This window comes from Lepisosteus platostomus, chromosome 26 (assembly GCF_059453375.1).
Source record: "Lepisosteus platostomus isolate fLepPlt1 chromosome 26, fLepPlt1.hap1, whole genome shotgun sequence".
Lineage (NCBI taxonomy): Eukaryota > Metazoa > Chordata > Actinopteri > Semionotiformes > Lepisosteidae > Lepisosteus > Lepisosteus platostomus.
Window position 1 is genome coordinate 5381197 of NC_142636.1, and position 70407 is coordinate 5451603.

Below are 70407 nucleotides of genomic sequence, written 5' to 3' on the forward strand. Positions count from 1 at the left end.
AATGTCATTGAGACATTTGTTTTTGCAAAAGATCATTACCAACTGGAACAATATGATCCATACAGTACTTTTGACCACACTTTGCACAGAAGTGACTCCTGTTTCCATACAGGAAGATGAAGGTCATACAGTAGAGTTATTGTTGCCCTTCAGGATTTTCAATACTTAAATTGGAACCTGAACAGTGCAGGACAATCACTTGAACCTGAGAATGTATCTGGTCACTCTTCACAGTTTGGGCTGATTCCAGAGCAAAAACTTTGTTGTAACAGACAGCAAATTTAAAATGAAGCATTACTAGTGGTACAATTTTAATATAGCATCTCGTGATTTAAATGTTACACTTAACTATATATCCTAACATTTGCTTTATAATTTTCCCCACATTATCCCTCATCTAGTTATAGTCCTACCCGTCTGTGCTCAGCTTTCTGACCACTAGGTGGCACTTCTGCTTGGCTGACTGGCCTCTGGATAGACTTCTCTGGGAACTTCAAAAAAGCTTTGATATTTTTAATGAGAAACATATGAAAAACAGACAATAGATTAAAAATCCTCAAATTTGCTGATGCCTTTTTAAAAGTTTTCTTGTTAAGTCAAAATCTGTGACAGCCATAATCACACAATTAATGGTTGTATAAAACTATCAGGGATATTTAACAAAGCTCTCTGTTTTTAAAAATATTGAGGAAAAGGGCCCCAGATCTCATGGAATGGTTCCAGATTGCTTGTGCTATAGAAGCAATTTTGTTCAGCCACATGTATTCCAACCGCCAGTGCAGATGGTTAATGTGAACATTGTCTCTGAACAACCAGACAGTGCTTCAGGGTCTGGGGTATATTCTTCCCAAACACCTTTGAGTACCACTGAAATATTTCTACCCAAAGTTTATATAACTTGGGGCAGAGCCTTCAGAAGATCTGCACCTGTCACATAAAGGAGAAACAGATATATCTTCAATTTAATTTGAGATTTTAGTCAAATTAGTTTTAAAATAATGCAGTCGACCTACGATCTTCTATTGCAATATCTGGTGTCTAACATTATCAGAGCACCAGTGGATATTGTTCTAACCCTCGTTAGTTCCTGACATCAGGTGTCCTTCATGTGATTAACAGACAGCTCTGTGTGCCTAGAAAAGCAGGAAACAAACTTTGATATTAGTTGTCTAGAGATGTGAGGTCATTGCACAAGATTGTAGAACAGATCAACTCTTGTAAATTGATCAAAGAACAGCTCAGATTTTCAAATTGAGAACATTTGAGAGCTGGTCCTCAGTTCTACTGGACTGATGTCAGTAGAAAAGGTCTTGTCTCATCCCAGCAGCTCCCCAAATAAGCTCACAAATATAGACTTGACTGTGGCTTTGAAATGCATATAGAACTAATGGTGGCTTACAATGAGCTGAACAGCTGTACAAGTCACTGAAAGGAAATATCTAAGGTAAATAATACTACAGTTTTTATTTTTTAATTAAATATTTTGCTTTCTTGTTCCATGTTAACAGACAACAATATGTGAAAATGTTACTGCAGCAGAAAAAAAATGCAGATCAGGGGGAATTTCAAGCTTTTCAAGAATGATGAACAGTGATGGCGCTTTGTGGCTAAGAAGAGTGGCAAATCTCTGTATCCTTTGTGAGAAAGAGTGCAATGTTAAAAGCTTTTGCATGTGTAAAGTATAGACAGTGCCTGTGTATGCTGACTTTCGCTTTTGCAATACTTTAAATGGGATTATTATATGGTATTTTAGCCTATAAAATAACTTGACCTACAGTGTATATGTGCATGTATAAGACTCTTGTAAAACACATTGTGTGAAATAATTAATTGATATTGATTCTCTCCACGGTTACACAAACAAAAGGTGTTGTCAGAGGTTATATCAGTGTGAATGGAAAGAGCCTCTCTGGAGTATGTATCAGTAAGACACTGAGTTCAAGCAGCAGCCAGGTAAGACTACAGCAGATGTGTATCATTCAGCAGCTGAGCATAAAGCATGTTAGATGAGTGACACCTGCAGGAAAGGAAACCTGTTTGCAAGAGGGAATTATTTTCCTTCCTACAAAAAGGCGCCCTGGAAGACATACTATTCTTTACAGTTGTTGAACACATTCAATTCTGAAGCACAGGTGAGCTGTGTATTGGGCCGAGCACAGTTTAGTTTCTGCCATAAACCCTCAGATTGAGGAGGTGGATAGAAATGCCTAAGTTACAACATCCAGCTCTACTTGGGAGCCTCGTTGACTTACTGCTGAGTAACAGGGCTCTATCCAGCCGATGTTTGAAAAAAATGCTCCTTTGCTACAGTACTTGTTATGATCCCCGCTTCCCTGTTGCGTAGACCACGCTGAATTAGGCAACCTACCGGATCACTCATTCACCACCACACCACCATCTCATTATACACTGAAGCACAGTCTTCCCTGACCTCCTCGCTCGGTGTCCACGTGAGCTTTATTATTGCTTTTCGCTTGTTCTCGTTTACACCTTTTCGGCTTGGAATTGCTTGTCTCTGTTGGACCTGCGGCTTCTGGATGACGGAAAGTACACTCCTCGGTTTCGGTTCCCGGCTTTGATTTAGGATTACTGGCTTCCCCTTTTGATGTAGTTTTTTCGAATTGCAGAAAAGATCGGTTGCAGGATTATTTTTCAGCTCCTGCATTTATATTTTATAATCTAAAATATTTTTTTATATTTTAGTATTTTATAGTTTATATTTTAGTTTCGGTTTTATTAGCTGGACTCGTAGCACTACTTGGAACTGGAATTGAATGAACTGAGTCTTTATTACAACTGTTGTTAAGTAGGTTTCTTTAATGGTCTTCATCCTCTGTCTACATAATTAATTCAGACTGAGACTGGTGAGGTGTCTGCTGTAGATGAGGCTGCAGTAACATGGGGGATGGGAGATGGGTGTGTCTTTATTCATTATCAATCACATGGGAGACTCCTGGGAAAAAACTATAGTTGCTGCTGGAAGAGGTGTTAGTGGGGCCAGTAGGGGGCGCTCACCCTGCGGTCTGTGTGGTTCCTTATGCCCCAGAATAGTGACAGAGGTGCCGTCCTTCGGATGAGACATAAAAGTGAGATCCTGACTCTCTGTGGTCATTAAAAATCCCAGGGTGTTTCTCGAAGAGTAGGGGTGTCCAGCGACGGGTCTCTGCTGCTCCCGGCCACAGGGCTTCACACACCGTGGCGCTGCTGCAGGGCGCTGCAAGACGAGCTGCTTCAAGACCAGATGTGTCGTTGCGGACTGTTTAGAGCACAAGGTCTGTGCGTGAGCGAGCGGAGTGACCATGAGGAGGAGCCGGAGAGCAGATCTGCAGGGCGAGTCTAGGTCACAGGAGGACTAATGAGCAGGCTGTGTCTGGGAGAGGTCTGGCAGGAGACTGGAGTGACAGTAGAAGCCCTGATGAGCGAGTCGTGCGAGAGAGGAGGGAGAGGCGAGTCTGGATGGAGGGAGGAAGGGGTGTCTGACGTCATATCGTGAGCAAGACGCTCCGCTCCGTGTTTTCTGAAACTTTCCGGCTGACACTTTGGAAATCAGACAATTAGTGCTTCTGTTGGTAAAGCTGGGAAAAATCAGAAAGCATATTAAAAAATGTAATTTTAATATCAAATATACTGATTATAATGACTTATTAAACGTGAGCGTGACGTCGTCACATCGGGATTGTGACGTAACAATTGCGGTCCGGGAAAGCGCTCCGGTGCTGCTGAGTCGCTCAGCGCTGATGCTCGTAGCGAAGAAAACACTTCAGCTCGACACGGCTTGTCAATATTCTCTGTCTTTTCACTGAAGATCCTGGTGGTTTACGGACGAGGTAGGGACCTGCCGAGGCTCCGTATCGCGGATCCGATTGTTCTTGACCTGTTTCTCCTGGGCAGATCGAGCGGTTATTGTGTTAACACGGTGTTCAGTGAGAGGGGGTTAAAAGCTGTTAACCTGCTGGAGTTTTAGTAAAGTCCAGAGTGCAGATCTGAACAGGAATTAATTGCTGCTTCTGTTCCTGTCTCTGCTTTCACTGATGTGAAGAATTTGCTTGTGTTCTCAATATCCCCTGTCTGCCCTTCAGCCTGTCAGGTTGTATTCCAGTAGGACCAGCTGGTTAGAGAGAGTTCTGTGGTGTCTAGTGGGTCTGCACTGGCCTGTCAGCAGTACCTTGACTCCCAGTGTGTGAGAAGCGCCGCCCAACTCCCTGCTTCACTGTGCTGTTCTACTGGCTGACTGACAGGTCCAAGATGAGCCCGAAGGAGTGCAGCTGTGAGCCCAGCAGGTTGAAGTGGTTCTCCTCCTGTGTGCAGCGCACAGGCTGCCAGTGCCCAGGGCCAGGTATGACACAGCTGGATCTAGACCAGTGTCCCCTGAAGCCAGTCCCCCCACACACTGACTCCTGGCTTCACTTTCCACTGGGACTCCATCCCTGGGCTCAGCTCTGACTGACCTGAGGGGCTCTTCGCTGTCACCCTGCAGGTCTCCTCAGCTCAAGGCAGGGAAAGCAACAGCAGTCTCTTCATCTTTTCAACTGAATGATGATTTGAGCAAAAATAAGTAAAAGATATAAAATAAAATAATAAGATATAAAATAAAATAATTTAGTATGAAAGTATTTTTAAGAAGACTAACATCCATGTAAGGTATGAAACTATTGAAAGTGTTGAAAATGACTTATTCACAGTGGTTATGAAATGAGCTGTGTGATGTACTGCAATTATTCTTTCATTTACATTTAATTGTAAATTTAGGAAAAACAAATGTATATTTATGAAGATCTGTCCAAGCCATTTTGACTGGGTGTGAGAGAAGCTGAATTAGAGGCTCTAATCCCCTTAGAGCAGCAGAAGGAGGTTCTCCACCTGGGAGCAGAGCTGCTGCCCTGATTCTTCTTCAACACTGAGATCCTCTGTTTGTGGAGGAGCAGCTGCTAACAGGACTGATGTGACCAAGAGAGCAGCTCTCTTTGTGGACTCTTCAGGGTTAAGAAGTCCCAGTGGCTGCAGCTGTTATTCAGGACCACTGATCTGAAAATGACACAAAAACAAAACCCTGCACTCTGAAGCCTCCTGCCCTTAGAGCAGATCTGTATTCCTCTCTACTGGAAAACTGTCCGGGGTGAAAGAGTCCCAGCCTTTACGGGCTGTGGATCAAAAATCATTTTCATCTTTCTAATTCTCAGACACGTGTCAGTAGGGTTATAGGTCCCTCAGACAACAGGTCAGTTTAAGAGTTTTCTCCCTAGAAGTCTGTGCTGCGGCGACACCAGTGTTTCCCCTGTCTGTGTGTCTGCTGTAGATGAGGTCCTGGCTGTTCTGGAGGGAATGAGCAGCTCTGATGAGGAATCTGGGAAGCTCCTGATAGAAGAGCTGCTCTCCCTCCTGCAGAGGAACACCAAGGGGACACTGCCAGTCATCCTGGGATTCCTCGAGAGCCCCCAGGTAACATGAAGGAGCTCCCTACACACCTCCTGACATAGTCGTTGCAAACGCACTCTAATCAGGAGCCCAGTGTGCTCCAAGGTACTGTCTCTGCTGTTTCTTACAACTAGAAGTCAGAAGATAAGCCCTAACGTGTTGTCATCTTTACAGATGTGCTTGAGTGGAAGCCTGGGGTTTCTCTGTGTGCGTTTCCACTCCCTTGTGTGGTGAGCTGGGGTGGTTCTGCTGTTTCACCCTCAGTGCACATTCGCCAGGCTGACTGGCCCTGAAGGAGAAGCCTTTGAACAGAGACTCTTGGTGCTGTGATGAGAGCAGCAGTCTTACCCCTGGCTTTGGTTCTTCCCTGCTCTAGGTGACAACTGCCCATCGCTCTGCTGTCCTCCAGGCAGTGGAGAAGCTGCTGCGCAAAACATCTGCGCAGCATCTGGATGAGTCCTTGGCCAAGAGCACCGTCTCGATGGCCTTGAATGAGATGACGATGTCACCGGTATGTAAACCCCTTTAATTCCTGCCTATCGAACTGTTGTCTTGCTGTAGTGCTGTGGTCTGTTTCCTTGCCTGCGGCACACATTGATGCATCTAATGGAAGCAAATCGTTGTGTGTTAACTTGTGTGCTCACTGGCTTGATCCAAGCTGCAGCTTCAACTCCAATACTATCGACTCCCAAGACCCTCTGATCTCTTTTTACTGTTGTTTCAGAAATGGCTGCCTGACTGGCAACAGCCAGCCAGCAACATTGTTGTTTGTGTGGTGAGAGACCACTACGTGAGTACCATGGATATGGTGCTGTCCTTCTTCAAGCCCGGAGTGCTCCCTCACCACACGCTGCTGAATGCTGTAGGAGATATCTCCCGCAACTGCAGTAAGTTCTGTGCTGCTAATGGGGTGTGATCTGCACAGATACATTCCGGATTTTTTTACTGTGCTGTATTTCAAACTTCATGATACTGCTCGTATCTGCCCATTCAAGCCCTGATACATGAGCTTATTATGAAGGCTCAGTGTTTGTTACTCATGCCGCTGCTGAGTCTCCAGTGTCATCATGAGCCTTGGCCCCTATGCAGTGTGAAATGTGTTTTCTTTGAAGGTCGTGACATAGCAAGGGATATAGTGAGACTTCTGGACCTGCTGGTGCCTGTTCTTCCCCTTGCTGTGACTGATAAAATGAAGGCAATGATGTCTTTTGGTAAGTGCGCAAGCTGTCTCATTTAGGGGGACAGTTGTTATCAATGCTTGGTTCCACTGGCAATCCACTGACAAGGCCTGTTCAGACCGCTTCCCACTGAACTACAGGACTGTTTTGATGTAGCTGAGGAGTGTTGCAGGCTGTTCCTCTCTTGTGTTGTCAGCATTAGAAGGCCTGTATGAGAGATGGGCGAAATTCCAGGGTCCCAGGCAGTTTGTTCAGGACTGTTCAAGCCATGTCATCACTAGTTTTGATATAGTGCACAGATGGCTGCCGTCTTATGAGTCAAAGGTATGGGATTAATCCAGTGTAGGTTATTTGACATCTTATTAATCATCTTGATTTCTCAGATGTTCTGGAGGAAAGAATGGACTTGAATGCCAAGAAAAGATGTGTCCATGCAGTTATTTGGGAAGGGTATCAGGGTCCAGGGTTCAGATCACAGTAAGCAAAGTTGAATAGGGTGCCTTATGAAGCAGGTTTTATTCATTGCTCAAAGCTGTTTTAACTGTCTGTGGTTTTAGACAGGTTTGGTTTGCTGTGACTGAATCCTTTCCTTGAGGATGATGGTGTTTGAGTTTTGCTCTGTCTGAAGGTGACAAGAGGCCATTGTCTTGGCCCTGGCAGCTATGTGCTGCCTGCTCCCTGAGGAGAAGTTTCAGAGTGAGCTGCCAGCAGTTTTACAGGCCTTCCAACCACTGTATGCAGCTGAGCTGGACATCAGCTACTCCAGAATCAACAAGGTAGGGCTGTGACCGACGATGGGGCTTTAGGTGTACAGGTTGTGGAATGCAAGGTTCGTTTCTTTTAGAAAATGGATTTTGATTCCTTAAATTGTAGATCCAAACAATCACTAGTAGCACTTTCCCAGTGTCCCTTTGTCCACAAGCTCCAGTGATGTGCTGGTGAGGCCCAGTGCAGAAGAGGATTATGGTCTGTGGTGCCCCATGTGATTTTGGAAGGGTGTGAACAAGGTGTATCTGCCAGGAGTAGAGTCCAGGGGAGGCGTTATCCTGCTCTGTCAGATTTTTGTGTGTGATCAAACTACCAAAATCCTAATGCTAACGTGTTATTGCATACACTGAGAGAGTGAGGCCTCTTGATGAAGCAGCAGTGCCTCTCCAGATTGACTCCAACGTGCTCTTCTTTCAGAGTCTGAGTGTGCTTGTGGGGGCAGCAGTGCCGAAGGCCAGACCAGTGCTGGAATCCCAGCTGGAGCAGCTGCTGACCATGGTCCACGCCCAGGTAATGGGGACAGCAGCCCGCTCACCTGCACAGACAGACGTTACAGTAGCCAGTAAATTATTAATGTCTGTTTTGAGGAAGTGCCCACAGTATTAGATATTGCCATGTCCAGTTACTGTCCCAACTGAAAGCACTTCTATATTAATAGTACCCAGTTTGTCAGCACGTGCAGAAGATGTGGCTGGGTTATATAGTAAATGTGCTTTGGAAATATTTTGTCTCTCTCAGGTTTGTGCTTCTTTCAAATGTCCTGAGTAACCAGAGGAGGAGAGGAGCGCATCCTTAGTGCAGACGTTCTGCGTCTTAGGTGCTTTGTTTTTATGAGTCAGACACAGAAAGATGATTCCTTCATGTGTTGCAGGGAGGAACAAAAACAACTTGACGTGAGGGCACTGTCTCCATGAAAGAAATTCACAGTTCATTAAAGGTGGAAACCTTTTCAACACCAGTGTGACTTGGATCACTAGATGCCACATCCAACAGTCACAAGCCAGGGAGCTCAGTTGTGTCCCTGTGGTAGAGCAGCTTCAGTCAGTGGCTCTACTCTTCTGTGCTCAAGATGTCCAAGATGAACCACTTCACTAAGAATGAAGGCACCAGTCTTTAAAGGGGAACTTTTTATATTTTAGGGTTAGAAGGAATCTACATTGATGGGTACATTTCAAACCCCAATGAATATAAAATGTATACAGTAACGTGTTATAGCTCCAATTGACATCACAAAAGAGATGGCATTTCCAGGTTTGCGCAGCGCCATGCTGGTGATAAGGGGCCCTGTTATATTGTGAACAGGCAGGCTTGTGAAGACTGTTAAATATTGCTCTTCATTTGGAGACAGTTGTGCCGACCAATACAATTCACTTGTATTATTCAGCTGTAGGTTCTAGGTGCAGGTGGATGGGGAGAGTGTGTGCTGTCCTGAGTGCCATGATTTCCTTCTGCTTTGTTGCTACTTTGTAGCTGGGGAGTTTCCAGGGAGGGTGCTGGAATTCTCCATGTCCCAGATGGACAATCTGGAGGAGCAGAACCTACTAGGCAGCCTGACCATCCTTGCTAAACTTGTGGGTGAAGGTACTGAGCCATTTTCATTTCTAACCAGGCTTTCACTGTTTTTTCCCGAATCGGAAACTCATCCTTCCTAACAGGAGTGTCTATTTTATTTAGGAACGTTATTTAGGAACAGCAGAGAATTATTAATCAGAGTTGATAGGGTGTGAGACTGTAGTCCTCCTTAGCCATGAGACGAACCCCGATTCCTAGTCACTTCTTCGTCCTCTTGCATCTGCTGCGTCTGGTCAAGCTGCTTGGACCAGGGCTGCACTCACAGGGTTGTGTTTCTTTTCAGACTGTGTCAAGGAGTGTGTTTCAGATTTCCTGGCCTCATCGGACATCTGCATGGTGAGACTTCTGGTAAGAGAGGCCTCAGCTAGCAGAGCACACAAGGCCCCCTAACGTAAGACTTGAACAGTAGTGCACAGCTTCTCCACCCACAACCAGCCAGAGTGGGAAGACTGGGCCAGTGGGGGTGATTCCTTTCTTGATCCAGTGTGAACTGGGGGAAAAAGTGCATCAGTGAAGCCAGTGATTCAGTATTCAGTGTAGACAGCAGCTAGAGAGCCATGCACACTGATACCCAGCAGTGATGTGCAGGCCCGAGCTGAAGTTCTGTGCTGACATCTGCTTGCCAGCTTGGAGCATCCCAGCCGCACAGAGATGGGACTGAGTGCCTGAGCATCCTGCAGTCCCTGGGCCCAGTGACCCACCCCCAGCTGCCCAGTGTCTGGGAGCCGCTCATCCCACCTCTGGCCAGGCTCTCTCAGGTACCCCACAGCACAACAGGACAGATCTGCAAAGAGATATGTCTGAGAGAGCACTCAGCTGCTCCCGAGAGTACACCACGATCAGTGTAGAAGTCTGTAGCAGAATTATATGATTTCTCTCTGGGAGTTTTAGGTGCATTTAGAGGATTAATTGCATTAGAATCAGTGTCATATCTTCTGAAGAGCACAGGTTTTGTCCCAATGGCAGCATTACCTGAGCAGATCTTCATCCCATTGTCCAGAACTGTACAGGATACAGCATATCAGATGGGAGATTTACATATATCAACACCAGGATGTCTTTAATGTCACTCATCAGTGTTTTCTTATGCTCAGTTACAGCTGTTCTCCCTCAATAAGCTCTAAGCTGCTGCAGCCCCTTTCTAAGTGCTGAGTTTTTCGTGTGTTGTGTTTCAGAATTTCCAGCAGTGGCAGGATGGGCTGATTGTGGTATGTAGTGAGAAAGTGGATTGTTAACACACACAGTGAGAGGGAGGGGGCACAGACAGGGAAAGTGATCTTCTTCCTCTGTTAGGTAACGGCATGTCATTCAAATGCAGTGACAGCTGTCTTGTGCTTCCTCTCCTGGGTTGCTGTGGATTCAAGAGAATAATCTCTCTTCTCTTGTTGAGGTGGTCCTGTCATGCTGTAGTGTGAGAGAATTGTTGTCAGTTCTCATAGCTGTGCAGTTATTTCAGCTGCCTAGTGTGGTGTGTGGGTGTGTTTGCTCATTCTGCTGTGGACCTGATTGCCTCCCCTGTGTGTCTGCAGCTGCTCTCTAACACACTGAGCGCAGTGGCGGATGTTATTTTATATTTTTTAATATAGCTCAGACAACCACGATGAGTCTCTGCGATTGTCCTGACCAGTCACCTACATCTGTTATGACATCTTTCTCTGTTATTATTTTTAAGACACTTAAAACTGTTACAGACATCTTCCACATGTGATCTAGACCCTGTTCCTACAACTCTTTTTAAGAAGGTTTTTGATTGTGTGCAAGATCATGTTTTTACTATTGTATATTGCTCTGTGTCAGCTGGCCAAGACTGCCTTGGTGAAGCCTCTACTAAAAAAGACTAATATGGATCCTGTTGTTAGCAATTTTAGACCTATTTCAAATTTTCAATTTTTAATAAAATTTTGGAGAAAGTTGTTTTCATTCAATTAAAAGAATATCTGGTCTCTAACATTTTTTGGGGGAGAAATTTCAGTCAGGTTTTCGTTCTAACCATAGTACAGAGATGGCATTGGTCCACGTCTGAATGACCTGAGACTGAGTGCGGTTAAACATAATTTGGTTTTACTTGATCCCAGTACAGCTTTCGATAGTTGATCACAAGATTCTGATCAACCCACTTGAAAACTGGGTAGGTCTTTCAGGGGTGGTTTTAGAATGGCTTAAATCTTATTTGATGAATAGACAGTTTTTTGTTGCTTTGGGAAATCAATCATCAAAACATTTTGACATTTCTTGTGGAGTTCCGCAGGGTTCCATTTTAGGACCTCTGCTCTTTTCATTATATATGTTACCTTTAGGTAATGTAATTAGGAACCGTCGGATCAATTTAATAGCTATGCCGATTATATAAAACTGTATATCTCTGTTCCATCTGAAGATCAAAACTCCTTCAACGGACTAATCGGCTGTGTGTTAGATATTTCTCAGTAGATGTCCCAAACTTTTCTACAGTTAATCAAGACAAGACTGAAATATTGATATTGGGTACTAAAATTCAGAAAGAACTCTTGCAGGATAAATTCATGTGTTAAATCTGTCCATGCATTTGTTACCAGTAGAATCGATTATTGTAATGCTCTGTTTAGTGGGCTTCCCAAGAAAACAATACATCCCTTACAACTTGTTCAAAATGCAGCAGCACGGATCCTGACAAAAACAAGAAAGAGAACACATATCACTCCTGTTTTGAAAGATCCTCGCTGGTCACCTGTATTTTCTAGGATAGATTTTAAAGTTCTTTTACTTGCTTTTAAAGCTCCAAACGGCCTAGCACCTATGTACCTTACTGAATTTCTGTCTTTATATGTTCCTATATGTGACCTGAAATCTGCAAATACTGGCCTTCTGCAGATACCACATGTGAAATACAGAAAAAGAGGAGAGGCTGCTTTTTGTTTTTATGTTTCTAAATTATGAAACTCACTACCGCTTTTTATCTGGTAGTCAAGCTCGGTACATTGTTTTAAAAAACATTTGAAAACATCTTTTTAATTTAGCTTTTAGTTAAATGGTTCTCTGTTCTTTCTGTTTATCTTTCTTTTTTATTTATCTTTTTTATTATTCTTATTCTATTTAGACCTGCCTAATTTCTATTTCTTTATCAAATATAAATTGACATTTATGTTGCTCTCTCAAAATTACACAAGGCAAATGAAAAGTTAGGACATGGAAGTGTTAGGAATGTGAATAAAAGGCTTAGACGCAGGGATAGTAAACTTCGGACACTTGAGCAAAATGTTGTGGAATGTGAGCAGGCAGTCATTCTGAATGAACTGCAGAAAAGTGAGTTAGAGAAGGAAAAGGCACAACTAGAGAAGAGTACCGATGAATTGCAGGAACAGTTGCAAAAGATTAGATATACAGTACCAAAAAAGGAATCACAGAAGGTTGCGTATTACAAAAGGAAATGTGATTCTGAAGCAGATTTAGCACATGGGGAGAGGGACCTGGATGAGCAGGTGCAGTTCTGGCAGGGAGAATATGAATGCTTGAAAACAGAGACAGACAGGAGAGTGAGTCACAATATTAGCACGTGTGAAAAAGGAAAGTATAGTGATGCTGTAAGAGAGGCTTATATGGATTTAGTAGCAAACATGGGCATTCGTGCACGAAAGGCTTATAAGATAGTCAGAATAGTTTTGGATAAATTGGTTGGTATTCAGGTCGACTAATTGCCAGGGAAAAGTTTTTGTAAATATCTTTATATGGCTAGGATCAGAATTATCAATGAGTTGTTCTGTGAATTGCATTTAATTGATGCCTTGGCACATCAGGCAAATGTTACACTTTCTCACTGGGAAGGAATGGTTGTTGGTGGTAAAAATGTGGGCAGTGTTAGTTTAGACTGGATGCATAGAACGGTTGGAGAGAGTGGTACAGTTAGATTTATTAGATCAGTGTGCAAAGCCATCCATGAAAGAGGGTTTGAGAAAAGTGGCAAATCTGTACAGTCTTTGTTGTTGAGCCAGGGAAAATCTGATCATGTCCCTTTAAAGGAAAATTAATTAATGCAATGTTCCACAATGCAGCTGGAGTTTATTTTTTGCAAGCTGAATTGCTGGAATTCATGCATGATATTATATGTAATGAAAACAAATTAATAGAAGCAGTGTTTGAGGATTTGAGTGTAGCTCAGTTGCAGGATGCAGAGCACTGGGAATTGTTTGTAAGGTTGTGACAGAGCAGTTGTGGAGAGCTCTTGGAGCACGTTTTAGAAATGAATGCGAGATACAGGGAGCTAGTGTGTAAACTGAAGAAATGGCAGGCTGATAGCAGTACGTTAGTCAGAGTACGCTTGTTTACCAATACTGAGGCACATTCTGGACCTGTTCTGCAGAAGCTCACAGAACAGAGGAGCCCTGAATTATAGGACATGACTAGGCAGGCAGAGGAATTGATCCTTCCTAGTTTTGTAAAGGTGTGTTGTAGGATGGTAGCAGATCATTTGGAATATGGCAGGTACTGTATGATAAGGTTTCAGAGGAGATGTATAAAATGTTTGTATCAGCCCCAAGACACATGTAAACTATGAGAGGGACTTGGGAATCTTTGATAATTTACTTAAAGTTATGGCCAGAGCAACTGAAATAGCTGTTGAGGGTTTGATCATGTTTAAGGAGAACAGGTCTTGGCAGTGGCTTGAAAAACTGGATTCTGAAAAGAAGGCAGAAGTTTTATCTCAAGCTAGAGTATCAGTTAAAGAGCAGAGGGCTGTGTTTTGGGAGAGGATGGATAGGATAAGAGATGCCAGGTTGCAGACACTTAGAGAGAAGAAGGAAAAAAAGATAGAAAAAGAAACGAGATATAAGGACAAAGGAAGTAGCGGTAGAGACAGGAAAGTATGGGGGACTTTGGAACAGCGAGGAAGAAATAGATGAGCAGCTGAGGCATTTAGATGAGAACAAGAAGCTTCCTGCAGTTACAGCACAGTTGAGGTTTAGGATATTTGTTAGAGGAATGAAACATGAAAATGGAGTTTTCAATTTTTCAAAGGAGGGGAAAAGGCTTAGTCTAGAACAGCTGATTGATAACTAAAAAAGTGTTTTCAGCAGGCCAGAGGAAATCCCAGGTACATCTAGAGAAGACAAAGATTAATGTTTGGCACCGTCAGAACATATTGTTGAAGAAAAGGTAGAGTTTTTAAAGGAGGTAGAAAAACGGTTTGTATGGAAAGATTAAGAATTCTTATGTTAATTAAACCAGAACACTTGTTAGGAAAGAGAGTTAGACATGCTTTTGAAGAGAAAGATAGGAAGGTGTGGTACAAGGGCACAGTCGTTGAAATGAGCCTAGATGGCCAGGAGTATGTTTTTAAATAAATATGATGGATTTAGAAAAATGTGGTGGTTTGCTTTGTGGAAAGATTATATGAATAGTTATTTAGAATTGCTTCCTGTTAGTGCAGAGGACTTTGTAGGCAAGAAAATGGAGCACATTTGTGAGCAGTGAAGATGGGAGTGAATGCTGGTGGCCAGGCAGGGCAGTCCGTGTAAATAGAACAGGAGACTTGTTTGTTGTGGATTGTGTAGAGGAGGGTGATCACGTTTTAGGCTTTAATTGATTATTCATTGTTAGATGATCACATGGATAATGAGGTGAGGGTTGTTGCTTAGATGTCTTAAGTTCCGGGCAGTTGCTAATGTTACACTGTGTGTCAGATGCAGATAATTTTGAGGAAGACGAAAAGGAAAACATCTTGTAGCTGATGCTGATGCGCCAGGGAGGCTGGTGAAAAGTTGATCCCTGGAGCCAGCAATACGAAATTACTGCTCTATATATAATGGCTGATGTAAATAACCTCCTTGCCTTGTGATAGCTGGTTTCCAACATTTTCTATAGTTACTTGTGAGTTATAATTTTTACACTGTTGTTCATTGTTATTTGTTGGATATGTATGTTATTCAAGTACAGTTTATATCCTGTTAAGATTTATCTTATGATGTAGCCGTGCAATGCCTGTGATAATGCCTTTTTTCCCATCAGGTCCAAAGAAAGTGCATATACTCAGAGACTCTATGTTGTGAGGCCTGGAAACACTGATGCCAGCAGAACAGGTGTGGCTGCACCCTGGCACAACACGCAGTGCCCACCAGCACCTGTACCACCTCCGGGCCCTGAACGAGGATATATTACTGATCATTAACACGGGGACCAATAACAGAGCCCAGGGGGACTCCTCCTATGACATCCTTAGAGCTAGAAAAGAACTGACTGTGGCAGGAAGGAGAGCATCTCCTTGTAAGGTTCATATGGCAATTTGCTCAGTTTTGCCACGGCTCTGCGATGCCTCTTTGCTGCTGGAGCTGTGAAAGAAGCTGCCCGGGCCGATGGGAAAAGGAACATTTCGCTGATCTGTTTCACACCACAGGAAGAGAAGAGAAGGAGATTGTTCCTGCACGAAACGCGTGTTGTGTTTCACTGGGAGCGACAACACCCGAGATCAAAGCGTGATGAACTATTATGGAGCGGATATTGCCTTAACCCGCTGGGCTGAGGGCCGTCCTCCTGGCCACAGGACGCAGGGTGCCCAAGGGGCAGCTGCAGGGGTGGAGCTGGGGTGCGAGAGTCGCATACGAGGGAGAGGAGGAAATCATGCTGGGATTTATAGCGTTTGGTGGAGGAAGGATGACGGGGGCGATTGCTTATTATTGACAGCTGAGTACGATTAAGCGGGGTTGTTGTCACCCCTCCCGAACTTTCGTTATAAACTCCATTTATGAAATTAAAGTATTTTAAAGATTTAATTATAAAGTAAAAAACGTACAATGTACGTTTAAACAAACATTATAAGCTGATAACCCGTTTCTTAATGATCTAAACCTGTTTTTTATAGCGTTTAAAGTCATTTCATGCAATGTCCCAAGCAGGGACACTTCACTGTATCATATTTTCAATTTCTTTTTTTAAAACTTAAAAAAATCATTTGCCCAGCAAGATTTTAACTGTGCACGGTAACAATATATATTAAGATATATATTTTCTCATAATTTCAATAGATATATATCACGATATAGATTGTTTTCTCATAATTTCAATAGAACATGCTTTAAAAGGAGTACAACTTTTTTATTGCCTGGAGTTAGCTATTAGGTTATTATTAACTGTTGGTTAGCTACCGTGTTGTTCCTTTAGTATTTTTGAAATTTCACACTGAACTGAAGTGCATGTCGAACAGTTTAAGCACATTTTTATTTTGCAGAACTGAAACAATACAATAAACTTATGAACATGAATTAAATAAGTCAATATGTAATACTTATTAAAACAAAATAAAGTAAAAAAATAAGATAAAAACTCTTCAGGCATTAAAGTAATAACCCCTCCAGTATTCAAACGGCTGCTTCGTGTCCACATGGAAGCCCGCGTGGTGAATGACTCGGGCAGCAATGTCTTTTCACCCCGACACGAGAGCTGCTGGACTCGCACCCCTGTTCCGTCTTGAGCGGATGGAAGAGGGCGCTTCAACTACCGCCTCTGGCTAAAATCGCCGCCCGACAGAATTGGCAGAAAACCGGTTTCTGCTCACGGTCCGACTTTTTAAATCCGCGCCATTTCCAAACGACCGATGAAGCGCCCTCCTTCTCAACAATTCCGTATCTTGTGGCCGGCTCGCTAGCGCTGCCTTTCTGCATTTCTCCGCGTTTTCCGTTTGTTAGTGTTCGCAGACCGGCCCGGCGAACTGGTGTTTGTTTTCAGGGAAAGGGAAGAGGACGCCCGCGTGTTTATATTGGCCGCCATGACCTCAGACGCGTCATAAACCGGACGCCTGAACCACCGAAGATCAATCATTCTGAACCTATCCGATTTCCAAATATCAGCAAGATGAACATTTTCAGAATTAGAGAATTGGAGCTAAAATATGGCAGAATTGTAAACTATGACGGTGCTGGTGGCGCAATCTGTGTAAACATCAAAATCCATTCTCTACCGGTATAAACGGTTTAGCCAAATCCATATCGGACACATGTTTCTACCGGTATACCGACTATACGGGTTATACTGCCCACCACTGTTTCAGTCCCCTCTCATCCAGCTCAAAATCTCTTTCAGCTTCTCCCCTCTGGAAAACATTTCAAATCCTTCCTCTCAAGGACTGCCCGTTTCAACCTCAGCTTCTATCCCACTGCCAGACGAACTGTGAATTCACGTTGAACTCTGACATTTAGTTGTATAATGATGCTGTTACATGGAAAGTTGTTTACATATGTGACAATGTTTGTCTTCTGTCCTATTTGAATTTGTACTGTATATGTTGTTTGTATGTCTCATCTGTGTTCTTTGCTGTACCGAAAGCCAATTCCACCAACTACTGTTGTGTGGCAATAAAGAATAATGAATGAATGAGTCCCTGAGGCGTACCGTCCAATTTTTCGAAAGAGTGAAAAAACAAGCTTGCATGAGAGAAAAGGGCGCAGTGAACTGCGCAGAGTAGCTGACGTTGACCAAAAGCTAAAGTTGCTTAAATAATTTAAAATCCGTCTGACTACTGCAGATCTCATGTAATTGAGCAGAAAGTCACCGGGCTCTTATAAGCGGTTCTGTTAGCAGAGTTTGAGTTAACACACTGCACCCCTTTGAATGGATTTTTATCACCTTTATTACCTTTGCCTGTCTGGGGTGTGGGGCTGTATCTCTTCCTCAGTTTAAAGTCTGATACGTCCGCAGTAAACCGAGAGACTAAAACCCACTATCGATAAAACATCTGCTTTGCGACACTTCTCAAACTGCTCCAAAGTCGGGCGCAGAGTATCATCCTCTAAACTGAAAGCCACAATGGACTCCACAATCACCCATAATATTCAATTCAATTCAATTTATTTTATATAGTGCCTTTCACAACAAGGTTGCCCCAAGGTGCTTAACAATGCAAGTAACCATGCATGTTGTAAATACAGAACAGAAGACCGGAAGACAACAGAGGAGAGGAACCCAAAACTCCTTAGTTAGGAAAAGAAAAACCTCTGGGGGTCCAAGGTCAACTGGCTGCCCAACCCCTTTGGGCATGCTAACATTATACAATTCAAAAAGGAAATAAATAAATGAGGGTATTAATCCATCCATCATGTCTTCTGTATGTCAGTATTACAGACTGCAGTACCGTAATATCTGTAATACAAAGGACCACCACAAACTAAAACAAGCCCAAGAGCAGCACGCGTGAACCAAGGAAAAAATATCAGCTCCACAAAACAAGTCCCCAAACATGCTACATCCTCACTATATTAACAGCAAGGTGAAAGTGGGGAGGTGATTTTTATATTTTTTTAAAGAAAATTAAAAATAAGAAACAATGACATGCCCCTGCCTAACTTTATTGCATGGCTTTAAAAGCTATAAAACATTTTTAGATAGTTAAACACCACTTATGCATGAAAAGCAGCTGATTTTTCTTCCTCGTGATCAGCTTAGAATCTTTGTGAGCGCTGTAAATTAAAATAAGACTGCCAATGCAACACGAAACGTATACACAAAAATCACATTCTTCTCTAAAACCAGGAATGACTTGGCTAAAGCTGCGTCAGTGACTATCGGGAAGGTGTACTGATGGAGAGTGGAAGTACAGCCCGCTTCCCTCCCCCACTGCAAGGTGGTAATGCGCTGGTTGGCACGAAACAGCCCTGCTTTCCGGGTCTCCCGGTTCATTCATCAAGCTGTTACTTACAGACCTGCTGACCTGCTTCACACCACAAGAAGAGAGGACAATGTGATTCTTTCTGTAGAAAACACATTGTTATGTTTACAAAATTAAAGTGTTTTAAAAGTTTAATTAAAAAGTACAAAAACACTTAAGATTCTAAGCTAATCATGAGGAAGAAAAATCACCTGTTTATCGCACATAAAAAGTTGTTTTAACTATCGTTTTTATAGCTTTTAAAGTCATGCAATGTCTGATTTAGGAAGGGACATGTTCTTGTTTCTTATTTTGGATTTTCTTTAAAACGTTAAAAGAATCTGTTGCCCATTGTGCCATACAGTGTGATGTTACATTTTTTATGTTTTTAAGACACTTAAGAACACTTAGACTGATGCATAAAAATGTAGCACAATGCATTCTCACGTTATGAACTCGTTTACACCTGGGATCCACTTAATTCACACTAAGGTTTCTAAAAAAGCAACCTGGTACTAGATATTGTTTAAATAAAAGTTGTGAAAATCGCGATCTTTAAAATGCCTGTGTTTTGAAGGTTCTGTGTTACTGACATCAGAAACTTGTCTTATAAACAGGCATTTTAATTAGAAAGCAGAGGTAATGAAAACCGGAAAAAACTCTGAAAACTTAAAAAAAATACAACACATTTGAAATGATCATTTATTATTAATAAATTAATATTGTTAATAATGATCAGATATATTATTATAGTTTCAGTGGCCTTTTTAATACCACTATTGTTATTCCCGATTATAACTACAAGGTATGTATATGATTTCGTTTTAAGGCTTGTTGTAAAGTCTTGTGTTAAACTGCCCTACTGGGATGAATAAAGTATTTTGAATTGAACTTAATTAAACCAGTTGAACAGGTTTGTACTCCCACTGTTGACAGTATTCACATTTGCTCATTCATGTTTTTATTTTATTATTAATATCATTTAACACTGAATACACTGTGATATACAAAAAAATAATTTAAAATGTTAATATAGTGTCCATAATATGTGTTGTTTTATTTTTTAAAAAGTGGACTACGGTAATACTACCTGATTTATATATCATATTTAGATCTTTAAATTAATATCGTTATTAATTTCTTTAGTTAAGCGATTCCATATTACATTCCCTATTAAACTGATTCTAAAAGGTACACATTTTTTACTGTAATAATAACAGCAAGCATGCATAGAAAAGGTTAAAACATTATAGCTTTTACAAAGTATATAAACTTAATATAGCCAGAACGAGCACGTCAAAACTTTTCCAGAATATCCACCATAAGTGACCGTATTTAAGACATTGATGCATAAAATGTTTATGAAGAAAGTGGAATACTGTTGTGTACTTTGTATTTAAGCAACCATTACCAGCCATATACAGTATGTATAATATATTTATATTCTTAAATTAATATCGTTTATGATGATATGACGTTCAGAGACGTTATGTTCCTGTCATTTTTATACTCAGCTACCAAAATTTCCCTTTAGTTGTAAAATTCCATATTAATATTCCAGATTAAGAGGATTTAAACATGCACAGCAGAGAGATTGAATGAAGCAATCGTTTCACTAACATCTAATGCACCACAAGTGCCACCTGTCGATCATCTCTGCCCAGCGAATCACGTGCCGTGGCAACCTGCAGCCCCAGTCCCACGTTACGGGGTTTTACTGCGGATTCTGGATGTCTACATCTGTAACAGGTCATTTAAATCTCACATAAAGGCACACTGACAACTAGATGAAACGTTGCATTTACATTTTTGAAACTATACATTTTTTATTCTACTCAGTGTTCCACAAATCGGCCCATCTGACAGATGATCCTTTCAGCTGATAATTCAATTATTAAAATAACAGTAAGAACATGACTGAAATGTATCAAGTCAATTACACACGGAGAGATTTAGCCCTCTGGCTTGAGTACAATATAAATCCCGAAAGTGAATCCCAGCAGGACTGACCTCCCCATGGCCCCACCCCCTCTTTAGATACTGTGCGCAGTCATGCCTCGACCAAGTCCCCACAGACACCAATGGAAACAGAGCAAACCGCTCATCTCCACCTTCTTACAATATTTCACTGATCTGTCACAAATCCACGTTTGGATTAGGTGAGCCGTTGTTACTAGACTAATAGCTCATTGACACCTGTAGAAGGCTTCACAGCCAAAACGTGTTTCTTTTCTTCTCTTTTCAGCCTGGAATAAACCTTTACTTGTTCCTAATAGTTAAGCACCCGATTTTCAACAGGATTTTCTTAATTTATTATGCCGAACGTTGCTTCTGATACAACAACTTCCAAAACAAGTTAATTTATCAAAGATGAGGGCACAGTCACTGCAGGAGTGTTAATGCAAAACTGTCCAGCGCAGCTCCCTAATTCAAAGTAAGTAAGGAAGAAGAGGCTAAAATTATTCCAAACTGGTGTAGAGAGTGATAATCAGCCATCTCCTCGATTGCCACTGTAGCTAATTGCATCAATGAATTAAAGACTTGGATATGTGAAAACCTTTGTCACTCAACTCTGATAAAACTGAGCTTCTGCTGTTTGGAGGCAACAGTGCAGATACGACTGCTATAACCTCAGCACTCAACTCTGAGGGTTTAAAAGTTTGCCTCAAAGATTCGGCACATAATCTAGGCATCATTTTAGACACAAGACTAATACAGTATCGAAGGCGTGCTTCCTACAGTTAAGAAACATTGCAAAACTAAGGCATTTTCTCTACACTCAAGACACAGAGAAACTAATACATGCTTTTGTATACAGCAGATTACATTACTATAATGCCCTGCTATCAGGGAGCACCTATCGCACTTTCAACACCTTATAGCGAATTCAAAACGAGGCAGCTAGAATTGGTACTTGGAGCAGAAAGTACGACAACACCTATACTTAGCTCTCTCCATTGGCTTCCTGTCAGGTACAGGGCAGACTTCAAAATTATTTTACTTTACTTATAAGGCTCTCAGAGGTCAGGTGCCTGTGTGATTAATGGAGCTGATTAATGTTAATGATTAATCCACATATTAATAAAATAACAGCTGGCGGTAAAGCCTTCAGCTACAGGGCCCCTAGTTTATGGAACAGTCTGCCAGCCTACGTACGGGATGCCGAGTCAATCTCAGGACTTAAATCCCGACTGAAAACCTATGACTTCAGCCCAGCCTACTCACACCTTACATCATAGCCCGCTGGAGCTATGGCTGCTGGTGCTGCTGTACATGCCATTGTGTGTCTCTGTGTTGGCCCACCAGGTAGATACATCTGTTCTGACCAGACTATCCAAGGGGGACATCGCGAATATAGCTATCGTTTAAGGAGAATTTGCTGGTCTACATGGATCTGCATGGAGTACTGTCACACAGAAGGACACGATGGAAGGTTTAATACTCCACACTTAGTACTTTTTTTTAATTGTATAATGTTAGCATGCCCAGAGGGGTTGGGCAGCCAGTTGACCTTGGACCCCCAGAGGTTTTTCTTCTCCTTACTGAGGAGTTTTGGGTTCCTCTCCTCTGTTGTGTTTTGGCCTCTTCTCTTTCTGTACTGTAACACGAATTACGGGGGAGCTAGGGGGAGCTTAGCTTACCTGAATAAGGCACGAGCTTCCCTGAAGAGACCATTTGCGAAATTTTGGGGGTCTCTAAAATATGGAAACTGTCAATTAAAAAAATGTCCTATTTATACAGTATGGGTCACTTTTTTCCGGCATAGACTACATTTGCATTTCTGTTCTGAGCGTGTTGCTGCCATAGAAATAGCTAAGTAATTTAATACAATACCGATCAAGTCATGGTGGTGCTGTTACAAAAGTAGGCAACGTTCCTTTACACGTGACAAATGGACAAGCTAAAACGATGAAAACTGAAAAACGTCGATAATGCCCAAGAGAAAACAGGGAACTTGACTGGCTAATCTTGGGTTCACAAAAAAACCCAAACTGCGCGATCTGACTGTTGCTGCTAGCGGTTGCTCGTCAGACAGTTTAGATGCTGACTTGCCTGCCTGGCCTGCCCCTCCGAATACGTCCACCAACAGCGCCAGCTCCCCAGAGGAAGAGGCTGATCCCTCTGTGACCCCAGTCGCCACCAATCTCCCGGCTAACTGGACCAGTCAGCAGTGGACAGAGTAAAAAAAACGCAACCTGTGGCTTTTTGTTAAGAAAAGAAACTTGGGATGCACAGCATGCAGAGATGCAAAGAGTCTCCTGCTGTCAGAAAAAGCACTTGGCATGCATTTATCTGAGGAGTGGATTCATGGAGATGTAAGTAGGCCTTTGCAGAACCAGCTGCGGAAAAAAAATATATAAACACGGTGATACTGTAGCTTATCACATAAAAGGGCCGTTGATATTGAAGAGACGAAGCAAAAAGAAATTCTCCCAAACAAGGTACTTGAAATTAAAGCAAATTTAATTCAAGAAACCGCAGTTTCATTCAGATCTGCCCATATGGTGTCCAAGGAAAGATTAACTTATAAAAACTTCACTCCTTCAATAATGTAACCCGAGCTTAATGGTGCCAAAGTAGGCCCTGTACATAAGTCAGACCATTCCTGTGCTGAAATATGTCATATTGCAAAGCAAATGCAGAACAAGCTTGTGTCGAGTATAAAAGAACTTAAGTCACAAAATAGCCTCACTATTGATGAAAGCACAGTGCACGGGCGTGCTCACCTCATCGTATACATGAGATGCGATGAGAGTGGGAAAGGGGATGTGGACAATGTATTTTTAGACATCACAGAGCTGACGGATGGCACAGACACGGAATCAATCTACAGTTGCCTGAGAGGGAGCCTTACGAACGTGGGTTTGGATGATGAGTTCTTGAAGAAATATCTCATCAGCATAGCCACTGACGGGGCTGCAGTGCTCACTGGCAAATCCTCTGGACTGACTGCTATACTAAAGCGTGACTTTCCTAAAGTGTAGTCCATACGCTTTCTGGCACATCGCCTTGAACTGTTAGTACAGACCTTCGATATCTTGACAGCCAGGAAAGACACTGGCGGTCAATCCGCAGTGAAGGCCGAGCAGCGCTCGTCACTGGGCGTGTTTAAAGATGTTGACATCTCAGAGGGTACAGGAAAGATAAACCGGTTCCAGTTCTATCAGTCTGTGATCAGTAGCCTTACAAAGCGACTCTGATTCTGAATTAGTCCAGATGCTGAAACCGCTGGATAAGGGCTTCTGGCCACAGGATCATGATGTCTTAATTCTTTACAGGGAAGTTGGTGCGCTTGCTAAAGCACTGGGCGCACCCATCAGAGAGGCAGTGGAGGAATTCCGCGACTGGAAATTACAAGGCAAAGCATCAGGACAGACGCTGGGAAAACTCCACAGCAGGCCGGACGTGCCTCACCACCTCAGCCGACTGCGAGCGGGGGTTCTCTGCCCTGAGTGACACTAAGAGAAAACGAAGCCTCTCACTTCTTTTTGTTGATCTGAATGGACCTCCTTTGGAGAGATTTGATCCCTGCCTCTTGTATCATCTTGGAGTAAAGCAGGCCACCGCTCGTCCACTTCATGGGCAACAGGACGGACACCACAGACAGCTGAGCCCAGACCTCTGTGGACACTTCTATTGTAAGGTAAGAGTAACTCCTGTTAAACTATAACTATATAATCCAGTGCTCACTTTGTATGCGCTAGCTGACTGGCCTTTCACACGTGATGCGCCCCCCCCCAAACCAGGGGTGAGCTCCCCCTGATGCCAAGATATCATTTGCACCCTGCAGTAACGTCATGTGTTGTCACACAGCTTTGTTAAGTGCCTTGGGGCAACCTTGTTGTGAAAGGCGCTATATAAAAATAAATTAAATTGAATTGAAATTGAATATAGGACAGCTTTTGTCTAAGTCATTTCTGTTTGAGGAGGTGCCAGTTACTGAAAGTAACGATTCACACACTTCAGACACCACTTTCCTTATTGCAAGCACTCCAAGTAGCCTACACAGTAAAAAACCGCTCCAGTCACAAGGAATCACAGCCCTACCTGTGAATAGACTGTGAGTTTCTTTTAACGCTGAGTTCCAGTATGATGAGCTGTATTAACAATGTAATTTGTGCCACAGAAAGTAGTGTTTGTGCTGCTTTTGTTCCTCAGATATATTGAACTGATGACTAAAGCTAGAATACAGCAATAGCTAGTCTGTATTTTACATTGTTTACATTTTTCTAATTTACTCATATTTTTAGCTGTGGCTAAATATATTTTCCCAGAAACTAGATTACTCAAATTATTTCTAGCAAAAAAAAATATCTGGTAACATTTTTCTGTTAGGTAGTATTATTTATTCCAACATTTTTATAAACCTTATCTGGAGAATTCTGATCAGCTTGCCCAGCAGGATTGAGGTTTGACTGTAACTATAAATATCGTTTGCACCCTTTGTGTCATCAATGTGTCACTGTCAAGCTTAGTTTGGTTCTGTAATTCTGTTTTTATGCTTGCCTGCTTATCAACATTGAAGCTCTGCTCTGCAAGACAAGTCTGTTGTGAAGACTTATTGTTCATGAGTCCAAATCACGTCCATATTAGCTCAACCCAACAGACAACACTGAGGACTGGATGGAAATATTACACCATCATGAGAGCTCTCCGCTGCTGACAGTCTCATCACACTCTGTTGCTGAAGGTGAGCTGCAGGGACCAGTTGACTGTGTTCACGTGTGTGTGATCAGGCACAAATGGCAAATCTTTAATCAATCATTTAAATATTACATACATATGAACCGCAATGTAACTGAAATCACAAATTGGAAATGAACTCTGCCTCCTTCTGATATCTTGACACAGGTAGATTTCAGCTTGACTGGCTGAGCCACTTTCTGACACCCAGCCAACTGCTGTCTCAGACCAACATGAGTAACAACCCGGTGTTTTTCAGGAAGATGATTTTGGAAACACGGAGGAGATCAGCTCCAGTGTATTTTTGTTTAACACCAATACATTTGTGTGCAGTGAACTTCACTGGGTCAGTATTATTCTGATACTAAGATTTCCATATGTTGTCCAAATTAATGTCTCCTTTTCCAAACCTTGGAAATCAGTCATTTTTAAGAAAAGGATACAGCACACGTGTCAGGGATTGTGCTCTGCAAAAGGATGTACAGCCATTGTGAATTTTCACAGGTTCCACAATGCAAGAGCAGCTATTCTTAAGACACCGTCTGCCGCCTGTACCCAACACCAGCGGCTGAGTCTAGCAGTCCTACCTGGAGCTCAGGGCCTCTGGGATCCTGCAGAGGCAGTGGCAGCACATCCTCCACAAGCACACGAGTCAGGTGCTCTGCACTGCAGGGAGCTCTGGGCTGCAGCTACAGTGGGACAAGGAACAAAAGGAAACTGTTAGCAGCTCTTCCTCAAGACTCAGCATGATGTAAACAGATGGAACTATACAACCTGTCACTATAACTCTTTTAGAAAAAGCATGACCACAGGCCAGTCCTATAGAAGCCATTTTCAAGGTCTGAAAATACATCACAACATATATTTTGAATGTATTGTTTTAGACTTAGGAGTACTGCAGTTGATGCACCACATATTGATGTTAGGAAATGGCACTTATTGAAGTGGAGAAGACGGGGAGCTTTGTGAGAGTTATGTTCTCTGACTTCTCCAGTGCCTTTAACACCATCCATCCACCTTTACTGAGAGACAAGCTAAGGGCGGCGCAGGTGGACACTCCCCTGGTGTCCTGGATTATAGACTATCTGACCTGCAGGCCACAGTATGTACGGCTACAGAGCTGTGTGTCCGAACAGATTGTTAGCAGTACTGGGGCTCCACAAGGGACTGTCCTTGCTCCATTCCTGTTCACCTTTTACACCTCTGACTTCAGGTACAACTCTGAGGCATGTCATCTGTAGAAGTTTTCAGATGACTCTGCAATTGTGGGGTGTATTAGAGAGGGGAGGGAGGAGGAATATAGGAGCTTGATTACCAGCGTTGTGGAGCGGTGTCATCTTAACCATCTCCAGCTAAACACCAGCAAGAACAAAGAAATGGTCCTGGACTTTCGAAGGAATAAGTCTCTGCTGAACCCTGTTTCCATCCAGGGTGAGGCCATAGAAGGGGTGCAGTCCTATAAGTACTTAGGGGTACACCTGGATAATAAGCTGGAGTGGTCTGGTAACACTGACGCCCTGTACAAGAAAGGCCAGAGCTGACTCCTTTGGTGTGTGTGGAACACTGTTACACGTTTTTTATGAATCAGTGGTGGCAGCGGCCATCTTCTACGCTGTTGTATGGTGGGGTAGCAGCATCATGACAAGAGATGCAAATAGGCTCAATAAACTCATCAAGAAGGCTGGCTCTGTGTTGGGGCTGAGCCTTGACTCCCTGGAGCTGGTGGCTGAGAGGAGAATGCTGACCAAGCTCACAGCCATGAACAACGCCTCTCATCCGCTTCATGGGACTGTTACTGGGCAGCAGAGCACTTTTAGCAACAGACTGTTCCAGCTACGGTGTTCAAGGGAACATTTCCGCACGTCTTTCCTCTCAGCGGCTGTCAGGGTGTATAACGCTGCCCTAGGCTAGGACTGTTAGCCCTTCATTTGCTCGTCTATGGACAGCATGTTGCTCCATTGTACTTTTTTGACACTCAATCTGTATATACCTATGCACATTTTGCACATATTTTATTGTTTTTACAGTGACTATAATCATATTTTGCACACACCTATGTATTTATTTTTATTTATTTATTTTATATTTATTTATAACTAATTTCTCGTCCACCTAATGTCTGTTTTTGTTTTGCTTCTCTTGGTCTGCTGTAACACATCAATTTCCATTCAGGATCAATAAAGTCTAATCTATCTATCTTATTGCATCAAACATAATGCCCATCTGCCTCAAACACACTTAAAAATGTAATTGTGAAGAAATGGAAGCAGTGAAGGCAGTTTCATCAGGAAACAGTAGCTCAGTGTGGAACAGGCGCGCAGGGCCTGCAGACAGACAGCTCGGCTCAGGGCATCACTGGGCTGCTTTTTAACAAACGCCTGTGAAGAGGTGGGAGAGAAATGTAAACCCCACTTCCCTCCATCAAAAGACACCAGGACAGGGCCTGTGCTCATCTAGAGGCACAGCTGAGAGTCCAGAGACTGTGTGCAGCTGCAGCGAGGAAGAGAGCGAGGGCACCTCTCTCCCCCCTGATTTCTACTGACAGTAAGGACTGTCACAGCATCCGTGTGGGAAAACAGCAGACAGGCGGCTGCGTCAGACACACTGACCATCATTGTCGCCAGGAGCTCGGCCTTGGCAGGGAAGCTGGGAGCTCCGGAGGGACTGGCGCTGCGCACTGCCTGTGCCATCATGCCCACACTGCGGCACAGGCTCAGTCTGACACTGGGCTCCTGCAGGGGGACACACAGCAGCTCACTCACTGACAGCCCAGGCAGGCCCTGCAAGGAGTGACAAACTCACTGAAATAAATCCTGGCTGCACACACCTTACAGAATGTACCAGCAGGTTAGTCAAGTCTGCAGAAAGCAGTTGTGAGGCTCACACTATGAGCTCTTCTGTTCTTAATAACAAATTTAAACATAAAACCTTAACTGTGATCTTTAAATTTCCTTCCTCTCTGGTGGTCAAATGACCAGTAAAACTAGTTTTAGCTCAAATCCTGGGTTGATTGCTGTATGGAGTTTGCGTGTTTTCCCTGGGTTTCCTCCAGGTGCTCCAGTTTACTGCTCCAGATGCTCCCCGTCTGTCCATTAAGTCATACAGAAAGGATACGCTGATATTACAGTTTTCATGGCTGTCGTCAACAGCAGTAGAAGCCCTGAGTCTGTGTGAGGAGTGGGAACAGATCACCTCACCTCTCTCTCCACAGGATTCTCAAACCCTGCTTCTTTCACACTGTCCTGAAGCGCTTGTTTCACAGTCTCCTGATGAGAGAGGTGCTGGGCAGCCGCACCGACACACTGGTACAGGAAGGCCTGTGACACCGGAGAAGAGGACAGTGAGCACTGAGCTCAGGAGGCTGCTCTGTACAGCTGCACTGAGAGGACATTAGCCGTGGATAGGGATACTCCAATCGATCGGCCGCCGATAGATATCAGCCAATTTTCACTCCAAATGACTCGATTGGTGTTCTCTAAACTGACCAATCTCAAAAACCAATTTTGCGATGACTACATTTCCGACATTACCTGAACATACAGTAGCAACATGTCCTCGCTGGTCTGGCAGTTTTTCCACACTTCTACAAAAGACGAAAAATTTGCAGTTTGCAATACATGTGCAAAAGAAGTCACTCGTGGGGGATCACCAGCTAAAACGTTCAACACCATGAACCTCATCAGAGATTTGAGAACTCAACACCAAAAAGAATCCGCAGAGTGTGAACAATTAGCAAGTGCAAGAGCTGCAGCGACACGCAAACCGACTCTCGCTCAGCCATCAATAACGGCAACACTTAAAACACTGGAGCCTTACAGTAGGCATAGCAAGACAGCCGAAAGAACTACGGGCAGGATCTCTGTAGGCGACGCATGAGGAGATTCTGAATGAAGATAAAACCGATGGTCGGGACAGGAATGACTCAACAGCATCAGAGATTAATCTCCACCTCAGTCAGCAACTCATCCCAAGAAGCGCAGAGCCAATGGCTTTCTGGAAGAGCAATCCAAGCCGTTTCCCTGCCTTGGCAGAAGCAGCTCAGGTCTGCCTTGGCGCTCCTTGTACGAGTGTGGACAGCGACCGTCTATTCAGTACAGCAGCGCACATTTTGCATGAGAAGAGGAACATATTGTCTTCAACACACGCACAGCTGCTCCTATTCATAAACAAGAATCTGCCCTCGATGATTAGTAAACAAGAGGCTCAGAAGCTAAAGAGCCAAATTATTCAGACTTGTTTCCTTTTGGTTGTAGTCGTCTGCAATCTGCTTGTTAAACATCTTATTGAACATTTTATTTATTTTATTAGAATTATGGGTTGTGGTTAAGACAAGCCTTTAATGTTGTTTTAGCTGTTTTTTTGATATTGCTATATATGTGCCAAAATGTATACAGTATGTAATATTTATAAAGGTTTTGTGTGCACATTTGATGAGTAAAAAGTCTTTATTTTAAGTCATTGTTTTACTTATTTTAGTCAAGTTAAATTCATTTATGATAATTGAACAATAAGCCCACTACATTTCACTGTGTTAATAAAAAATAAACAATTTATTCCTGTGGTCTAGTTTATTTTATTATTGGAAAAAATAACCAGGGTAACACTTAGCCATGGGACATGAGGCGTGTACAGGGCTTATTGTAATGATTTTAACAGAAAAAAGCGTCCGATTCTAATGACAGGGAATCAGCCCTCAACAGCCTGATGGGAGCATCCCTAGCTGTGGAGACGACACACTGAAGCAGAGCACAGAGCGCAGAACCCTGAAGGGGCTCTCCCCTCTACTGCACAATCCAACACTGCTCACAGCTCACATCAACACAACAGCACACACGTATGAACCTAGCCTGAACAGACACACACCTTACAACATCTAATACACAGCACATTACAGACACACCTGCTATGTCACTACGTCACAACACTAGGTGAGGAATAAGACTTTTAGTGAGTAAAAGTCCCAGATTCTCATGTAGCTCAGCCTTCTGTGAGACTCACCTTCTCCTCAGAGGTGGAGCTGAGAGGGTAGAGCACTCTGACTGTGTCCTGAGTGAGCCTACAGGCCCACACCTCATCCGCCACTGCGCTCAATGTGTTAGAGAGGAGCTGCAGACACACAGGGGAGGCAATCAGGTCCACAACAGAATGAGCAGACACACCCACACACCACACTTGGCAGCTGAAATTACTGCACAGCTATGAGGACTGACGATTCTCTCACGCTGCAGCGCATTTCTGTGCTTTGTAAAGACAAAATATAAATCCTAAATGGGAAACACTGAAGTAGAAAAGGCTACCAATGAAAAAGACTTGTGTGTTAAAGTTCCCACTTTGTGTGTGGAAAGTTCAGGAGAGGAAGCACAAGACAGCTGTTACTGCATCTGAACGATATGACATTACCTAGGAGAGGAAGAAGATCACTTTCCCTGTCTATACCCCACCCTGCTCACTGTGTGTGTTATCAATCCCCACTCCACACGCTTCAGGAGAGCCAGCACACCCTCTCAGGAGCAGACACGCCGGAACGCTCCTTCCTCCGTGACGTCACTGCTGCGGGCCGGAGCAAACTCTCCCAGAGTGCTTTGCGGGAACTGAAGCCCATCGCCGCTGCAACCCGGACTCGCTGAGTCTGAAGGCAAAACCTCTCTTGAGAGCTTCGCTGTCAGTGTGTGAGACTGACACACTGCTGCTGGAAATACCTGCGGCCGGGAGCAGCAGAGACCCGTCGCGGAGCGGGGCTGCAGGTCTGCCCTCGGCTCTTCTCCGCAGTGACAGGAGGCAGAGAGAGCCGCGCCTCAGGAGCCCCACACGCCTCCACAGGGATCAGCCGCAGGGAGACGATCGCTCCTCCGACACACAGCCGCTCACAAATAACGGCTGCGCTCCTCTCGCGCCCTCAGCGGAGCGGGCAGCCGCGAGCCGGAGGAGGCGGAGACGCCGAGCGCGCGGACCTGCGACTCAGCCAATCAGAAGCCGCGATCAACAGGGGGCGGGGCCTGAATGATAAACAATAGTACAGTAGGAATATTTTAGATTAATTATTCACACAGTGATAACACAGGCGCCAGTGAAACAGCTTGTCAGATACACCTCAGTCCAGTATCCTTCCTTTCCTTAAAAGAGGTTTCAGTAACATGGTTGGGTAGCTTGTCCCACACTCCTACAATACTTTGTGTAAAGAACTCACTCCTGTCCTGACTGGTGAGTCATGTCCAGCTGTTTCCTGAAAGACGCCACTGTTGGGCAGCTTGTTCCACACTCCAACAATAACATTTCCATGTACTGGGACAGTTTCTTGAGAGACTCCTGTATCTTCCTTTCCAGTTTTAACACGCCGGCAATTCATGTTTGTAGTGAAAGGCTCGTCCCATTCAAGGAGATTTGAGTTGTATTTGTTTCTCCTGGGAGCACTGTTCAGGATCCTATTTGAAATCTTCTTGCCTCATCTCTATTGATTTTAACACTTCATAAACTTTGTTAAATCGGACATGATTATGCTGAATCAGATGTTTTGTTCATTGATTGTTTTTTTGGTTTTATTGGAAAACGAGCACCATAATTAAAATAAATGGTAGGCAGTTTATTACCCCGTGTGCAATCAATACCTGTGATTTGAAATCAGGTATAGAATCAGGTCATTATGAGAAGGCTGTGGAGAAGGCTAACTCTGCATTGAGGAAGAATTTTAGCATTTACCTTTTCTAAAGTTTAAAAGATAGTGACTAGTTGGCTTTGAAAAATGCCATATTTTTTTACTTTTTGATATTAATGCTACAATAGCAGAATGTCTAGCTCATTTCACACCTTTTATTTATATACTTCCTTTTGTCTGTATACAAGGTAAAATTGCTCCTTAAGAAGAATGTGAATGTTTGTAGAGATAAAACATCTCCTAATATGGAAACTTAGAATGCGCTTTCCTGTGTGAATCTGCTGGATAAAACTCATTGCATTTATCATCTCGGTGGAGAGGTTACTCACAGATCTGTATGAGAGGCTGCTCTCAGATCTGCATGGTTATTTTCTCCCCATGCGCATGAATAAAGGACTCTGCTTGACCACACCTAACCTGTGTGAAGACATTTCTTCTACAATTTCTAAACTTTTCTTCAACAGCATTCAACACAAAATGAAGCCCCTGAGCTGTCAACCTCTGAGAGAATCCAGAAGGATCCAGAGTGCTTTCTGATATGTACAGCAGCTCAGAAAGGTTCCATTCACTGCAGGGCGGCTCAGTTGTTTTTCACTTCATCTAGAAAGCTGATTTGAAGTCTTATGTCTCCAGTCATATCAAAGCAGGTCTTTCATGGTCAGCCCACACTGGAACAGACGTTCCACCTCCACAAGCTTGAAGGTCTTTGCCTGAACCCCTACAGCACTGAGCCGAAACTCACAAGTGAGGCCAGATCAGTAAATCGAGATCTGTGAGATCTACTCAGATCAGTAAATCCTGGCACAGTCCTGTATGAGCTCCAGATTGAACCTCAGGCACTCGTCTCTTAAATCTGGACTGGCACGCTAACGTTGAGAGAATCACTGGGATGTCTTGCTTAAGATGGACCTGATGCATGAGGTGATGGAGGGGTTCTCACCTGCAAGAACATGCCTGTAAACTACATTGACATTGTTAGGACCCCCAGCCCCAGTGGACCAGTGTCAGGCAGCGTGTGGGTGAGCAGTCCCCAGGAGTAGATCCTGGTGAGAATGACGGAACTAGCAGGACGAGCAGTTCAGTCCCTCTGACCGGTACAATACCTTGGCTGAGTGTTTTCCTCCTGGAAGAATCTGGTGCAGCACAGCTCCTGTCCCTCTGTGTGTTATTGGTGCACAAATGATAAGAATCGTGTGAATGGGAAGAGCTCTTTTCAGCTGCCTCACATTTTCAGCAAGCGCTTCACAGGAAGGGTGGGGCCCAGTGCTGCCACCAGGGACTGGAGACCAGCCTGAGAGACACACAGCAGCCAAACGGGCACCAAGGGGAACGCGCCCACCCTTGCGATCAGTGCCAGTGAGAGTTTCCACACCCACACAGCCAGTGTCTCAGCTTGATGTCTCAGCTGAGGATGTTCATTATATCTGGAGGTGAGGACAGCTTCTCCACCAGAGTATTTCCTCTCTCGGACCCGTGTCAAACAGCCCTGGAATTTGAGCTGTTAATTCAATGATTAGGTCAGTTTGGTTGTATAAAACACATTGGATTGCTCAGATAGCTCAGATTGATGTTTCAAGAGCTCATTTTTGACATGAATCTGTTTCTTGCATGTGCACTAAACATTAATGTGTCTCATGTCTCGTTAGCTGTGAGGAAAGACTGTAAATACTGTCTGCAGCACAGCTCCCTGGATAGAGATACAAGTGAGTACTGTGTGCGTGGGTGTGGATGTATATTCACCTTTACTGTTCGAAATGCTGAAATGATTTTAAATTAAATACAGCTTTGTTGCCTCACAGTGCTGGGGCCCTGGGTTCTGTGTGGAGTTTGCATGTTCTCCCGGTGTTTGTGTGGGTTTCCTCAAGGTGCTCCATTCCCACCCCCCACCCCCCCACAGTCCTAAAATGTACAGGTAGGGTAACTGGCTTCTGGGAATATTCTCTGTGACATGTTTGAGTGTGTGCGTGTCTCTGTGTGTCTGTGAGTGTGTGTGTGAGAGTGTGTGTGTCTGTGATTGTGTGTTTGAGCGTGTGCGTGTCTGTGAGTGTGTGTTTGAGTGTGCATGTGTCCGTGTCTGTGTTTGTGTGTGTCTGTGAGTGTGTTTGAGTGTGTGTGTCTGTGAGTGTGTTTGAGCGTGTGATTGATAGATACTTTATTGATCCCATGAGGGAAATTGCAGTGCAACAGCAGCTTTACACAGCCACAGTGTAACGAATGATACAATAATAATAATACAATACGTACAATACAATCAGTACAGTGAAGGTGCACTAAAAGAGTTACTCACAGTGCGGACACACAAAGAACAAACTAGAACAGAACAGGACCCAGAAAAATCATATAAAACATATATGAACACATATATGAATATAATTATAGATGTAAATATAGATATTAATATAAATGTATTGAACGGGTACCTGGCAGATATTGCACACAAAACGGTACATTGAAGGACCTGAGCCTCCTCAAGAAGTAAAGTCGGCTCTGGCCCTTCTTATAGAGGGCCTGGATGTTTTTAGACCATTCCTGTCTATCGTCCCAGGTACTTGTACGAGTCCACCATCTCCACGCCACTCCCATGGATGTAGACAGGAGTAGGTTTGACCTTGTTCCTCCTGAAATCTACCACCAGTGTGCGTGTCTGTGTTTGTGTTTGTGTGAGTCTGCCCTGCAGTGGACTAGTGTCATGTCCAGGGTGTATCCTGACAAGCGTCTTGCTTGCTGGGACAGGTTCAAGCTCCCTGTGACCCTAATTTGGATGAAGTGAAAATGGACAGATGTTTCCATAGTCAGAGTTTCCTAAAATAACGGAACTGCAAGCTCTCTTACAACATTGATATAACAAACGATCAAGTTTGTCAGCCAGATTCTGGTCCCCAAAACTGATCAGGACAAAATCCACCTCCCTTTCGCTGCTTCTCTCTGTCTGTCTTTGTTCTTCCGTTTGGTGTTTTACTCCCCTTTTCAGGTGCTTAAAGGGCTGTAGATGTTCGATCGAAGAGCTAACTTGGAGTCTCAACTGATCAGCTCAGCAAACGGCTCCATCGATACACTAAGAGCTCAGCAGGAATGAAAACCTGTGACCAGGGTCCCCACTCCTGTGTGTCTGCAGGATTTCAGTCCAGCTGGACTTTCAGTGACCTCAATTAGCTCATTATTGGCTTAATTGGACCAGTTTTACAGCTTCTTCCAGCTCTTCAGGAGCTGCTGCTTCGAAGACCCCTGGAAACCTCACCGACGCCCTGGGTATCCAGGAGCAGGACTGGGGCTGAGCTACAGCAGGGCTCACCAGAAGCAGGCCTGGAGAGCCTCACCTGCCGCTCACAGTGTGAGGCTGGCCTCAGCTTCACTCACGGTCTCCTTCGCTTTGTCTCCAGATGCTTTTGCAGGGACTGGATATCGGTCTGATAGTGTTTGCGGTTCTCCAGCTGCGTGTGACCGTCAGTGTGTCTGTTCTGGGCTTGAGGGCTCTGAGCCAGACCGAGGCCAAGGTAAGGAATCAGCCCAGCACACAGCTGCTCTGCTGCCAAACTCGAGTCACCACCCGTCCCACAGGAGACTCCGATCAGGACAGTCTGGGGGTGTCTCACAGAAACTGGGACCTAAACTGGCCACAATCTGGTTTCACCCCTGGGTTCTGGTAGGAGGTATCGCAGTGTCAGAACACTGACCAATAGATTCAAAAACAATTTCTTCCCCAGGGCAGTCCGCATCATAAACAGCTCAAATTAGCACCTGCACTTTAAGGTACTGCACTGTTTGCACTATGTCCTGTCTTGGGTGTGTTATAATGTCTATTGTCTAAATGTATTGTCCATGTCTGTTTGTTATTTCTTTTTCCTCCACTGTTAATGGGTACAGCTGAACGAGTAGGCATTCCAACACACTTGTTGTATATGGCCAATAAAACATCTTGAATCTTGAAAGTGACTACCTGCAGGAAAGCTTACTTTGCCTGTTCAGCAGTAGATGAAACTGACGAGTTCTGACAGAAGTGCTTATTTTATGTGCAGCTGCTTTTTGATACTACTCTTCTGGTGAAATGAATGTACTGAAAAGAAAAATTCTCAGAGTTCAGTTGGTTTTAGAAACTGAAGGAAAATGACCACTTGGAAGAAACACATGTTGCATTAACTGCTGTTAAACCTCCAGCCATTTGGGTTTCAGTCAAATGAGGAAAAAACCGATTTTACTTCAGTTCTTTTTCATTTCATCCAGAATGTCGTGGACAAGTTGTCATGAAGACAGGAAACAAGCTGTTTCACACAGAAATGGCTCCAGTTCATGGTGTATCTGACAAGTATTTTCATATCCATCTGTTTTATTATTATATTAATAATCTAACATATTCCTACTGTATTCATGTTCTTCATTCAGGCCCCGCCCCCTGCTGATCGCGGCTTCTGATTGGTTGAGTCGCAGGTCCGCGCGCTCGGCGTCTCCGCCTCCTCCGGCTCCGGCTCGCGGCTGCCCGCTCCGCTGAGGGCGCGAGAGGAGCGCAGCCGTTATTTGTGAGCGGCTGTGTGTCGGAGGAGCGATCGTCTCCCTGCGGCTGATCCCTGTGGAGGCGTGTGGGGCTCCTGAGGCGCGGCTCTCTCTGCCTCCTGTCACTGCGGAGAAGAGCCGAGGGCAGACCTGCAGCCCCGCTCCGCCGCTATGAGAACCAGCGGGTCTGCAGGACCGTCAGTCTCGGACCTCCTGCGGCCCAGCGACGGGTCTCTGCTGCTCCCGGCCGCAGGGCTTCACACACCGTGGCGCTGCTGCAGGGCGCTGCAAGACGAGCTGCTTCAAGACCAGATGTGTCGCTGCGGACTGGTTAGAGCACAAGGTCTGTGCGTGAGCGAGCGGAGTGACCATGAGGAGGAGCCGGAGAGCAGATCTGCAGGGCGAGTCTGGGTCACAGGAGGACTAATGAGCAGGCTGTGTCTGGGAGAGGTCTGGCAGGAGACTGGAGTGACAGTAGAAGCCCTGATGAGCGAGTCGTGTGAGAGAGGAGGGAGAGGCGAGTCTGGATGGAGGGAGGAAGGGGTGTCTGACGTCATATCGTGAGCAAGACGCTCCGCTCCGTGTTTTCTGAAACTTTCCGGCTGACACTTTGGAAATCAGACAATTAGTGCTTCTGTTGGTAGAGTTGGGAAAAATCAGAAAGCATATAAAATTGTAATTGTATAATTAAATATAGTGATTATAATGACTTATTAAACGTGAGCGTGACGTCGACACATCGGGATTGTGACGCAACAATTGCGGTCCGGGAAAGCGCTCCGGTGCTGCTGAGTCGCTCAGCGCTGATGCTCGTAGCGAAGAAAACACTTCAGCTCGACACGGCTTGTCAATATTCTCTGTCTTTTCACTGAAGATCCTGGTGGTTTACGGACGAGGTAGGGACCTGCCGAGGCTCCGTATCGCGGATCCGATTGTTCTTGTTTCTCCTGGGCAGATCGAGCGGTTATTGTGTTAACACGGTGTTCAGTGAGAGGGGGTTAAAAGCTCTTAACCTGCTGGAGTTTTATTAAAGCCCAGAGTGCAGATCTGAACAGGAATTCATTGCTGCTTCTGTTCCTGTCTCTGCTTTCACTGATGTGAAGAATTTGCTTGTGTTCTCAATATCCCGTGTCTGCCCTTCAGCCTGTTGGGTTGTATTCCAGTAGGACCAGCTGGTTAGAGAGAGTTCTGTGGTTTCTAGTGGGTCTGCACTGGCCTGTCAGCAGTACCTTGACTCCCAGTGTGTGAGAAGCGCCGCCCAGCTCCCTGCTTCACTGTGCTGTTCTACTGGCTGACTGACAGGTCCAAGATGAGCCCGAAGGAGTGCAGCTGTGAGCCCAGCAGGGTGAAGTGGCTCTCCTCCTGTGGGCAGCGCACAGGCTGCCAGTGCCCCGGGCCAGGTATGACACAGCTGGATCTAGACCAGTGCCCCCTGAAGCCAGTCCCCCCACACACTGACTCCTGGCTTCCCTTTCCACTGGGACTCCATCCCTGGGCTCAGCTCTGACTGACCTGAGGGGCTCTTCGCTGTCACCCTGCAGGTCTCCTCAGCTCGAGGCAGGGAAAGCAACAGCAGTCTCCTCATCTTTTCAACTAATGATGATTTGAGCAAAAATAAACAGAAGATTTAAGCTAAAATAATAAGATATAAAATAAAATAATTTAGTATGAGAGTATTTTTATGAAGACTAACATCCATGTAAGGTATGAAACTATTGAAAGTGTTTAAAATGAGTAACTCACAGTGGTTATGAAATGAGCTGTGTCTGAGTGATGTACTGCAATTATTCTTTCATTTACATTTAATTGTAAATTTGGGAAAAGCAAATCTATTGATGAAGATCTGTCCAAGTCCTTTTGACTGGGTGTGAGAGACGCTGAATTAGAGGCTCTAATCCCCTTAGAGCAGCAGAAGGAGGTTCTCCACCTGGGAGCAGAGCTGCTGCCTGATTCTTCTTCAACACTGAGATCCTCTGTTTGCGGAGGAGCAGCTGCTAACAGGACTGATGTGACCCAGACAGCAGCTCTCTTTGTGGGCTCTTCAGGGTTCAGAAGTCCCAGTGGCTGCAGCTGTTATTCAGGACCACGAAAACAACACCCTGCACTCTGAAGCCTCCTGCCCTTAGAGCAGATCTGCATTCCTCTCTACTGGAAAACTGTCCGGGGTGAAAGAGTCCCAGCTTTTATGGGCTGTGGATCAAAAATCATTTTCATCTTTCTAATTCTCAGACACGTGTCAGTAGGGTTATAGGTCCCTCAGACAACAGGTCAGTTTAAGAGTTTTCTCCCTAGAAGTCTGTGCTGCGGCGACACCAGTGTTTCCCCTGTCTGTGTGTCTGCTGTAGATGAGGTCCTGGCTGTTCTGGAGGGAATGAGCAGCTCTGATGAGGAATCTGGGAAGCTCCTGATAGAAGAGCTGCTCTCCCTCCTGCAGAGGAACACCAAGGGGACACTGCCAGTCATCCTGGGATTCCTCGAGAGCCCCCAGGTAACATGAAGGAGCTCCCTGCACACCTCCTGACATACTTGTTGCAAACGCACTCTAATCAGGAGCCCAGTGTGCTCCAAGATACTGTCTCTGCTGTTTCTTACAACTAGAAGTCAAAAGATAAGCCCTAATGTGTTGTCATCTTGACAGATGTGCTTCAGTGGAAGCCTGGGGTTTCTCTGTGTGTTTCCACTCCCTCGTGTGGTGAGCTGGGGTGGTTCTGCTGTTTCACCCTCAGTGCCGGTTGGCCAGGCTGACTGGCCCTGAAGGAGAAGCCTTTGAACAGACACTCTTGGTGCTGTGATGAGAGCAGCAGTCTCACCCCTGGCTTTGGTTCTTCCCTGCTCTAGGTGACAACTGCCCATCGCTCTGCTGTCCTCCAGGCAGTGGAGAAGCTGCTGCGCAAAACATCTGCGCAGCATCTGGATGAGTCCTTGGCCAAGAGCACCATCTCGATGGCCTTGAATGAGATGACTATGTAACCGGTATGTAAACCCCTTTAATTCCTGCCTATCGAACTGTTGTCTTGCTGCAGTGCTGTGGTCTGTTTCCTTGCCTGTAGCACACATTGATGCATCTAATGGAAGCAAATCCTTGTGTGTTAACTTGTGTGCTCATTGGCTTGATCCAACCTGCTGCATCAACTCCAATACTATTGACTCCCAAGACGCTCTGATCTCTTTTTACTGTTGTTTCAGAAATGGCTGCCTGACTGGCAACAGCCAGCCAGCAACATTGTCGTTTGTGTGGTGAGAGACCACTACGACAGTACCATGGATATGGTGCTGTCCTTCTTCCAGCCCGGAGTGCTCCCTCACCACACGCTGCTGAATGCTGTAGGAGATATCTCCCGCAACTGCAGTAAGTTCTGTGCTGCTAATGGGGTGTGATCTGCACAGATATATTCCAGATTTTTTACTGTGCTGTATTTCAAACTTCATGATACTGGTCGTATCTGTCCATTCAAGCCCTGATACATGAGCTTATTATGAAGGCTCAGTGTTTGTTACTCATGCCGCTTCTGAGTCTCTAGTGTTATCATGAGCCTTGGTCCCTACCTAGTGTGAAATGTGTTTTCTATGAAGGTCGTGACATAGCAAGGGATATAGTGAGACTTCTGGACCTGCTGGTGCCTGTTCTTCCCCTTGCTGTGACTAATAAAATGAAGGCAATGATGTCTTTTGATAAGTGTGCAAGCTGTTTCATTTAGGGGGACAGTTGTTATCAATGCTTGGTTCCACTGGCAATCCACTGACAAGGCCTGTTCAGACCGCTTCCCACTGAACTACAGGACTGCTTTGATGTAGCTGAGGAGTGTAGCAGGCTGTTCCTCTCTTGTGTTGTCAGCATTGGAAGGCCTGTATGAGAGCTGGGCAAAATTCCAGGGTCCCGGGCAGTGTGTTCAGGACTGTTCAAGCCAGGTCATCATAAGTTTTGATATAGTGCACAGATGGCTGCCATCTTCTGAGCCAAAGGTATGGGATCTTTAATCCAGTGTAGGTTATTTGACATCTTATTAATCATCCTGAATTCTCAGATGTTCTGGAGGAAAGAATGGACTTGAATGCCAAGAAAAGATGTGTCCATGCAGGTATTAGGGAAGGGTATCAGGGTCCAGGGTTCAGATCACAGTAAGCAAAGTTGAATAGGGTGCACTTATGAAGCAGGTTTTATTCATTGCTCAAAGCTGTTCTAACTGTCTGTGGTTTTAGACAAGTTTGCTTTCCTGTGACTGTATCCTTTCCTTGAGGATGATGGTGTTTGTGTTTTGCTCTGTCTGAAGGTGACGGAGGCCATTGTCTTGGCCCTGGCAGCTATGTGCTGCCTGCTCCCTGAGGAGAAGTTTCAGAGTGAGCTGCCAGCAGTTTTACAGGCCTTCCAGCCACTGTATGCAGCTGAGCTGGACATCAGCTACTCCAGAATCAACAAGGTAGGCCTGTGACTGACAATGGGCCTTTAGGTGTACAGGTTTGGATTGCGAGGTCCGTTTCTTTTAGAAAATGGATTTTGATTCCTTAAATTGTAGATCCAAACAATCACTAGTAGCACTTTCCCAGTGTCCCTTTGTCCACAAGCTCCAGTGACGTGCTGGTGAGGCCCAGTGCAGAAGAGGATTATGGTCTGTGGTGCCCCATGTGATTGTGGAAGGGTGTGAACAAGATGGATCTGCCAGGGGTAGAGTCCAGGGGAGGCGTTATCCTGCTCTGTCAGATTTTTGTGTGTGATCAAACTACCAAAATCCTAATGCTAACGTGTTATTGCATACACTGAGAGAGTGAGGCCTCTTGATGAAGCAGCAGTGCCTCTCCAGATTGACTCCAACGTGCTCTTCTTTCAGAGTCTGAGTGTGCTTGTGGGGGCAGCAGTGCCGAAGGCCAGACCAGTGCTGGAATCCCAGCTGGAGCAGCTGCTGACCATGGTCCACGCCCAGGTAATGGGGACAGCAGCCCGCTCACCTGCACAGAGAGACGTTACAGTAGTGAAGCCCTCAGGAGCCTCATCAATGACAGCAGCTCAGTGCTGTGATCTACCCCTCTCCACAGCTCATGGCAACACAGAAGTGCCGTGTATCTGACTGCTGAAGCCCTTATTCATTCAGTTGAACGGATATTGATGACTCGGCTCATTTTATCATGGCATTAGAACAGCAGTCCATGAGAGAGTGTGCATGATGCCCTTGTGGGTGTTGTAAGAGTGCTCTGATGCCTGTCTGGTGTCCCAGGATCTGGCAGTGCTGATGGGGCTGTGTGCCAGTGTGCACCTGGATGTGGTGCTGTCTGTGCTGAAGAGACTGGAGACCCAGCTGACTGACCCAGCCTTCCCCTGCAATGAGCAGGGCTCTAGGGTAGGTGTACTGCATCAGAGTCCTGACAGACAAACAGAAGCTGCTCTTAATGTCAGCTTCTACCTACAAGTTTCAGCACCTTGATCTGGATTGTCATGCTTGTTACTGCAGAGTGATTTCACCTGTGCCCTGATTCTGTGCTATGGGCAAGTTGCACTTAAAGCACCTGCAGAGGATCTACTGCAGAGAATGGACACTGACTTTATGGAGAGACTGAGACACCATGTCACCACTAAGGTAGGCAACATGTCCTCCTTTAAGAACAAGAGACCTGACAGAGTGAACCTCACAGGTCCTGTCTGAAGAGTGTATTCAACCACTGATACATTCTGTAATGTGCTTCTCTAACGCAGGGAGGTATTCATAACAACTCTCAGGCAAAAGTTCTTCCTTATTTGTTCTGCTACTTTCCTGCAGTGTCTGGGTAGACATTGTTAATTATACTTCAACCTGATTGGATTGTTCTAGGGAGGAGGGCACAGGGATACAGTGTCCGAGGCTGTCCAGGCTGTGAGTGTCCATCACAGCCCAGGGCTGGTGGAGGTGAGGTGGCGTCTGGGCTGTCAGTGAGTGAGCTGCTGTGTGTCCCCCTGCAGGAGCCCAGTGTCAGACTGAGCCTGTGCCGCAGTGTGGGCATGATGGCACAGGCAGTGCGCAGCGCCAGTCCCTCTGGAGCTCCCAGCTTCCCTGCCAAGGCCGAGCTCCTGGCGACAATGATGGTCAGTGTGTCTGACGCAGCCGCCTGTCTGCTGTTTTCCCACACGGATGCTCTGGACAAGCTGTATCCTGTCACTGTGAATCGGAGAACAGATAGTTTTTGAGAAGTGATTGGACGGGAAACTGTTTTGCTATTGATCAATACAGTTGTGTTTTTAGCTTTTTGGAAACACTGCTCCAGAAGTATTCAGAAAAATGACTCCTTTGTTCACACCTAGTGACATGATCCTGTGTCCTGTCTCTGAAGACAGCACTGAGAACTGCAAAAAAGGGGCAGTAGTGGACAACTTCAACAATCAGTGTAACAGAGCTCATGTGATCTGTCTGAGATTGACCTGCTGTTCTTGTTCCCTGTAGGCTCTTGACCTGCTGCAATTCTTCGGCAGTAGTTATACTCTGGATGACAGCTTGGAAGAGAGTTTGAGGGAGGGGATATTATATCTGGCTGCACAGGACCTCAGACAGACCATCCAGTCCCTAGTGACCCTCATTTCTCCCTCTGAGAGGTAGAGCACAATTCTAACAGTGAGAAGCTCTTTGCAATGATAAAAGCATCACAACAACAGCACTGTGTTGTGGCGTCAGTGTTTGTGTATTTTAGCTCTGAGAATGAGTTTGAATGCAGAGCCCTGCACTGACAGCTGGGGGTGTATTTTACAGCTCACTCTCGGAGGTGTGGCAGGTCCTCAGTACCAGCCAGGTGGTCTCGGAGACCGTGAAGGACCTGGCTGATCATCTCGGCCTGATGAGGGACATGAAGGTGGATGATCCAGAACTGGATGTAAGTGACTATAGAGCCAATCTGCTGGTGTTTCTAACTGAGCAGAGGACAGATAGTCAGACAGCTGACAGCTACAGCACGGAGGTACTGTCTCCCTGTAATATGTCGCTGCCCAAGAGCAGGCAGAGAGACACCAGCAAACAGGCAAGCGGCTGTGTGAACAAACAGCTCCCTGTTTGCAGCACAGGGACAGGCTGGTGAGCACAGAAAAGCGTGGTGCAGACCAGCAGCCCAAAGCCACGTCCAGAACAGGCCAGATCAAAGCTGGGTGAACAAAGAGGCTCAGCACACAGCAAACTCCAAACTCAGAGCTGATGGTAATAAGCACAGTCTGTAAACAGACAGACACAGCACACAAGCACAAGAGGGTAATCTAGACAACAAAGGCAGGGTGAAGCTAGGGGCCAGTATCCGAGGAGCAAAGTCGGAAGACAGGGAGAAGCTTGAGACTTTTGGGCCGAGTTCCTGAGCGCTGCCAGACCAAGGGCTTGTGTAGCTTGAACCACCTGAGGCAGGCGTGGTGGACAATTATTTTCAGATGTGGCTGGCTAGCACGTCAATTTTAGCTGTCCCTTCTGCTGACCAGCAGCGACCAGCATGACCCTCCCTCAGTGTAACCCTTGTCCCAGCAGTACTGGGAATGAAGGCCGACTGGTGTCCTCCTGTCTTCAGATCCACAGACACACAGAGGAGCAGCTGGCAGCTCAGAGCTCAGCCCTGACAGAGCAGGAGACCCCAGCTGAGCCAGTTGTTCTGCGGGCTCTACTGGGCTTGATCACTGTCCTGTCCATCGCGGACAAGAGTCAAGCCAAAGCACTGGTGCCCTTTGTGTACTGTAGAGCCAGGCCCTGCTTGGAAAGTGTAAGTTTTTTAGGATGTTCTTTATTCAAATATTGTGTCATTTGTTTTTGTCTATTAAATTTAAATATAACGTTTGTAATTGTAATCAATTGGATATCCATGATTACAGTGTTTGTTCTTTGAGCTACTGAGCTACAGTGACAGTGGGCTCAGACTCCAGCCCTGAGAGGAGAAAATAAGTGGTGACAGTTTGTGCGTGTCTGTGTGTAAAGTTTCCCTCTTGTCCTGTGTCTGTGTTACAGGAGAGCCCGGAGGTCCGCAGAGTCACAGTGGTTCTGCTGGGGCAGCTGGTCAGGCTGGGCTCTGAGAAAGCCCGGCTCAACAAAGAGGTCCACAGCTCCCTGGTCAGCGTGCTGCTGAACCTGACTGACCCCAGCCCAGAGGTCATCCAGGTAAAGACAGAGCTGCCGCTGGCTGGGCTGAGCCTGTGGGACTATGGGTCTTCTCACGTCCTTCTTTGATATTGATACTTGTCACCTATCCAGTGTTTGACCAGTTTTGCAATTGGTGAAGAAAAAAAACCCTACAGTCAGTACGAACTTGTAGCCTGTAAATCTAAACATTCAGAGGGTTACTATCAAGGATGTGTCAAAGGGTTTCAGGGCTGGCTTCTATTTTGTGACATTTGTGTAGTTTCTGTTTAATTTGGGCTCTGTTTCAAGATAAACTGGTTTTGACAATGTGGATTTCCCCAGGCCTGCTGGACAGTCCTACAGCACTTCACCCTGGAATGTGTGCTGTCCATGAAGGAGATGTGCAGGATCCTGGTGAGTGAGGTTCTCCTGGGGCTGGCTTCTGGGCTGCTGGTGAGAGAGGGGAGCACACCCTGCTTTTGGGACACAAACACACGAAGACTTGTGTCAGATTTAGGAAATATATTTGTGCTAAACCAGGCTTACACTGAGCACTAATTACAGTGAGTAGCAGTTTATATCCAGATTATAATCACAGTAGTGCTGATGAGTTCATACACTCTCATTAGATGGATTAGAGGTGTTTATGTGTAATGGAGGGCTGTCTCTCACATGGGGGCTCCTGTACAGTAGTAGCGTGCTGTCTCACACTGCCCTGCAATATTCCCTGTGTCCAGATAACGAGTGGGCAGTTCAGCCTGGCCCAGAGGCTTGCACTCCAGGGTGCACAGAGCAGAAGGGCCTGGGTTCGGGAAAGTGCTGCCATCTTCATTGGTAAGAGCTCAGTGACAATGAGAAGAGTGATTGAGGCTCAGTGTAGAGATGATGCTCCACTGGTAAAAGTGAGTTGTGCTGTGGTTAGTGATGAGGGTATTGCCGGGATGGGAATTCAAGCATTAAAACGCTACTCTGTAGGTTTCCCTTGAAACAGGTTTGAGTCTGAAGGTGTTTGATCACTGGGGTTTTCTCAAAGGACTCAGGCTCTGATATGTCACACTAGTAAAAGGCCTCTAGTAAGAAGGCTCTAGTATGTCTAGCTACTGTAGTCTCATTTCGGCAGCAGGACACTGGGCACCACTTTCATCCTCGTCTGTCTAGTGTTTGAAATGCATTTTTCTGTCAGTAATGAGGCAGGTTAATCAGACTTACCAATGTCACCAGGAAACACATTTCCATGAGCTGCTCTCCATTCAGAGTGCTGGCAGTGTGCGCTGGTGCAGTATCCTGTGTGGTGCTGTGTGTGCAGGAGCTCTGCTGTTCAACCCCTCTGTGTTTCAGGCCTCCAAGTGCAGCAGCTGCAGAGGAGACTCTGCTCTTGTTTCGCTCTGAGAAGAGCTCAGCGAGGTAACGATACTTGTGTTTTGTGTCCAGTATGTTGACCAGTTGTTCTTGTACAGTATATAATAATTAATAATAATAATTGCTTACACTTATATAGCACTTTTCTGGACACTCCACTGAAAGTGCTTTACAGGTAATGGGGATCCCCTCCACCACCACCAATGTGCAGCCCCACCTGGATGATGCGACGGCAGCCATAGTGCGCCAGAACGCTCACCACACATCAGCTATCAGTGGGGAGGAGAGCAGGGTGATAAAGCCAATTCATAGATGGGGATTATTAGGAGGCCACGATTGGTAAGGGCCAATGGGAAATTTGGCCAGGGCGCTGGGGTTACACCCCTACTCTTTTCGAGAAACACCCTGGTTTTTTTATGACCACAGAGAGTCAGGACCTCGGTTTGACGTCTCATCTTAAGGACGGCACCTGTTTACAGTATAGTGTCCCCGTCACTATACTGGGGCATTAGGACCTACATGGACCACAGGGTGAGCGCCCCCTGCTGGCCCCACCAACACCTCTTCCAGCAGCAACCTTAGTTTTTCCCAGGAGGTCTCCCATCCAGTTACTGGCCAGGCTCACACCTGCTTAGCTTCAGTGGCTTAGTATTTAGTATTTTAGTATTTTAGAGTCTGTTTAACCAGAAATTCTGGCTGTAGCCTCTCACACCATAGATACCCAGTGTACAAAGTTTTGAGAAGTTCAGAGCATGGAGATGAAAAATGTATAGTTGGCCTGTTTAGCAGGTTTTTGTGGAATTGCACATCTGTAGTTGCTCTGCTTTATTTTATTCTTTTTAGAGACTTGTGCGGTCTGTGAATTACAGTGTGGCCGTTTCTTCCAGCTTCATAGTTTGACATTTTTGACTACTGTTCCTTCTGACAGTGAAGAGAACACAGATGTCACACAGAAAGGATCTCACACTCCTTCTTTAACCCCACTGCATGAGGTCCAGACCTGCTGCTCTGCACAGTGTCTCCTAACTCACACCTGCTGGGCAAGAGCTGGATCAGCACTGCAGCTGTGTGTCAGGAGCTGAGCAGGACTGCAGGACCCCGAGTAACAGCCTCGTCTCTTTCCTCCCGCAGATCTGAGGATCCTGCTGCAGGACCCAGAGCCGCAGGTGCGGGAGAGGGCTGCTGAAGCCATGGGGCTCTTCACCCGACCCTGAGCAGCACTCTGGAGTCGGGGCGCCCCTCCCCAGCCACTGCAGAGACACCTTGGCGCCCCAGCTCATTCTGGACCAGACAGCACACCTCTCTCTCTCCTCCACACACAACTTTGTGTTTAAATAAATTACACAACGTACAGTATACAGAAGCTGGTTTTCATTCCAGAATGTATGAATGGTGCTGAACCAACACTGAAGTGTATGAAGCGCTTTTCTGTCTTCAGTCTGCAAGTGTTCAGACAGGAGAAGCTGGAAACAAGCTGTGTCACACAGAAGTACAGAATACAGAGCAGTGAAGTGCAGGAGAGAGACAGAGGGGCGCAGGTGAGCTCAGGTGATGCAGCTTCAGCCCAAACCGGCGAGTCTGTCCACCCATCAGTCCGCTGACCTCCTGCGGCACAGCGGCAGGTCTCTGGCTCTCCTGGCCCACAGGGATTTCTCACACCGCGGCCCTGCTGCAGTGTCCTGGGAGTCGAGCTGCTCTGAAAGTGTGATGTGCTTTTACAGATTGTTGAGAGCACGAGGTCTGTGTGTGAGGGAATGAAGCAGGAACATTATAATGCACAGTATAGCAGACAGATCTGTCTGTTGCAAATCTAGATCATTCTTTCATACAATCGGTGCAGCAAATGAACATGAATTGTCTTGGTTTGGTTTGGTTGGAGATTTTTATGATCAGGAAAAGCCACGGTGATGGTGTAGCGTGAAAGACAAAGCAGCAGGTCTGTGGAAAGTGGGAGGAAGCTGCAGTCTGAAGTGATCGTGGGGAGACGCATGTCTGAGGTCATGTCATAAAGAAGAAGCGCTGCTCTGTGTCTTCACACACTTTCCAACTGACACTGGAAATAAGAGAACCATTTGCTTGTGGGGAGAGCAGGAAGAATACTAAGTTGTATAATAACTTTCAATCAATTAATAATATTAATGATTGTAATCACTGATTATGCGCATGTGTCACGTAGTGGCAGCAGGATTGTGACGTAACATTCGGCAGTCAGGAGCGCGTTCCAATTTTACTGACTTAAAGAGCTCAAGTACGAAGCGAAGAAAAAATCTCACCTTCTGAGCTTCTTTTTCCACTGTGGATTCAAGAGTCATAGCTGTTTACTGGACTAGGCAGGGATGTGCTGAGGCTCGGTCACACAGATCGGATTGTTCTAGTGTTGTTTCTCCTGGGCAGATCGAGTTATTACTGTGTGAACATGACTGTCTGAGCAGGAAGGAGTTCAAGCCTTTTAACTTGTGGGTGTTTTGTATTCACTAGAAGACTATGTACAGAGTGCAGATCTCAGGAGAAATGAATTGTCGCTTCTGTTAATGACGTGCAGGACTTCCTTGCGTCTTTCATTTCCCCATTCTGCCAGTTAGCAGAGGTGGATTGTATTCCAGTACAAGAAGTTGGTAAAAGAGAGTTCTGTGGTACCTAGTGAGTGATGCTGCTGGCCTGTGAGCAATACGTTGACTTGTCACGAGCGTGAAGCCATGTCCAGCTCACGTCTTCACTGTGTTGATAATTTTAAATGCCAGAAATGTTTAGTTATAGTAGAGTTGTAGGACAGAATTCCCGTTTTGGAGGGGCGCATTAGCACACTATTAGATATTAACCAGGTTGAGGGATGGATAGATTCAGCTCAGTCAGAGCACTCATTTCAGAAGTGGCTGCAGTCCCTCCTGGCCCAGCTGTCTCCAGGTCAGCGCCGGCACCAGCAGCAACCACACGTGACCCTGGGTCGCAGACAGGGGTCTAAGAGCTCAAGGACTAGACCCCCTGCACACCAGTCACCAGTCCGACTCACCAATATATTCTCTGCTTTAGGCAGCACGTCTGTTGATGCAGATAAGGTGCTCATAATTGGCGACTTGATAATCAGGAATGTTAGAAATCCTAACCATCACAAAGCAGTGGTCTCTGTAAAATGCCTTCCTGGGGCCTGAGTTTCTGACATTGAGGCGAAACTAGACACATTTTCCAGTAATGAATCTTCCACCTTGGTTGTTCACGCTGGAACAAATGATATAAATGTGCAAAAGAGCACAAAGAAAAAATTCGGAATTTAGTTGTGTCTGGTCCCTTACCAATCTTATACAGAGGGGACGTACCCTATAGTAGGCTATACTCCCTAAATCACTGGTTGCATACAATAGAATAACCTTTATTAATAATTGGGACATTTTTGGGGAATGGCTTTTATAAATGGGACGGTCTCCACCTTAACCAGAGGGGATCATTAATTCTATCCCAAAATATAGCAGAGAAGCTGCTTGCTTGACTACGAAGAGCACCAACCAGGCCTCAGCCATGTGATCTTAAATCGCGTGCTGTCTGTACTCCCAGCTCTAGTTCACCTCCTGTACCGACCCAGGTTCTCTACCACACGGCATCCCATCAATCACATTACTATCCAGAACCAGCTATGAGTGTGAATAGACAGAGTATTGCAACTATCACTAGACCTAGATTAGAATTCAGACGTTCCTTTAGGGGCTCCTGTGTTGACACTTTAATTTCCATTCCACTGGAAATTAAACCTAAAGGAAGGTAAACCTAAATCAGTCAAAACATGAAACTACCATAAAATGCTCACTGTTAAATGTTCGCTCGCTAGGCAACAAATCAGTTCTGGTTAATGATATGGTTCTTGACACCAACTCTGACCTCTGCCTACTAACAGAAACCTGGTTTCGACCCACTGACACTATTCCTTTAGTTGAAGTCTCACCTAATGGCGAAACTTTTTTACAGAAAGCTCTTTGCTCAGGGCATGGAGGTGGCCTAGCAGCCATCTTCAGTGAGTCTCTGAGAATTGAATTAAAAACTATTAATGACTTTCACACATTTGAAGCAATGCTCCTTAAAATAGCTCCCGAATCATCTACATACATTATTTTAGTGTACAGACCCCCCGGTAGATCCCATCCCCACTCAGCTAGTCAAAGATTCCCTCGAAGTACTGACAGGACCTATAATTAGTATGATGAACACGTCCCTTGCATCAGGCGTTGTACCTGATCAATTTAAGGTAGCGGTTGTTAGATCAATATTGTTCTCTCTTTACATGCTGCCGCTAGGGAGGAAAACATGAAAACATAATATTAACTTTCATTCATATTCTGGTGACACTCAAATATACATTTTGTTTACACCAAATGACAACTCTTCTCTTATCACTTTAGTTAATTGCATTAATGAAGTAAAGATTTGGATGTGTGAAAACTTGTTACTCAACTGACGTTCCATTGTTTGGAGGCAACAATACTGATAGGACTACTATAACTTCAGCACTTAACTCAGAGGATTTAAAAATTTGCCTCAAAGACTCAGCACGTAACCTAGGCGTCATATTAGACACAAGGCTCTCATTTAACAGTATCTAAAACATGCTTCCTATAGTTAAGAAATATCACAAAACTAAGGCAGTTTCTCTCCACTCAAGACAGAGAGAAATTCATACATGCTCTTGTAACAGCAGGTTAGACTACTGCAATGCCCTACTATCAGGGAGCACATATCGCACTTTCAACACCTTACAGCGAATTCAGAATGCAGGAGCTAGAATCGTTACTAGGAGCTGAAAGTACAACCATATAACCCCCATACTTAGCTCTCTTCATTGGCTTCCTGTCAGGTACAGGGCGGACTTCAAAATCCTTCTACACAGTACTTACTTACAAGGCTCTCAGAGGTCAGACACCTGTCTTTCTAATGGCACTTATTAATGTATACCACCCAAGTTGCCTGCTTAGTTCACAGAATGCAGGTCATCTTCATATTCTATGAATTAATAAAATAACAGTTGGCTGTAAAGCCTTTGGTTACAGGACCCCTATCTTATGGAACAGTCTCTCACCCTATATTCAGGATGCCGAGTCAATCTCAGTATTCAAATCCTAGCCTATTTGCTTACAGTTATAAATAAATAAATATATTTCTGGACACTTCACTCAAAGTGCTTTACAAGTAATGGGGATCCCCTACACAACCACCAGTGTGCAGCCCCACCTGGATGATGCACCAGTACACTCCTCACATACCAGGTCTCAGTGGGGAGGAGAGCAGAGTGATAAAGCCAGTTCAAAGATGGGAATTATTAGAAGACCATGATTGGTAAGGGCCAGGGGGAAATTTGGTCAGGACACTGGGGTAACACCTCTGCTCTTTTCAAGAAATGCCCCGGGATTTATAATGACCACAGAGTGTCAGGATCTCGGTTTGACGTCTCATCCAAAGGACGGCGCCTTTTTACAGTATTTACAGTAGGAGGAAGTTTGACTGAAGAGAAAGCGACTGCTTTATTCTGCTATCGAAACCACACAAAATATATGCACACATGAGGAGACCGACGGAAAACGTACACAGTTTAGGGTGGTAACTCGTTAACTACAGGCTATAGACTTATAAAGCTACACAGGACACTAAAGCTACTATAACACTATTTACATCAGCAGGGTCAGCTGCTGGTCATTGTGCTGACCCTCAGACTCCCCCCGGCTACAACTCCCAGCCTGCTTCGCGGTACCCTGAGTGCCTAGGTGTGCTTCCTCCTCACCACCGGGCGAGGGCCCTACAATATATTTTAGATTACAAAATATAAACGCGGGAGCTGAAAAAGAATCTTGCAACCGATCTTTTCCGCAATTCGAAAAAACTACACCAGAAATCCTAAATCAAAGCCAGGATCCAGGAGCCGTCGTTCAAAGCAGAAAGCCAGGAGTCCGAAACTGAGGAGTGTACTTTCCGCAATCCAGAGACCGCAGGTCCAACAGGGACAAGCAGTTCCAAGCCGAAGAGGTGTAAACGAGAACAAGCGAAAAGCAATAATAAAGCTCACATGGACACCGAGCGAGGAGGTCAGGGAAGACTGTGCTTCAGTGTATAATGAGATGGTGGTGTGGTGCTGAATGAGTGATCCGGTAGGTTGCCTAATTCAGCGTGGTCTACGCAACAGGGAAGCGGGGATCATAACAAGTAGCAAAGGAGCATTTTTTTCAAACATCAGCTGCATAGAGCCCTGTTACTCAGCAGTTAGTCAACGAGGCTCCCAAGTAGAGCTGGGTGTTGTAACTTGGGCATTTCTATCCACCTCCTCCATCTGAGGGTTTATGGCAGAAACTAAACTACACTTTGCCCAATACACAGCTCATCTGTGCTTCAGAATGGAATGTGTTCAACAACTGTACAGAATAGTATGTCTTCCAGGGCGCCTTTTTGGTGGAAGGAAAAGAATTCCCTCTTGCAAACAGGTTTCCTTTTCCTGTAGGTGTCACTCATCTAACATGCTTTATGCTCAGCTGCTGAATGATACACATCTGCTGTAGTCTTACCTGGCTGCTGCTTGAACTCAGTGTCTTACTGATACATACTCCAGAGAGGCTCTTTCCATTCAGACTGATATAACCTCTGACACCACCTTTTGTTTGTGTAACCATGGAGAGTATCAATATCAATTAATTATTTCGCACAATGTGTTTTACAAGAGTCTTGTACATACATCGTTGGATATATATACTGTAGGACAAGTTATTTTATAGGCTACAATACCATATAATAATCCAATTTAAAGTATTGCAAAAGAAAAAGTCAACATACAGAGACACTGTCTATACTTTACACATGCAAAAGCTTTTAACATTGCACTCTTTCAGTAAGAGTGTTCTCACAAAGGACACAGAGATTTGCCACTCTTCACAAAGCGCTGTCCATTGTTCTTGAAAAGCTTGAAATTCCCCCTGATCTGCATTTCTTTTCCGTTGCAGTAACATTTTCACATATTGTTGTCTGTTAACATGGAACAAGAAAGCAAGATATATAATTAAAAAATAAAAATTAGTATTATTATTTACCCAAGATATTTCCTTTTAGTGACTTGGTCATTGACTTGTACAGCTGTTCAGCTCATTGTAAGCCACCATTAGTTCTATATGCAGTTCAAAGCCACAGTCAAGTCTATATTTGTGAGCTTATTTGGGGAGCTGCTGGGATGAGACAAGACCTTTTCTCCTGACATCAGTCCAGCAGAACTGTGGACCAGCTCTCACATGGGATCAACAGAGACTTCACTAACTCACTGCTGAGGTTCAGGCAGAATATCCCACAGTGTTGACCTCTCACAAACATGCGTTTTTATTTACAGGTCAGACACTTTGTTCAGCAAGATGGTCTCAATTTGAAAATTTGAGCTGTTCTATGTTCAATTTACAAGAGTTGATCTGTTTTACAATCTTGTGCAATGACCTCATCTCTAGACAACTAATATCAAAGTTTGTTTCCGACTTTTCTAGGCACACAGAGCTGTCTATTAATCACATGAAGGACACCTGATGTCAGGAACTAACGAGGGTTAGAACAATATCCACTGGTGCTCTAATAATGTTAGACACCAGATATTGCAATAGAAGATCGTAGGTCGACTGCATTATTTTAAAACTAATTTGACTAAAATCTCAAATTAAATTGAAGATATATCTGTTTCTCCTTTATGTGACAGGTGCAGATCTTCTGAAGGCTGTGCCCCAAGTTATATAAACTTTAGGTAGAAATATTTCAGTGGTACTCAAAGGTGTTTGGGAAGAATATACCCCAGACCCTGAATTAGCACTCTCTGGTTGTTCAGCGACAATGTTCACATTAACCATCAGCACTGGCGTTTGGAATAATTGTGGCTGAACAAAATTGCTTCTATAGCACAAGCAATCTGGAACCATGCCATGAGATCTGGGGCCCTTTTCCTCAATATATTTAAAAACATAGAGCTTTGTTGTTGTTGTGTGATTATGGCTGTTGCAAATTTTGACTTAACAAGAAAACTGGTAAAAAGGCAGCAGCAAATTTGAGGATTTTTAATCTATCGTCTGTTTTTCATGTTTCTCATTAAAAATATCAAAGCTTTTTTGAAGATCCCAGAGAAGTCTATCCAGAGGCCAGTCAGCCAAGCAGCAGTGCCACCTGGTGGTCAAAAAGCTGAGCACAGACGGGTAGGACTATAACGAGATGAGGGATAATGTGGGAAATTATAAAGCAAATATTGTTAGGATACATAGTTAAGTGTAACATTTAAATAAGGAGATGCTATACAAAAACTGTACCACTAGTAATGCTTCATTTCAAATTTGCTGTCAGTTGCAACAAAGTTTTTGCTCTGGAATCAGCCCAAACTGTGATGAGTGACCAGATACATTCTCAGGTTCAAGTGATTGTCCTGCACTGTTCAGGTGACCAATTTATGTATTGAAAATCCTGAAGGGCAACAACAACTCTACTGTATGACCTTCACCTTCCTGTCTGGAAACAGGAGTCACTTCACAAAGTGTGGTCAAAAGTACTGTGTGGAACCATATTGTTGCAGTTGTTAAATCTCAATGACATTGTATCAGCAATTGTTACATACTCAGCCTACTTTAAAAGTTTAAATTAACATTTTGAAAGATAAATGGAAAAACTGATTACAAGTAAGGAAGTAAAAATGTAAACAATCACCTGAAAAAAGTACAAATGCACACACACACACACACAACTTGGTAAAGTACTAATAGGTGTTATTTTTGTAATGTGTTGTAGGTATTCATATGGCAACTGCATTTTCAATTGTACAAGTTCACCAAGCCACATCCCACTCAACTCATAACAGCAATGAGTTATCACACCTAAACCTGAGTTAAACCTCGGGTGAGTATTCAATGAATACAAACTCAGTTGTAAAAAAAAAAAAAGCACCCAGTCAACATAGTCAGGGATGTAATAGAAAGTTAAAACCAAGTGCTTTGCACTGACACATTATGGGAACAAATATTACACTGGAGTGGTTTAGGGTTAAGAGAGTGAAAGGCCTTGAGGACCCCAGTCACAGCCTCAACTTACATCCCTGTTTAGGGCCACTGGAAAAGACCGATCAGTGATGCTCCCCAAAAAAACATGGGGGCACTCTAGCTAATCCAGTCATGCAAAAAACTGGGACTAAGCCACTGTGGAAAGAGACTAGGTGTTTCATTATCTTTCAGGCAAAGGGCCATGTGAGTAGAGGGCTTTAAGGTCTGGATATTAATGCCTAATGGGACATGCCAGGTAGTCTTCCTCATTAAATCAGGAAGACTGGTTTTAAGTTCATTAACCAATTTGAAGCTACAGAATTAGACACCACAGAAGAACAGGGTCTTTCAGGCATTTTTATTGCAGCACAGAGAAAACCCAAGACGGGCATTAGTGCCTCATTCAACTCAGAACCCTTCATGCAGCCCAGTCATGCCCGTCACTTTCCACTCAGGACCAGACCACACAGGCTGCTCAGACCTGGCACCTCTGGACTCGGCCATCTTTGCACACAACCCAGAGGATTCCTCGGTCATAGGACACATGCCTGGCCACACCAGCTGCCCTTAGAGCCCACCAGCTGCTGCCAAAGGGGTTACAGGCATCAACACCAAGCCTGCAGGAAAAGGCACAGGGTTAGAGCAGCCTAGAATTAGGACAGTCATTCAGGCAACCATGTGCATTAAACCCTCCCCCAGCTCACCTCTTGAAGACCACTCCATTCCTGTTCACCCCATACACACTGCCATCTGAGCCCACCTCCACCAGGGACAGGGAGCCCTGAATGGGGTACCACCTGTCAGAGCCTTTGCAGGAATCCCCACTCACATCCAGCTTGACGAAGATCTGGTCCAGCCTGTTCACTCCCCAGCAGCCAAATGACCCACAGGAATAGTACTTGAGGGAGCCCACAACAGGAATCCAGGGGATGTTGCCCTGGCCAGCATACTGCAGCACAGGCGTGCTGTTCAGGCAGAAGATGGAATTGGCAGCATTGACACCAACCACGAACTTGTCTCCACCAGCATCAATCTGGATGAGGGAGCCTGCAGAGGAGAGCAAGAAACAGCTGTTCTCAGCAGGGGGCAGTGCAAAGCTCATTCCTCAGTATTGGTCATGAACACTTGAGGAATGAAAGATGTTCTGGCTGAAAGCAGCCACTAACCATGGATAAACTTGAAAGCTATCATTTCTAACCCATATAGATCAGCTGCAGCCTCACCTGGCTGTATTTGGATCCACCTTCCCCGAAGCCATTTGAACACAAGGCTTGCGAGACTCACACTCCAGAGCCCTGCTGGCCCCACACTCACATGTTTCCCCTTCATGGCCAGAGAGACCCAGCTGTTGCCCTGGTAGCTGACCAGGTTGTCTGCATTGTCGACTCCACACACCCTTCCAGCACCAGCATCTACCTGCTTCAGACTGCCAGGCACAGCCCGACACTGCAGGGCTTCAGCCACAGACACTGGGGAGGAGAGGACACCACTGGGTCAATGATCATGTGGAAGCAGCCTGGGCTGAGGGCAACATAGGAGCATGAGCATCCGACACGGAGGGACTAAGTCAGTATACGAGGACAGAAGAAACAAGCCAATAGGGCATTAATGAATCGGCAACAACCACAAGTGAACAGAGCTCCATACACAGAACCAAAGGTTTGCAGAACTTCAAGAGCACACAAACATCCATGTCATGGATTTAACACTCAGGCAGCATCTATACTCAAGATCAAATACCTATACTGAAATCCTTAAGTACTAGCAGCATGCAGTTCATCCTCCCATCTGCCTTTATGCTGCTCCTTTTAGTCAAAGTAAGAAACCCAAACCTTACCTAGAAAGAATCCTACAAGCAAACACAACACACAGCCTCTCCCTTCCATGTTGATGAGTGATCACACAAACCTCATGAATGGTATAAACCCCCACAGTGGCCTTCATATACTCAAGACTGCTGGGCTTCAGCTCCTACACACACCTGTCTAACCAGGTGTTAAATTGTGAACCATAATGAGCTGCTGATTGAATCACTCAAGTATCAATTACAGAAGACATCATTAATTATTTTCTTTCCATAGACCTTATCCTCAGGGTTTAGGAATCATGGCAACAAGAACTGAAATTGAAGCCCAGTGCTTCAGATAATCATGAGCTGGATTAGTACTAATACCAGCAGTGACATCCTCCAGTAGTGCAGGTCAGGGGTGGTCTAAATTAGATAACGAGACAAATAGTTTCATTGTAACGCTGAATGTTTGGTTACTCTTGCTCTTTGGCATGAGATATTTTTTTTCATTTCAGATTTGATCTCCCAGATTAAAGGTTAAATTTGTATGAGCACTTAGAGGAAAATATCTGGGTACTAGATTGAAATATTCAAAGTCCAGTCTTGTTTTCTCAGTTAATGTCATGTGGGAGAGGATTAGTGATAATTAAAATCTATGAAAGCACAAGTTCCTGCATTCAGAATGGGGAATTAATGATAGTGTAGCTCTTAAAGCACTTAATTCACAAGTGACCATTTGGACAGCACAGTGGAGTGGATTAAGGACTGCAGCCTCACAGTTCCTGGGTTGATGTCCAACCGAATTTCCTGCTGTGTGGAGCTTGCATGTCTTCCATGCGGATTTTCTCTATGGGATGTAATGGAAAGTTACTGAAAAAAAGTGTTTTATCCTAAATATGTCAGTTTACGGGCAGAGCTGTGTTGTAAAAGCAGCTGGATTCTTAGAACAAAGTGTGATTGTACCCAGCGAGTCAAGGCCATGGGATGTTCTAAGAATATGTTGATCTCTGTCCCAGCAAAAAGGCGATGGGTAACTGCACGTAGCTGTCTTCTCTGTCCTAAGCCTAAGACCTATAAGGACTGGAAAATGACTGTCTCGCCTGTCTTTGTTTTACCAACCTACCATAATGAAGTAAACAAGTTGAGGTCTTGCATCAGCTAAGTGTGTAAAATAAGGGACCTTTTCCTATTTTACTTTGAAAATCAGATCTCACTTGCTGCACAGACTGGTGGTTGCTGTTTTTCCCTATTGCGCAATATGAATAAATGCCTTACTGAGTGAATGAGAACACCTCTCCTGGCTCGTCTTTGATAAAATTCCAAGACAGGGACCAGTTTGCTGCCAATTTAGAAAGGCATCCTGGCTTTTCAAAATAGTTTACATGTATGTAAAAAGTTATGTCAATGATTAAAAAATTGCAGCTTAACACAGACAACACAGCAACAGTGTAACGAATGATACAATAATAATAATACTATACATACAGTACAATCAGTACAGTGAGAAGTGCACTACGAAGAGTTACTCACAGTCCAGAACACACAAAGAACAGAACAGTACACAAATTGCACAATATAAATATGAATATAAATGTATTGCACAGGTCCCTGGCATATATTGCCCAAAAACGGTTTTAAACGGGAAAAAGAAAAAGAACAGCTGTATCAGTTTACTGTTCAGTCCAGAAACAGGTCCCTGTCAATGTTGCCTCTGCCCAGACACACAGTGGATGCGTTGTACAGTCTTATGGCAGAAGGCAAGAATGACCTTCTGTAGCGCTCCCTGTCGCACTGTGGTTCGATCAGTCTATTGCTGAACGTGCTCTTCAATCTCACAAGCATGTCATAGAGGGGATGGGAGACGTTGTCCATGATGGCCTCCAGTTTGGACACCATTCTCCTCTTGGCCACTACCTCCAGGGGGTCCAGGCCAGACCCAATGACAGAGCTTGCTCTCCTGATGAGCTTGTTCAGCCTGTTAGAATCCACTGCTCTAATCCCAGGGTCCCAGCATACCACTGTGTAGAAAATGGCGCTCTCCACCACCAACTGATAGAACATATGTAGCATCTTACTACATACATTGAAGGACCTGAGCCTCCTCAAGAAGTAAAGTCGGCTCTGGCCCTTCTTGTAGATGGCATCGATGTTCTTAGACCATTCCATCGTCAATGTGCACTCCCAGGTACTTGTACGAGTCCACCATCTCCACGCCACTCCCATGGATATAGACAGGAGTATGTTTGATGCTTTTCCTCCTGAAATCTACCACCAGTTCCTTTATCTTTGTTACATTCAATTGCAGGTGGTTCTCCCCACACCACTCCACAAAGCTGCTGACGTCTTCCTCTGCACTCTTCCTCCTGCCCATTCTTGATACATCCCACTGTAGCGGGAAGGCTTATTAAAATACAGGAATTAAGTTTGCTGCTCCCTTGCCAGTCCCTCTCTCCTTCATCTCAGTGGTGCTGGATACAGGCCATTCCAGTTGGTTCACATTTAAGGTGTTTTTCTAGCCGATAGAGTGTCCTGATAAGGAACAACTCCCAAAGCTGAGATTCTCCAGCAACCCTAATAAAAGGTCATCTCTTGCGCCTTACTGTCTGGGAGAGTCTTATTCAAAGTTGTTTACAACCCTAAGGTCAGAGTGCATTGTTACCCATCCTCAGCCAATCAGGAACTGGTAGGGCAGGTTTAGCCCAAGTGGGTCTAAAATGCCCACAGAACTTTCAACCAATGAACGACCGTAGTTCCTCCAGGTAAAATAGGCAGCACAGGGCTTCCTTGGGGCGCCTCCCAGACATTCTCAGACTCAGCTCCTCCTGGACATCCTCAGACTCAGCTCGGACCACCACGTAACATCAGGAACGAACCGGTCTTCTTCCTGTCTAAAGAGTGTGACCTGCTTGGACCCACAGTCACTTTTCTCCTATGGACAAACTCTGCTAGTTTCAGCCAACACTAACTAGCCGGTCTTCAGAGAGCATCAGCAGAACACCGCAGCAGAAATCTCTCCCACTTCTCTCTCGCTGAACCAGCACTGCCTGGCACCGAGCCAGAGAACGCCGATTGGACACAGCAACAAGCCTGCAGCTGTTTGTGTCCGCAGGAGATCTGAATCCACACAGATTGGATGAGTATTCAACATTCTGCATTACAGCTCGAGAATTCAATTGTTACCTCAACCTGAGATTATATCAATTTAATTCCTATGAGTGATGTACTTGCTTTTGAGTATCTAGTGTAGAAGTTGTAATCCAAGTTCATTTACGAAACGGTCTAAATGAATGATATACTGAACGTATGTCCCTCTTGGTTTGTAACTCTTCATGACTGAATATATACCTTTTGTATTCTGCTAACCCTCACAATAAGATCTGTTATGTTTATATGCACATTTTATGTATTAATAAATGTATTGTGGTGTATTAGTATCCGTGTGTGCATTGCTGAGTATCCCTCTGGGTCGGTCTTCTAATAGCCATCAAAGAATCATTTTGTGACTTAATACTACAATTAATAATTGTCCCAGTAAATGCACAAAACCCCTACATTTATTGGTGTCTTATGAGAGGATGCCTACCCCACAATTGCACAATTGCAGCACATCTGAGAACATCTGCAGGTGGCATGACTCTGAGTTGTATTTAAAGTCCAAAGTATAAAGGGTGAAGCGGAACGGAGAAAGAACTGTCTCTGAGGAGCCCCTGTGTTACTTACTACCTGTTCAGACACACAGTTCTGAAGTCTCACAGACTGTGGTCTGCCTGTCAGATAGTCAGTGATCCACAAGATCATGGAGGCACCGACTTGTATCTCCTCCAGCTTCCTCCTTAGAAGTAAGGGCTGGATAGTATTGAAGGCACTGGAGAAGTAAAAAAAAATAATCCTTACAGTGCTGCCAGCCTTGTCCAGGTGTGAGTAGGCCCTTAGCAGCATGTAGATGATTGCAACCTCCACACCAAAACTGGGCTGGTAGGCGAACTGTAGGGTGTCCAGTGATAAACTAACTAGAGATCTCAGGTGGGATAAGACCAGCCTCTCCAGTGCCTTCATGACATGAGAAGTCAGCTCTACTGGTCTGTAGTCATTGAGGACAGAGGGGCACCCTTTCTTTGGTACCGGGACCAGGCATGATGTCTTCCAGAGCACAGGGACTCTCTCCAAGCGCAGTCTCAGGTTGAACAGTTGCTGGAGCACTCCACTCAGCTGATCCGCACAAGCCCTCAAAACTCTGGGACAGACGTCATCTGGACCTGTGGCCCTACCGTGGTGAAGCCTCTTCAGCTCCTTCTTCACCTGGTCAGCCGTGATGGTCAGCCTGGCCTGGGGGATGGTGCTCATAGCGCTGTAGGTGCTGCAGGTGTTAATGGCGGAGGTGTTGGAGAGTGGCAGCTGTGGGGGATGGGGGGGTGAGTAGCTGTCGGGGGTTGTAGCTGTAGGCGGCCATGATTGTGGGGGATGGAGGAGGTGTTGGGCAGTCGCAGCTGTGAAGGCTTAGGGAGCGTGTGGCTGTGAGGGGATGGGTGTTGAGCCACAGAGGACCCTGAATCAAACCTGTTAAAAACTGGTTCAACTCATTGGGCATCTCCAGGTTCCCCTCCGTTGCACCCCCAGCCTGTTTGAAGCCAGTGATCTCTCACATGCTCCTCCATACGTCCCTCACCCTATTCCTTTACAGCTTGTCCTCTACCTTCCCCCTGTAGGCGTCCTTGTTCTCTCTAAACTTCTGCTTTAGCTCCCTCTGTACACCTCTTCCTTATCCCCCCTCCTAAAGGCTCTCTTCTTATCATTCAGAAGAGCCTTCAGGTCGCTGGTGATCCAGGGTTTGTTATTGGAAAAGCAGTGTACGTCTTTGGTGGGGATGGTGTTGTGTACGCAGAAGTTAATGTAGTCAGTGACATAGTCCATCATGTTGTCTATGTCGTCCCCATGTGGGTCGCACAGCACATCCCAGTTGGTAGCCTCCAGACCACCACATAGATCCTCCATAGCCTCCTAAGACCATCTCCTCACAGTCCTAATGCCCGAGGTTGGCGCTGGACAATAGGCGTGTATAGTGGTGTAAGCAAGACAAGGTTGTGATCTGATCTGCCAAGGGGGGGAAGGGCTGTGGAACTATATGCATCCTTAGCGTTGGCATAAAATAAGTCCAGTGTTTTCTTTTCTCTGGTCGGGCACTTAACAAACTGGGGGAAAGTAGGCAAAGTGATGGAAATAGAGACGTGGTTTAAGTCCCCTGAAATAGCTATAAAAGCGCTAGGGTGCTTTGTTTGTAGCCTGGCTGTGACTGTGTGTATGATGTCACACGCTGCCTCTGCGTTCGCCGTGGGTGGAATGTAAACAACAAAGATGGTGCATGTAAACTCCCGCGGCAGATAGTATGGATGCAGTCCTATGGCAACCAGTTCAATGTCCGGGTTACAGAAGCGCTCCTTTACATGAATATGTCCAGGATTACACCATCTGTTGTTGACAAGCAGAGCGAGCCCCCTCCTTTCCTCTTACCGCTCACGGCGTTTCTGTCCGCCCGCACCGGCTGAAAGCCACCGATGGTAACATTTGAGCCAAGTCTCGGTGAAACACATGATACTGTATTCTCTATACTCCCTCTGGCTCCTCACCAGTTCGTCCATCTTGTTCACTAAGGACCTCGCATTTCCCATGATGATCGAAGGAAGATAGGGTTTAAATCTCCTTCTCTTTGCCTTTCGCGTCACACCAGCTCTACAGCCTCGGCTTCTCCTCCTCAGCTTCTCTGGAACTGATGGCTTCTCTCCAGTGAGTAGAGCCGGACGCGTTAGCGCTATCAGCTGGTTCCGCGTGTAGACAATGCCTCTGTAGCTATCGGCATTGCAACCCAATAGAAACAGAGGTCCGAATATCAGAAAAAAACAAAAAGTATCTCAGCTTTACTAGCATCTATCATGTTGTGATCGCAAATCTAGTTGCCGGCAAGGGTATGAAGAAAAAACACTAACACACTACCATTAACTAACTGAAAGAAACAAAAAGACAACAAAAAGACACAGAGCTGCTGTAGCAGGCTGCCACTAACACAGCTGCCATCTTCTTAGATGCGTTGTTGTAGCTGCTTGTTACCCTGTTTAAGGTAGAAGGTCACCCCTGTCTTAAGCAAGACATCCCACTGATTCTCTCAACGTTGATCTGCCAGTCCAGATTGAAAAGAGATGAGCACGTGGGGTTCAATCTGGAGCTCATACAGGACTGTGCCACAGTCATGGGATTCACAGTCTGTCTTGGATCTCCATTAAGTCACTTGTGAGTTTCGGTTCAGTGCTGCAGGGGTTCAGGCAAAGACCTTCAAGCTTGTGGTGGTGGAACATCTGTTCCAGTGTGGGCTGCCCACGAAAGACCTGCTTTGATATGACTGGAGACATAAGACTTCAAATCAGCTTTCTAGATGAAGTGAAAAACAACTGAGCCGCCCTGCAGTGAATGGAACCTTTCTGAGCTGCTGTACATATCAGAAAGCACTCTGGCTCCTTCTGGATTCTCTCAGAGGTTGACAGCTCAGGGGATTCATTTTGTGTTGAATGTGGAGTTAGTCTTCTCCACAGCCTTCTCATAATGACCTGATTCTATACCAGATTTAAAATCACAGCTATTGATTTCACATGGGGTCATAAACTGCATATCATTTATTTTAATGATGGTGCATGTTTTACAATAAAACTGAAAAAAAAAACAATTAACAAAACATCTGATTCAGCATAATCAAGTCTAATATAATAAAGTTTATAAAGTGTCAACATCATTTGAGATGAGGCAAGAAGATTTCAAATAGGATCCTGAACAGTGCTCCCAGGAGAAACAAATACAACTCAAATTGAACTTTATTGCCATATGTAACTTATACTCATTTTTCTAAAACTGATATACTGGCAGGATGTAACACTGAGTTTTTGTCAGAGTTCCATCTCTGTTTACATCATGCTGAGTCTTGAGGAAGAGCTGCTAAGAGTGTCCTGTTGTTCCTTGTCCCACTGTAGCTGCAGCCCAGAGCTCCCTGCAGTGCAGAGCACCTGACTCGTGTGCTTGTGGAGGATGTGCTGCCACTGCCTCTGCAGGAACCCAGGGGCCCTGAGCTCCAGGTAGGACTGCTAGACTCAGCCGCTGGTGTTGGGTACAGGTGGCAGACGGTGTCTTAAGAATAGCTGCTCTTGCATTGTAGAACCTGTGAAAATTCACAATGGCTGTACATTCTTTGGCAGAGCACAATCCCTGACACATGTGCTGTACCCTTTTCTTAAAAATGACTCATTTCCAAGGTTTTGAAAAGGAGACATTAATTTGGAAAACATTGGCAGAGTATTTAATATTTAAATGATTAATTAAAGATTTGCCATTTGTGTACAATCACACACCCGATTCCTAGTCTCTACTTTGTCCTCTTCATCTGCTGCATCTGGTCAAGCTGCTTGGACCAAGGCTGCACTCACAGGGTTGTGTGTTTTTTCAGTCTGTGTCAAGGAGGCCCTGAAGGAGTATGTCCTCATGAGCTTTGTGGCATCCCTTCACAACCCCAGCAATCAGGTACAGTCAGAGCTGCAGTGATCTGGCCTCACTGTGCTGCCATGTGTCTGTGCTCTGTATTCTGCTGCGCCTGGGAATGTGTGAAGTACTCCTGAGGTGTGTGGAAGGTGTGAGGGTGTTTGTGTGTCTCAGCGTGTGCAGACTGGTCCTCTGCAAACTGGATGTGCTGTTATTCCTGTCCTCAGGTGAAGTATCTGGAGTCGCAGGTCCTGATTGAAATGGGGCAGAAGGGCTACCTGGGGCTGGGGGCCACAGTCTTAGCTCTGGAGTACATAGTGAAGAACTGTGTCCTTGCAGATGACACCACCCAGGTATGGAGCTGCAGTTTACGGTTCTTTGTCAGTAATGTTCCTGAATGAACATGAAATAAAACCTTGGACTTCCTGTTGAGCAGCACCCTGAGAACTGTCAGTCCATCCCAAGTGTTTGGCTTTACCTCTTCTTGCACAGGATGAGCATGTCCCTGCTCCACACCCAGTGGGATAATGTGTGTGTTTCTGTGTGTTCAGGCTGAGCAGAGTGTGAGCAGCAGCACTGTGAGGCAGAGCTTTGAGGCTGTGCTGGCCTGCTGGTGTGCTGATGAGAGTGTGACTGAAGTAAGTGCCTCTGTCTACAGTCTCTGCCACCTGAGACTGGAAACCTCTTCCAGCTCGATGCTCAGGCAGACTGTTGTCAAGCCTGTCTATTATCTCTTCCTGTATCCTTTCATCCTCTTTCACTGTGTTTCTTTAGAAAGTGGTGCTGCTTTGGTCGTACCTGCTGAAGTTCCTCACCTGGAGGAGTTATGAGCTTGGTTAGTATTGGGGATCAGATGGAGTGTCACAGTCCAGTCCAGAGCAAATTTGCTCCTTGGTTCTGGGACTAATGATTGCCTCCCCTGAGTGTCTGCAGCTCCTCTCTAACACACTGAGCACAGTGGCGGATGAGGTGTGGGCCTGTAGGCTCACTCAGGACAGTCAGAGTGCTCTACCCTCTCAGCTCCACCTCTGAGGAGAAGAATCTGGGACTTTTACTCACTAAAAGTCTTATTCCTCACCTAGTGTTGTGACGTAGTGACATAGCAGGTTTGTCTGCAATTTGCTGTGTATTAGATGTTGTAAGGTGTGTGGCTGTTCAGGCTAGATTCATTCATGTGAGCTGTGAGCTGTGTTTCCATGAGCAGTGTTTGATTGTCCAGTAGAGGAGAGAGCCCATTCAGTGTGAAATGTGTGTTCTGCGCTCTACTTCAGTATGTTGTCTCCAGAGCTAACATGTCCTCTCAGTGCAGCTGTACAGAGCAGGCTCCTGAACTCAGTGCTCACTGTCCTCTTCTCCGGTGTCACAGCCCTTCCTGTACCAGTGTGTCAGTGCAGCTGCCCAGAACATCTCTCAAAAGGAGACTGTGAGAGATGCGCTTCAGGACAGTCTACAGGAAGTTCATTTTGAGAATCCTGCAGAGAGAGAGGTGAGGTGATCTGTTCCCACTCCTCACACAGACTCAGGGCTTCTACTGCTTCTATAGCCATGAAAACTGTAATTCTCTGAGCGTTTTCTTTCTACACAACTGATGGACAGACAAGGAGTATCTTTGAAAATCTTCCCATCTGACCTCATACATGGAGTATGAGGACAGATGGGCAGATTTTCAAAGTACTTTTCCCAAGAGAAGCATGTTCTACCTTCTTCAGAAAGTCACTGAAAGCTGAGATATGTTATTCTAGAAACTGACAACATATGAATGGAAAGTAAACATTATACCATCGATCTCTGGTATTCCTTTAAAGGGGAACTGTAACACATTTTTATATTTAGAGCTTAGAAACTATCAGCATTGATGAGTGTATTTAAACCACAATAAAAGTCAGATGTAAGCTGGAGGCTTTACAAGTTACTGTGTACATCACAAAATAGACAAAATTTCCAGAAATGCCCAACATCTGCGATTCAACAGAAATATTGCTCTCGACATTAAGACAGTCTAGCTGATAAATTGAACTGACTTGTTAATTCTGAATGCAGATCACACTGGAAACTTTCTGTGGTCAAATGTCTGCAGCACAACCTGTACGTATTCACTCGTACCTCACAGTACATGTATCATTTTAGTGACTAGTGAGCAGGAAGGGCCGCTTCACGGCGCAATTCATACGAACTCTCGCTCTCCCCGTGGAGAGAACAGGGGTTTGTGACAATATGGCGACTTACAGAACTTTCAAAACGTTCATGATTTTGTGGTAAATTCGATATTTGTCAATGTTTTCTATGCCGTTAATCAATTCATTTTGCTACAGAGATTTACTAACCGGTCTGAGAAACTGGGACTGCAGTTCCCCTTTGAAATTCTATCGGAAAGCTGGGCGGCGCATGAAGAACCTTTGACAGGCTTCCGTCACCTTGCCAAGACGTCACCTTTAATAATCAGCTCTTGCAGGTCCAGTCACTCGGAATGCTCCGGCTGCCACAAAGAGCACTGCAGCAGATCGAAAGGTATTGCCCAACACCGTTTCATATTTGCAGATGTTCAGGTGCAGGACAGCATTACTCTGCTAAACTGCCACGTGGCACAGTGAATCCTTAATGTGCCATGTATCTAGCACACAGTAAATCTTACTTTTATAATTAAAATTAAATGTCTATTACTTATATCTGATGTACTGATATGTGACCATCTTTGTGTATTCTTTCAAGTTAATTGAATTGAATTAAGTCAGGAAGAATGTATCTGAATCTTATGTTAAGAAACGCTACATCAATTAAACAACAGCTGAGAAGTTTAAAAACATTTTAAATAACGTTTCATGCACAGTGTCACCCCCTTCTTGCAACGATCTGGTTCATGCTCGGAAACTTAAGAATATCACACTCACTCATGAATGAGGAGATACAGTACTTCAGCTTAAGAGAAATTGTCGCAAATCAGAGTGCTTACTGAGAAATCCTAAACTGCAGGTTCATTATGACTTTCTGAGAGAACAGATTTCCACCTACAATACTTCCATAAAAAGGGCAAGACAGTTGTACTTCTCTAATGTAATTAACAAACACAAAGATAACACTAAAGTACTTTTTCCCCCACTATAGACAGTTTAATAAACCTTACTTTTTCTCGTATTTTTTCTTATGATGTATCTTCTATAAAATGTGAAGATGTTTGCAATTCATTTCCAAGATAAAATTATTGATTAGACAGAATATAGCTCAGACAACAACGACGAGTCTCATCGATTGTCCTGATCAGCTAACAGACCTACATCTGTTATGACATCTGTTCTCTGTTATTAATCTTCAGACACTTAAAACTGTTACAGACATCTTCCACATGTGATCTTGACCCTGTTCCTACAACTCTTTTTAAGAAGGTTTTTGATTGTGTGTAAGATAATGTTTTTACTATTGTAAATTGCTGTCAGCTGGAGTTATTATGTTATTAGCAATTTTAGACCTATTTCAAATTGTTTTTATTCAATTAAAAGAATATCTGGTCTCTAACATTTTTTTGAGTAACTTCAGTCAGGTTTTCGTTCTAACCATAGTACAGAGACGGCATTGGTCCATGTTGTGAATGACCTGAGACTGAGTGAAGATAAACATAATTTGGTTTTACTTGATCTCAGTACAGCTTTCGATACAGTTGATCACAAGATTCTGATCAACCGACTTGAAAACTGGGTAGGTCTTTCAGGGTTGGTTTTAGAATGGCTTAAATCTTATTTGAAGAATAGATCATTTTTTGTTGCTTTGGGAAATCAATCATCAAAACATTTTGACATTTCTTGTGGAGTTCCGCAGGGTTCCATTTTAGGACCTCTGCTCTTTTCATTATATATGTTACCTTTAGGTAATGTAATTAGGAACTGTGGGATCAATGCCGATGATATAAAACTGTATATCTCTGTTCCATCTGAAGATCAAAACTCCTTCAACAGACTAATCGGCTGTGTGTTAGATATATCTCAGTAGATGTCCCAAACTTTTCTACAGTTAATCAAGACAAGACTGAAATATTGATATTGGGTACTAAAATTCAGAAAGAACTCTTGCAGGATAAATTCAAGTGTTAAATCTGTCCATGCATTTGTTACCAGTAGAATCGAATATTGTAATGCTCTGTTTAGTGGGCTTCCCAAGAAAACAATACATTCCTTACAACTTGTTCAAAATGCAGCAGCACGGATCCTAACAAAAACAAGAAAGAGAACACATATCACTCCTGTTTTGAAAGATCCTCACTGGTCACCTGTATTTTCTAGGATAGATTTTAAAGTTCTTTTACTTGCTTTTAAAGCTCTAAACGGCCTAGCACCTATGTACCTTACTGAATGTCTGTCATTATATGTTCCTATACGTGACCTGAGATCTGCAAATACTGGCCTTCTGCAGATACCACATGTGAAATACAGAAAGAGTGGAGAGGCTGCTTTTTGTTTTTATGTTTCTAAATTATTAAACTCACTACCACTTTTTATCTGGTAGTCAAGCTCGGTACATTGTTTTAAAAAACATTTGAAAACATCTTTTTAATTTAGCTTTTAGTTAAAATGGTTCTCTGTTCTTTCTATTTATCTTTCTTTTTTATTTATCTTTTATTGTTCTTATTCTATTACGACCTTCCTAATTTCTATTTCTTTTTCAAGCATAAATTGACATTGATGTTGCTTTACTGTATTACTGTGTTTTCCTTTACAACTAAAAGTATATCTCTTAATTTAAGATTTTATTTGTACGCTTGGTTTGTAAAGCACTTTGAGATGCTCTCTGTATGAAAGGTGCTCTATAAATAAAGTTTATTATTATTATCAGGAGCACAGTTTAAAAATGTACATAGATTACTGGAGGAATGCAGGAAACTAGATGATGAAAGAGCTAGGTAGAGAAGGAAAAAAACAGAGGACTTCTGCTTTATAAGGCTGAAGCTGAAATTCAAGCTCTCAAAATTACACAAGGCAAATGAAAAGTTAGAACATGGAAGTGTTAGGAATGTTTATAAAAGGCTTAGACGCAGGGATAGTAAGCTTCCGACACTTGAGCAAAATGTTGTGGAATGTGAGCAGGCAGTCATTCTGAATGAACTGCAGAAAAGTGAGTTAGAGAAGGAAAAGGCACAACTAGAGAAGAGTACTGATGAATTGCAGGAACAGTTGCAAAAGATTAGATATACAGTACAAAAAAAGGAATCACAGAAGGTTGCGTATTACAAAAGGAAATGTGATTCTGAAGCAGATTTAGCACATGGGGAGAGGGACCTGAATGAGCAGGTGCAGTTCTGGCAGGGAGAATATGAAGGCTTGAAAACAGAGACAGACAGGAGAGTGAGTCACAATATTAGCACGTGTGAAAAAGGAAAGTATAGTGATGCTGTAAGAGAGGCTTATATGGATTTAGTAGCAAACATGGGCATTCGTGCACGAAAGGCTTCTAAGATAGTCAGAATAGTTTTGGATAAATTGGTAGGTATTCAGGTCGACAGATTGCCAGGGGAAAGTTTTTGTAAATATCTTGTGTTAGAAGAGAGACAAGTTTCTAAAACATCTAAAAGAAAAACTGTTGCAAGAAAGTAATTGAAGCCTTGCCACAGATGGGACCACTAAATATGGCCATAAATATGGAACTGCAGGGACTTCTTTCCAGGAGGGTAGCAGGATGCATTTGGGACTCAGAGAGCAGAGAGGTGGTGCAAGATGTTGTTAACAGTGGAAGCAGGGATTCGGATGCAACGCTTTCTGAGAAGGAAATTGTCTACAAAATTACAAATCTAATTGGCAACAGGGCAAGTACAGAAAAAAACATTAATGAAATCCTGGCACGGTACAGAACTGATATCTTGCCTGAAATTGTATATGGATTTGATGACCTCAGTGAGACAGACAAGGCTAGGATCAGACTTATCAATGAGTTGTTCTCTGAATTGCATTTAATTGATGCCTTGGCACATGAGGCAAATGTTACACTTTCTGTCTGGGATGATTGTTGGTGGCGAAAAGGTGGGCAGTGTTAGTTTAGACTGGATGCCTAGAAGGGTTGGAGAGAGTGGTACTGTACAGTTAGATTGATTAGATCAGTGTGCAAAGCCATCCATGAATGAGGGTGTGAGAAAAGTGGCAAATCTGTACAGTTTAGATCTTTTTTGTTGAGCCAGGGGAAATCTGATCATGTCCCTCTGATTCCCTTTAAAGGAAACTGAATTAATGCAATGTTCCACAATGCAGCTAGAGTTTATTTTTTGCAAGCTGAATTGCTGGAATTCATGCATGATATACTGTAGGTGATGAAAACAAATTAATAGAAGCACTGTTT

General features: G+C 44.5%; 4 protein-coding genes across 9 annotated transcripts; 2 read left to right on the plus strand and 2 right to left on the minus strand.

The window, feature by feature from the left end:
• The first annotated feature begins 4692 nt into the window (after window positions 1–4692).
• Window positions 4693–46298, plus strand: LOC148639781 (uncharacterized). The gene is made up of 20 exons (XM_088621598.1): window positions 4693–4699; window positions 5219–5439; window positions 5792–5926; window positions 6140–6302; window positions 6528–6626; window positions 40203–40330; window positions 40639–40785; window positions 41194–41286; window positions 41578–41700; window positions 41812–41937; window positions 42169–42210; window positions 42297–42419; window positions 42775–42923; window positions 43078–43198; window positions 43871–44059; window positions 44302–44451; window positions 44755–44826; window positions 45150–45246; window positions 45751–45816; window positions 46198–46298. The coding sequence occupies exons 1-20, from the start codon at window positions 4693–4695 to the stop codon at window positions 46281–46283; spliced, it is 2337 nt and encodes a 778-aa protein (XP_088477724.1). The 3' UTR covers window positions 46284–46298.
• On the minus strand, window positions 19272–29276 carry LOC148639782 (uncharacterized). Of its 5 annotated transcripts, XM_088621488.1 has the most exons (5): window positions 28758–29276; window positions 28425–28544; window positions 27837–28007; window positions 25815–25916; window positions 19272–24177 (listed from the first exon to the last, which is right to left on the minus strand). In XM_088621488.1, exons 1-5 carry the CDS (start codon window positions 28905–28907, stop codon window positions 24121–24123), a joined length of 600 nt encoding a protein of 199 aa, XP_088477614.1. In that variant the 5' UTR covers window positions 28908–29276; the 3' UTR covers window positions 19272–24120. The 5 variants fall into 5 exon arrangements, with proteins under 5 accessions (XP_088477614.1, XP_088477616.1, XP_088477613.1 ...); XM_088621490.1 differs by lacking the exon at window positions 19272–24177 and having other exon boundaries at window positions 25270–25916; window positions 27837–27959; XM_088621487.1 differs by lacking the exon at window positions 19272–24177 and having other exon boundaries at window positions 25270–25916.
• LOC148639783 (uncharacterized) lies at window positions 36315–39339 on the plus strand. 2 transcript variants are annotated; one of them, XM_088621498.1, is made up of 4 exons: window positions 36315–37263; window positions 37670–37767; window positions 38713–38855; window positions 39206–39339. In XM_088621498.1, exons 2-4 carry the CDS (start codon window positions 37677–37679, stop codon window positions 39335–39337), a joined length of 366 nt encoding a protein of 121 aa, XP_088477624.1. In that variant the 5' UTR covers window positions 36315–37263; window positions 37670–37676; the 3' UTR covers window positions 39338–39339. The 2 variants fall into 2 exon arrangements, with proteins under 2 accessions (XP_088477624.1, XP_088477625.1); XM_088621499.1 differs by having other exon boundaries at window positions 36315–37767.
• Window positions 46299–55131: 8833 nt separating the features above from the next.
• Window positions 55132–56724, minus strand: LOC148639784 (fish-egg lectin-like). Its single transcript, XM_088621094.1, has 4 exons — window positions 56626–56724; window positions 56012–56257; window positions 55493–55835; window positions 55132–55405 (listed from the first exon to the last, which is right to left on the minus strand). Exons 1-4 carry the CDS (start codon window positions 56672–56674, stop codon window positions 55264–55266), a joined length of 780 nt encoding a protein of 259 aa, XP_088477220.1. The 5' UTR covers window positions 56675–56724; the 3' UTR covers window positions 55132–55263.
• Window positions 56725–70407: the final 13683 nt, after the last annotated feature.

Excerpts from the sequence above, each read along its gene's own strand:
- LOC148639781 (XM_088621598.1), top strand. Across the intron at positions 40,331-40,638 it reads TGCCATCTTCTGAGCCAAAG|GTGACGGAGGCCATTGTCTT; the intron begins GTATGGGATCTT and ends CTCTGTCTGAAG. Across the intron at positions 42,211-42,296 it reads TGTCCGAGGCTGTCCAGGCT|GAGCCCAGTGTCAGACTGAG; the intron begins GTGAGTGTCCAT and ends GTCCCCCTGCAG.
- LOC148639782 (XM_088621488.1), bottom strand. The coding sequence starts at position 28,907 with ATGAGGTTCATGGTGTTGAACGTTTTAGCTGGTGATCCCCCACGAGTG. Across the intron at positions 25,917-27,836 it reads AGCTCCTGGCGACAATGATG|CTGCAGCCCAGAGCTCCCTG; the intron begins GTCAGTGTGTCT and ends GTCCCACTGTAG. Across the intron at positions 24,178-25,814 it reads CCAGAGGCCCTGAGCTCCAG|AAGTGTCCACAGAGGTCTGG; the intron begins GTAGGACTGCTA and ends ACCTTACAATAG.
- LOC148639783 (XM_088621499.1), top strand. The coding sequence starts at position 37,677 with ATGAGCCCGAAGGAGTGCAGCTGTGAGCCCAGCAGGGTGAAGTGGCTC. Across the intron at positions 37,768-38,712 it reads CTGCCAGTGCCCCGGGCCAG|ATGAGGTCCTGGCTGTTCTG; the intron begins GTATGACACAGC and ends TGTCTGCTGTAG. Across the intron at positions 38,856-39,205 it reads GATTCCTCGAGAGCCCCCAG|GTGACAACTGCCCATCGCTC; the intron begins GTAACATGAAGG and ends TCCCTGCTCTAG.
- LOC148639784 (XM_088621094.1), bottom strand. The coding sequence starts at position 56,674 with ATGGAAGGGAGAGGCTGTGTGTTGTGTTTGCTTGTAGGATTCTTTCTA. Across the intron at positions 56,258-56,625 it reads GCTTGTAGGATTCTTTCTAG|TGTCTGTGGCTGAAGCCCTG; the intron begins GTAAGGTTTGGG and ends TCTCCTCCCCAG. Across the intron at positions 55,406-55,492 it reads AATGGAGTGGTCTTCAAGAG|GCTTGGTGTTGATGCCTGTA; the intron begins GTGAGCTGGGGG and ends CTTTTCCTGCAG.